This window comes from Adiantum capillus-veneris, chromosome 17 (genome assembly GCF_014529385.1).
Source record: "Adiantum capillus-veneris isolate H3 chromosome 17, ASM1452938v2, whole genome shotgun sequence".
Taxonomy (NCBI): domain Eukaryota; kingdom Viridiplantae; phylum Streptophyta; class Polypodiopsida; order Polypodiales; family Pteridaceae; genus Adiantum; species Adiantum capillus-veneris.
Window position 1 is genome coordinate 110,863,126 of NC_140947.1, and position 72,089 is coordinate 110,935,214.

A 72,089-nucleotide genomic window follows, 5' to 3' on the forward strand; every position below is an offset into this window, starting at 1 on the left:
TGAACTCATTGTAAATGAAAGGATTTGTTCTCTTCTAATGGTAGGGCATCCTCCACATATTCAAATCCACCCAACAAGCTTGCAACATCATTATTGGTGCACCTTTTCGCGACGCTAACACTATAAGGCGTTGGCAGCAACCTAAACAAACCTTTTTCTCTGTGACCTAGTGTGACAAGTCTATACAAAGCTTCATAGGCCTTGAAACTTATTCCTGCGCTGTCACACACCTCCGTCATCTCCTGAGGTGAAACAATGCTCTTTAGCTCACTAAAATACTTCCGACGTAAAACTTTAGCAATGTCAGCATTGGATGGATCATCCAATAGCTCCACCAACTCCTTTGATTTGATGATATATTACAGTAGAGTATGTCCGATCATTTCAACATCATCATTGTCCGAGCCAAGTTCCTACATATTGAAATAATATTACAGCAACCTATAAAAACTGTATGAAATTAGAAGCTTGCATTTGTATTCCTACTGAGTTTGACGGATACGTTTCTTTTGAGCTCCATCGCTTGAAGATAGCATAGACATCACATGTCTCTTGCGCTTGCGAATGTAATAGCCCAATGGAATGTGTGTGAGATTATTGATTTGCCGGTGCATATTACGTGTAGAGTGTTGTAGCTAAACATAATTGTCTAGACAACGCTCTTGCTCCATTTTTTGACTCTCTACCTTTTTAATAAGCTTTGACATCTCGTCATTTAGCTACTTCGTCTTCTCATTGGCTTCCTCTCTAACTTGTTGAATGTCTTTCACGTAATTCTCTTGCAATGATGAATAGGCAGCATAGAGATGTTTTCTTGCTTCCCTTTCATTTTAAAAAGCTGAATGTAATCTCCAGCAGTAGCCAACGTCCGTCTCTCCTATCTCCAATAAAACGCAATAGCTCACTGACATTACAAAAAGGCGGTGATGCATTGGTCATTGGATCGCCAGGGTAAATATGGCCATCAACCTATAAGTTGATTTCCTTGCATCCATGGTTCCGTAGCTGGTCTCCACCATTGGGATTAGATGTGCCAAGTCACAGAGTAGCATACTCATGCTCTAAATCACTGTTTAATCGATATCATTTTGATTTGTTAGTAAGGTCTTGCAGTGGTAGGGGATTGAATGACATTTGTGTTAGTTAATCAAGAAAATTAGTGAGAATGTGTAATAGTAACTGCTACAAGCAGGTGAAGGTGGATATGGAGGAAAGAAGTGGAGAGTACTCAGAGTTAGGAGAAAAGGATTATGTTGTGGAGGGAAGAAAGAGAGGGAGTGCAACTCAATCACCTTTGAATTTGAATTTTTAATCATGATTGTAGAGAGAGAAATGTTGTAGCACACAGAGGTAATAGAGTTTTCCATTGCACTTAGCTGGAGCTAGAGTAGGAGAAGCATGAGAGGGGGAGAGAGAGAGAGAGAGAGAGAGAGAGAGAGGAAGTGGGGGATAGAAAGACAATAAAGGAAGAAAGAGTGGGAGAGAGGACAAATCTGCAACCTTGGGGGATCTACACTTTTTCAAAGAGAGGCAGCCAAGAATGTTCCTTAATGATTGGAAGAGGAAGTGACATGAGAGAAAAGGGGGGAAATAAAGAGAGAGAGTTGGCTCACGTTTTTAAGAGAGAATGCAGGGAGAGAATGTGAAAATTTTGCTTTTTGGCAGGGGGGGCTAAAAAGTGCCTCCTTTAACGAGTTCTAAGTGAGAGAGAGTGTTTTATATGTTAGAGAGAGAAGAGGGGTGGGAAAAGGACATTTGAAAATTCATGTACCCCGCTCTCTTTTGGGATATTAAATAAACTCTTTTCAAATTCGAAATATGGAAATGGCCTTTTGTAAAATCTCAGCATAGGCCTTTTTGCCCTCTCTTTTAGGCTTGGTCAAACTTGGCTTAAGCTTTAAGCATTCCCTTAAACTTCCAAATAAAGAGGCCCTCCTATACCCCATTCACTTCCTAATGATTGGCAGTCCAATTCAAGAGGAATCAGAACGAGGCTTTGAAAAGGAACAAGAACTTGGTAATGAGATAGATGTGGCCCTAGGGCCAGGGACAACTAATGAATCGAGGGGTTCCCAACACTCCACTCATTCCAAGAGAAGGCAGGTTGAACAGGTTGAACGAAGGAACCGATTCCATGGATCCCATAAAAGTCAAAAACACAATGAAGAAAGAAAGGGCAATAAACGAAGTCAGAGATCAACGCATAAATCAGCAAAGAAAAAAGTAGATGACATAGTGTCAGAAACTGAAACAAAGAAGGACTAGAATGCTGATATGGATCACTACAATAAAAGAAGATCCAGAGAGAAGAAGCCAGTTCACAAAGCCAAAACCAGTCATACTATTGAACATTCTAATCATCTAAAAATTTCCTTCACAAAGCTCAAAGGTGGAAAGAAGGATGATCCCAATGTTCATATCCAATCTTTTGAGCAATTTGCAGAACTTAAAGATATAGATGACAATGAATGGGGGGAGTAATTTCCACACTCTTTCCACATATATTAAAAGAGGAAGCTTGGAAATGGTATTACCATTACTGAGCTTGTCAACTCAGATCATACAATAAGTTCAAGCTTTCGGAATGGATTATTCAAGAAATAGGGGAGATGAAGACATAAGAACCTCCTTCTAAAAACAGGATGAGATCTTGGTTTCTCAACGAAGTCAAAAGTAAAAAGCTAAGGGAACAAGAGGTTCTATACCAACAAAGAATTTCAATGACTTGGTACAAAGAGCTCTAAAACTGAAACAACAAGCTAAGAAAGAAAAGTATCACAAAAAGAGACAATCCAGTGATAGTGAGTCTTCTACTAAGGAGAACTCTAGTTCTGGTTCCAGTTCCAGTTCTAGTTCTAGCTTCACTTTATCTAAAAGTGAATCGGATGACAAGGGCAAAGGGAAGAAGAAAGGATCATGGACCAGAAAAGTGGAGGAGATATCAAAACAGATTGCAGAATTTGCCAAAACAATACCTTTAGTCAAGAAAATGGAACTTTGGTGCTCCACGTGTAGATTCAAAGATCATAGTTCCATTGAATGTTCACGGTGTACTTACCATAAATCCTATGGTCATGTGTGGATCAACTCTGGAATCAGTATCCATCATTTTAAGAAAGGGAAGGATCTATTAGTAATAGCACTGACAAATCAGGAAGGCGTCAAGGCAGATGGGGCTAGTGGGTCCAAAGAAAATGAGGCCAGCACAAGTACAAGAGGTACTAGTATCGATAGGGACAGGTACCAGGGGGCACAGGTAGGGGTAGGGGTAGAGGTAGAGGAAATTTTGAGAATTGAAGCCTCAACTGCTATACATGCAAAAAACATGAACATTTTGCAACTCAGTTCCTAGAAGGTACGAAGCCAGAAACTCCTAACTAGAAGGCACCAAAACTAGCGCCAATCGGGATAGTAACCAAAAGCAAGGGGATCTTCATAGAGAAGATCCCATATGAGAATGACAAAAAGAAAACTGTGGAAACCAAAAAGTGGGAGCACTAGAGGGTATTCTAGAAGGCTAAGGGCAAGGAAAAGGTAGTGGGTGAATGGCAAGAGCCGAGGGAGCTTGCAGCAAAGATTAATGAAAACCTTGTCAAGAAGCTACCAAAAGTTCTAAAGCTCGCACGATTCAAAAGCTACCACCCAGTCTTCAAAAGGATAGAAAAACCAAAATAAGAAATCAACATCGGGACTAGGTGAGTCCATGATTGTTGCGGTACAGAGTCTGGAAAATGAGGCACGACAAGTTAGATTAGATTTGACTAAAGCTGTAGCCATTGGTATGATGAAGGACCCATCAGAGAATCCATCTCAGAGCCAGCCAGCAACCAAACAAGAGGAACCAGCAGAATGGAACTGTGATGAAGATATTCAAGAGGAAAAATCTTCCAATTTAGACAATAGCTCTGGTAATGAATAGGATGAGATATATGTCGAGGTATGTGAAAGGATAAAGAAGTTAACGGTCAAACTCGATGACATCAGTCGGACATTACAAGCAGCTGCAAAATTCATTAGGCAAAAGAGAAAAGTTGAGGCTGAAGCCAGAGCATTGGACCTAGCAGCTATTCATGACGATGAGGTTCTAGTTACCCAAGTGGATAACAAGCTAAGAAAGAAATGGGAACCATTGTCATAAGTTATACAGGATGGTGGCGTTGGTGTAAATATCTTAGGGGAACATCTCAGGCAAAAGCTAGGAATTGTAGATTTAAAATCAACATCATTCAAAGTAAGGTTGGCTGATCATAGAGTGGTTCAGGCTGCTAGACTAGTGGAAAACATGAAAGTGAGAGTGGGCAAGGAAAAATTTAAGACCGACTTTCTAGTATTGGACGTACACTTGTAGGCAAACCTTGGCTCAAAACTGTTGGTGCTATACAAAGATTATGCAAATTAGATATTAACTATCCAAGGGGCCAGCAGAAGGATTCATATAAAAACTGACAACATGAGAAGCTAGAAGAAGGCTATGAGGCCCAAGGAATTATGCGGGAAATATGGGACGAAGAAATTAGAAAAGATGCTTGCCTCAATGGATATTTTTCCACTCACAAAAATAGACCTTAGTGTTGTGCTCATGGATAACGATCAGACCGAGAGAAAAAAGAGAAAAAACCTAGTTGTATTCACTTAGATGAACGTTGGGGAGAGGACAATTCAGTTGGACGGATGGCCACTAGAACAGCCAGCAGCAGGCAGACAAGTTCAAATTTAAAGCAGAGGAGGAAAACAGTTCAGAAAATTTTGAAGAAGGAAATCCAGTAGTTGAATAACCAGAGATTAAAATGGCCTTCTAGAATTAATCAATCCATTTAATGATTATGTTGATGGTATCATAACTGAGAAGAAGGAAGTTGAATCCTTAGCTAAACGGAAGGGAGGAGGCCCAAATTGGTTACTCTTAGACGACCAAGAAGTTGAAAATTTTAATCTTGGCTCAAAAGAAAATCCTAGAATGATCAAAATCAATAAGCATCTGAAGCCAGAGATTAAGGAGAAAGCTAAAGCATTGTTCTAGAAGTACAAAGATGTATTTTCCTGGGAACATACGGATATGAAAGGAGTCAATCCAGAGGTATGTCAACATAGGATACCATTGAAGCCAGATGCCATGCCAATCAAATTACAGAGGTAGAGGATAAACCCCAATGGGAAACTAAGGGTATGTGTGGACTATAGGACGTTGAATGCACTGACAATTAAAGATCCTTTTCCACTATCCTTTACATATATGATGTTAGATGAGATTGCAGACCACAAAATGTGAAGATAGGGCTTAGAGTACATTCATCTCACTGAATGGGGAGCCTTTATGTATCTGGTAATGCCATTTGGATTGTGCAATGCTCCAACAACCTTTCAATGATGCATGATGGAAATTTTTAGTGAGTTTTTGCATAAGTTTCTGGCCATTTTTGTTGATGAATTTACCATATTCTCCTCTAAAAAAATGTATTTATTACTTTTGGCTATGGTCTTTGAGAGGTGTAGAGAAAAGAGAAAATGTATGAATCCCTTCAAGTCAATATTTATGGTTTGGAAGGGATAACTTCTAGGACACGTAGTGTCCAAAAATGGGATTGCAATGGCTAATGATAAAATCGAATGTGTTCAGCAGGCCAGAGCACAACATCAAAATTGAGTTCCTTTCTGGGATATATCAACTTTTATATGAGGTTTACTCACATGTTTGCAGCTACGGCATTACCTCTATATGAACTAACTAAGAAAGGAGACAAGTTTATTTGGATTGAAGAATATGAGCAGAGTTTCCAATGCTTAAAGGATGCTATCAGCAGGAATCCATTCCTTCGCCGATCAAATTGGGATGTGATTTTCCATGTACATGTAGATGCTTCTAGAATGGTGACGGGAGCTGTACTGACCCAGCACGATGGGAAGACAGACTACCCAGTCTACTTTGCGAGTCACAGGTTCAGTACACTTGAACATGGATACTCAACCACTGAAAGAGAAGCACTAGGAATGGTATTTAATGCTACCAAGTTCATACACTATCTACTAGGAAAACTATTTCATTTCTATGTAGATCATCAAGCTCTGTTGTTTCTTATCAACAAAGTTATTATACAAGGAAGGATAATCAAATGGATGATGTTTTTAATGAAGTTTGAATTCAAGATTTTCCATAAACTAGGGAAAACACACTGTGGGACATATTTCCTTTCTAGATGTATTGAGGGTTGTTCAAAAACATCACTAAGAGATGAGCCAGTAGATGCTGAGTTAGTTCAAAATACATCTGAAGAGGAACCAAACCCAAAATGTACTCAGTATACATCTGAAGAGGAACCAAACCCAGAATGGCAAGATGTTTATGATTTTCTTTAACTTGGAAGTTTTTTAAACGATTGGTCCCAGAATAAGAAGAAGGCACTAATCATAAAAAGTTTGAAGTTTACCATCATTATAGGAGCACTTTACAGACCAGGCATTGATGGTGTACTTTGCAGATGTGTGTCAATGAAAGGAAAAATACAAGTTGCTTTCAAACTATTCTAACTCCCAAAGTCCCAATGAGTTTCAATTTGGAAAAAGGTGTGTGACACTATCACCTACATAGGTAATGAAGCAGCCCTAGGAATTAAGCATGCTCGTGTGTGGCAGTCTGTAGATAATATTTTTTGTTTGCTTGAAAAGGAAAATCTAACTTCTGTTGAGATATCAACTTTAAAATTTGTAATCAATAGTTTCACAGCGCAAATGGTGGATGCTTGGGGGGAGATACACATAACACATTACATGGTGGGTTGAACACTTTGTCTTTGCAGTAAAGAAAAACATCAGTGTTTAAACTAAAGGTTTATATTTTTGCAGCATATTCTTTTTGCTCATAGCTCATTTTTTCTCGACACATTTGGCTCATTGGGCATTTGGAGTAGCCAAGGAATGGAGCGCTCACACTATCAAGCAAAAGCAGTGTATTTTAAAAATACAAGGCATGGAAGTGGGAGGAAAAAGAGCAATGCCTTGCACGAAATGTTCAATTGGTTCTACAGAGTTTTAGCGAGAAGAGAAAGGAAGAAGACTAGAGTGCAAAGAAGCTTGAAATGCAAAATAGAGAAAGTGCTTAGTGTGAGGCGATTGGGTGGAAAACCAATAAATTTTTGACACTAACCATTCCCATATTAAGCATACATTGTAATGCCACGTGATTTGTTGACGCCCTAGTCAGTGGTTTCATGTAACAAATTTTGACATTTTTGGAGTTATTTTAGATTTTTAATGGTATTATTGAGTTTTTAAGTTTTTTTTAAAAAAATAGTACTTTATAAGTCAAAACTCACAACTTGAAGTTTATTTCTTGTTTGCACATTTTACAAGATCCACTCGAGCACAAACGCACACGCACTCACATCTTGCACCACATGGATGATTCACACGAGCAGATTTGCACTACGCACAACAATACCACCACAACCACTCACTCCGGAGAAAATCCGCAGTCGGAACCCATGCAGAATCTATGGCTTCAAATCCACATCCCCAACCACAAGTGGATAACCCAGTGCCCCAGCCCACTCCAAACACCCAAGAGCCTCCTCGACCATCAAATCCAGATGATCTAAGCAACATGCGACACATATTTGAAGATCTCGACGATATAGCCCATGCCAATCGCACACCTCTTCCAGATCCCCCACCGATTTAACCTCTTCATAGAGCAACGCAAGAAACTAGAGAAACAGAAGAGAAATATCGAAGGCCGCTTGAAAATCCACCGCAATCGCCTCCTGCCACAACCACTGGTGCTCAGGTCACCCCACATACTACACCGTGAAAGTTTCCATCGCGAATCAAAGAAAGAGTAATCAAGGTAATACTAGGCGACCCGGTATCTAAAGCAAAGAGGCCAAGAGGAGAAAAAGACAAAGGGAGAGGGAAAAGAAAGAGACAGCTGAGAAGGAATCCCTTAGAGTACAAGAAGAGCAGAGAAGACAGAGAGAGCAAGAGGAAAGGCAGAGAGGTGAGGCCAAGAGAGCTCATTTGGCCAACTTATAAGCACGAGTAGAGGCAGAGAAGAAGGAAACACAAGATAAAGCTCAAGCCACCCCAACAAGCAAAGGCTGGGAGCTCAAAGCCTTCAAAAATCCCTTAGAGAGCCAAGCAATGTGCAAAAAGAAAAAGGAACAAGGTGACACCAGAAGAGCAACAAACCCAAGAGGAGAGGAGGAAAAAATAGAAAGATGATCCTCCTCAATGGGCTTGACAGGCGGTTCCTCCACCACCACCAACAACACAAAAAAAGCGAAGATGGAAGCCAGGCACAGTGGCTCTGCGTGAGATCAGGAAATATCAAAAGAGCATTGAGCCAATCATACCCAAAGCGGCCTTCTCTCGGGTGGTGAGAGAGATGATCGGTGAATATAGTGACTCCGTTACAAGAATACAACGCGCAGCTTTATCGGCCCTACAGGATGCCGCCGAAGACATTTTGGTGCAGCTTTTTCAAGATGGCGTCTCCTGTATGGCGCATGCAAAGCATGTAACATTAAAAAATACGGATTTAGCCTTAGCAATAAATTTAAGAAATGAAGGTTTCCTTCATAAGATGTAGTTTATCCCATGTACTCTCTCTTCATGAGATTTGTAATCTTTTTCTATAATATCAAATGGTGAATTTCTACCATTCCGTACAATTGTTCAATTTTAATTCGTACATTGTTTTTTATAAGTATTTGAATTGTTGGATATGTTAAATTTAAGGTCACCACCATGGCTACCATTTTCGCCCGTCGAGGCACACACATGCACAGAACCTCGAACATGCAGCCACCGGGCGGCCGGGGGAGCGTCTCGGTGATAATTTTGCAAAATGGGGGCAATAGGGGGGAGGGCGTACGGGGTCAAGAAGGGCATGTGATGCATCGGCGGCACATGGGCTTTTTTTGGCCCATCTGACCCCGCCCGACGTCGTCGATGCGTCACATGCCCTTCTCCCCCCCCCCCCCCCCCCCCCCCCCCCCCCCCTTCCCCCTCCCATCGTCCCGTTTCACAAAATTATCACCGAGACACTCCCCCCGGCCGCCCAGTGGCTGCATGTTCGAGGTTCTGTGCACGTGTGTGCCTCGCGGGCGCAAATGGAAATTATTGAACAATATGAATAAAAAAACAAGTACTGAATGGTGACAAAAACATTTATTCTTTATTGATTCAGATATTACATCATGGTCGATTGGTTTTTGTACAAATAACATCTTTGGGTATTGGGCGAATGGCTGACTTGACACCAAGGGATTTTACAATTTTGTCAACCCTTGACCTAGGCTCAAGGCGCAATGGGAGAGGACTGAGCCTGGGTGTTTGCCTATAAAGGCATACAATGTTGCCTCTCGGTCCACCAATATACATTTGTGAGCGTTTAAGGTGACAGCGAGTATGCCACTTAATGCTTTACACTTTAGCAGCTCTACAGAACCATTCTTGGAGAACTTTGTGTGAGAAACTCTAAGAATCGATGGCCCCAGATGGCTCAGGTAGTGCCAAAGAGAGCAATCCCTACCCGTGAAGACGTTGCGCAAACCTCCAGTACGCATTGCAAACTTATCAACATGATAAGCCTGCAAAGCATTTTAATTGATATGCGTAAAGGATCAACAACACAGAGTTTGTGATGTCATCCATAGGGTTATTGAGTTGGAAAGGTAGAACAAAGGGATCCACATGCCTTCAAGGGGACTCATGCGATTCTTAGATACAGGGAAGTCTAAGCAACCAACCTTATTGCAAATGGAGACTCCCTCAATAAGTTCGATGGATCCTCCATATGTTGTTTCTCCAAGGGTCTCTGTACAATCTGAGCCCACAAGTGATAGCTTTATCTTTCCAAGTCTAGCTCATCTCTCTCTTGATGACACCACAGCTACCATGCCTATCCCAATGATGGGCATGACAAAAAACATGTCATGGACCTCATTTGTTAGTAAAGCACCGCTACATGGTAGCCCAATTCCACCACCATTGGATGCAAAGTCCGGGGCCTCTTCCAGTACCTCATCACCCTCTATCATTTGATCTTCCTCCTCAGTGGCGCTAGGATCTTGCAAGAGTACGAGTGCCATAGATGCTTCAGCCTGCTCATCTATCTCTTCGATAACTTCATTTGATTCCTCCACAATGGTCACAGGAGGTCTTTGGTTGACCTTTTTCTTTTATTTTCCCTTGTCCATGCCCTCAAGCACAAGTAATGCCAGAACCATGTCCCATGAAATAAATTGGGTGCCTATGCACCCCATGCCCAAATCCATGAGATCATCCTCATCCTCTATCTTGAAGTCCCATTCCGTGACGCCTTAAATAAACCTCAACAAGCGAAACCGTAAGTTATGTCAGCCGCATAGAGATGCTTCAATAAATCCACTAGCAACCACGTCGTGTCGGATCCCTCAAAGATTATGGCATATTCCTCCATGTGTTGTGCCATGTAGTCAAGAAAGCTTCTGAATGCCTCAGCATGAAGGTTGGCAATGGCCTGCATGTTAATTGTCCCCTCGAACACACTGAGTAGTTCATGTGCTCGATCTACAAGTCCTACCTTTTCTAATTGTGTGAGAAGTGCATCAATAGATGTTGCCATGGGTTCGTTCGCGAAGAAAATGCGAAGAGATTTTAGAGCTAGAGTTTTGTGAATGTGAGAAATGAAGTCTAAAAACTAGAAAGTCACTTATATACCCAAAGTCACTTTTTAAAATGCACTTAAATTAATGTCGAAATAACTTAAAACTTTAACTTTAAACAAAATCACACGACAAAGCATTGAAAGACACCAACATTGAAAACATTTGTGCTCCACAACAAATAAATTACACGTTTCAATCGAAAAGTTGAACAAACTGAGGATAAACAAGTGTGCGTAGAAACGAGATTCAAAACACCGTATGTATTATGTGGACAAAATCCATGTCAGTTACAAGCTTTTACAAAAATATATTGCAAAAACGGAACATTCTCACACAGATTGCTCTTCTCTTTCCTGGAGCGAACAATCTTTTCATTGATTACAAAGAGATATTGCTTGGGCAAAGTATATTTAAGATTAAGATACTCGGGAAGGTGCCTAAGATGCCAATCATTGTTCACTGTAATGTGGTGCACTGCATCGTCGTGGAGATGTATTTGCAGGTCGACTGATTCTCTAGCAGCAACCTCAGAGTCTAGTGCATCCCATTCTCCCATCGTCATCTTCCATCTTCTATAGGGAAAGACCATCGACAAGCTTTGCTTTGCAATATGGTATCTGAACACCACCTTGTCAGCAACTACAGAGCACTTGATTTATCTCCCTGGTGGTTGACCACCTTAGTTTCCCATCCAGCTCTGCAAGAAACCCGTTGATCGCACTTCTCCCTTTGCAAATCCACATTGTTGGTGTCCTGTGAACACTTTGAAGTCGAAATATAAACACAAACACATGAAGAGACATAAACCATGTTACCGTGGCTTTATGGGAACCATAGGTGCACTCCATTGCTGCTTTCACATCCACCTTGATTCTCCTTTCGGTTTGCTATGATCAAGGCACTGTCTGGCTTATGCCATTCCAAACTCTCCAAGGTTGGCGAGTGAACCAAAGATAGATTACCATATCCATTTCGCCTAGGTGTGACATAAGTATGATCATTAAAAAAAATGTCACGTGAGGCAAGCTCAGAGGACTGACAACCAGCATAGAGAAACTTGCCAAGCTCAGCGTGGATGGCCTCAAAAGTTCCTATGAAGGACTCTATTGGCTCCCATTCTACAAAATCGGATGGAAAAACATATGTAAACATGAATAAAAAGCAATGGAAATCTTACAGTCATCAAAAGCAACACACAAGGCAGAAATGCTAAATAGATAGCCAAAAAACTTGCAAGAGGAGTAAAAATTACAATTTACAGGAAACCTCAATGGAGCCCCTGCTGTCTCTAGCTTCAGTTGTGAAGCAACATACACATGTTGCACCTTATCAAGCCTCTTGTTTGACGCCTTGTGTTTGCTTGAACTCCATGATTCTTCCCTTCCAATGGTGTGCTCGAGAAGCCATGTGTCTCCTTGAGACCTTGTGTGCACCTCTTGAGTTGGGCTGCATTGTCACCCACATCATTCGTTTTAACTCCATCGTCACCCAATACCCATTGTCGTCTTGTACATTGCTGCATGAAATGGAGTCAATGACACTCCTAGGTCGTTGAGTACCTGATGATGCCATGGAAATAGTGGCACAACCTGCACACGAAGACTTATGATTAGACATTGCACATCGAATCTTGATGGTACACAAAGGTGAAGGATGTCAATTACTGCTATACTTCTCCACATGCTTGTTGGCTTAATGTGGAAGATAATGTTGCAAAGCTTGAGAGGAAAGTAGATCCTCTCTAGAGAGCTTAATGGAGAAGGAGCAAGAAACCTGTTAAGGAAAGAAAGAGGGATGATGTAGCAGAAGGATACGCTGTAGACTTCAGTTTTAGCTAGAGGTGTTTAGTGAAGCCCATGGAGTAATGGAGAACTTCAGCTTGAGGAGAATGCAGCCCTCAAAAATGCAGTAAGCTTGAGGAGGGAAAGCAGGTTCAAACTTCTGTTGCAAAGCTTTTGGGAGGGAAAACTGAAAGGAAGGAAAGAGAAACAAGGTGAAATGAAGAGAAGTGAGAGATGGTACAGTAGAGAGAGAGGGAGAGAATGATCATCACGTTTTTGGAGGGACCCCCTTTTAAGAGAGAGGGGGGGAGAAACTGGCAGCTAGTAGAGAGAGAAAGGATTGGTTTTATACTCAACTATTTAGAGAAAAGTTCATTTTTTTGAATTTATAAGAGATTTTCTCTTTGTATTTCATAAAAGAGTACAAGTTTGACCAATTACTTTTAGGCCCTGCCATACCCACCATTTCAGTCCACATGGCATCCACCCATTTGCTCCTTCCATAATCTCCTTTTTAATCCCATGGCAAATAAAGAGGCCCCCTTAGACCCCATTCCCTTCCTAATGTTTGGATCATCCATGAATCTGGTAGCTGGCTGTCGACCCCTGTACCTCTTCTGGAAGCGGCATGTATGAAATCTCATAGTTCTAGCACCACTTGTGAGATAGTTTGCTTGTCTAGAGCAACTTAGCTCAAGCCATCGTGATTGCCAAAATGGAATGAGCTAGAAACTTTTAGACAACTATTCTAGGTTGGTAGTTAAAGTTAGTTCAAATCAAATAAGAGACTTCATATCATGCTTAAGTATAACTGAAAGAAAAAACTGGAACTGAAAGGAGACTAACACTGAGATTGAGAACTGAAATTGGAATTGTATTATTCAAACCAAAAAGTTGCATACAAATGAATTCATGGTAACAAGCTTCCAACTAAATGACACTAGGCAAATAGCTCTTGGCTACAAATGTGTAATGACACTAGGCAAGAGATTGGGAACTCAGGGATTAGATTCCCAAAAGTGAAGTAATGGGTCCTATTTATAGCTTTCTACTTGCTTCTGACTAGTTGTACCATGTGCTAGCTTCTTCAATAACTCTGGCAGTCATTCCCACCGTCTACAATTGTGTCTCATGCATGGTCACACTTGCACCAGTTATTTGTAAGTCTTTCTATAACTATAAAATTTTGGCATAGTTGCATCAATAACATAGTACTGATAAATGACCACATCTTAAGATACCCCCCCTCCCCTGCAAGTGACTACTTGGTTGTCTTGACACGGATTCACTTTCCCTGCCTCATTTGTAGCGGGTGTCATCATGGCAGATAGTTAGCCGACACCCTCAACTTCTCAGTCTGAGGCTCTCCTCTTGATAGCAGTTGCAATGAATAAGGTGGAGCAAATTTGGTGCCTCTAATTTGCCAAGGAGAATCTTTGTCAAGGGGGTCTTTTACACACATTTTGAGTGATAGGCGACTTTCACCACATAAAATTCAAACAAAGGGAGAGTCACACCTCTGTTTGCCCAAATAGCCTCTTAACCTCTTTGTATTTCTACCAAAAGGTCTCCACTTTGTGCATCAAAATTATAACGGTCCTCATTTTGTAGTTTCTAGAAATGAGGGCAAGTGGGCACATTACAAAGGGAGAAAAAAGAAAGAAATAAATAAAGCCATAGCTCAAGTGTACACTTTTCAGAACTTCATTTAAACAAATTTTCTTCAAATTTTTCAAAAATTTTCTCCTCGCATGAGATTCTTTTCAACGGACTAGCTTCTTATGCAACACATTAAGGGCAAGTTATTATAAGACAAACGGGGGAATTTTCATTAATAACCGGTTATTGTTGAGATAAGTGATATGAAACGGCTAAAGAATTTTAGTAGCAAAATTCTCTACTATTGCACTGGTGGTGCCACTGTCTTGATTCTCTTATGTCCGACATTTTGTTTCATTTGTGGCAAACTCGTGCACACAAAAAAGGCTTGCGTCTGATGTTGATGAAGAAGCTTTGTACACCCAAACGCTTCGGTGGTCTAAATATCTTGGACTTGCATAGGCATGTTCTTGCTAGGAAAGCTATGCTATTGCCTACACGTGCACGACAAACTCACCCTTGGAGTCTTATGTTTGCATACCTCGATCAGCATGATGTTACGTCCTCATTTGGCCACTGGAAATCATTTATTTGAGAGGTGGTATTTGGTAGGATGGACGAACATATTCCTAGACATTTTCTTGCTTCCACTTGGCTCTTTGCGTGCAAAGAGGTTACGATTCATCTATCGTGGAATGCTCGATGGAAAGAAAATTCGCTTCATGTGGAGAGTCTTCATTGGAGCTGGGCTCTCTCTCTTACCTTGGTTGACCGCTCGGCTCGCCAGGCGTACTTCCTCTGTTGCCATGGCATTCGGATGGTTGAGTATGTGGTGGATGCAAGCGGATTCACTTTGGAGTTTCCCTTCTTCGCTCACCTATTTGAATTGGGCATGCATTGCCATCAGTTTGGAGTTCTAGAACTGTAGCAAATGTTGGTTGACTTTCTACCCATTTCACCTTTGCCTGATAGCGATCGCATCTCATTGGAATCTTCAAGAAACGCCATTTTAGGATATTTCTACCGGTCAAGTTTATGCTCTTCTTCTACCATAACCTTGGCTTGTTTGATCATTGTAATGCTCTTTGCCACATGCGTAAATCTGATATTTGGTGGAGGAAGCTTTTATATCCTTTGTGGAAAATCTATTTGCCTTTGAAGGAGCAATTGTTTCTTTGGTGTTGTTTGCTTGGTGTGCTAATGGCACTTTTTTTAGGACGCGCTGTATCTACCCTTCTTGTGTTTGTTGCTCGATTGCGGAAGAGGATGTTCGTCAATTGTTGCGTTACTCCAACTTTCCTTTGCCGTATATCCACGTGTATGCCACTCCATTTTCCCGCGACAATATTCTAAAAATGGTTTTGGGCATTTGGCATTTTCTTGTCGCCATTGCTACGCTTGGCGTTGGGCTTATTGGACCCTATGGAAACATCGTAATGGCTATATGTTCCATCGCATTCATGCAGATCCCTTCTCGTTCTCTAAGCTTTCTCTTGGGCAATCTTTAGAGCTCGCCTTGGAAGTTGGTGATATCATCGTAGAGATATGATTTTCCTGTAAATGCTTTTAGTTATTTTGTACAACCAAACACTTCTGTGTTCCTTTCCTTGTGCAGGATCTTTTTGGTAGGTTTTCCTCACTTTGAGGTTTCCCACTCATTATATTTACAAAAAAAAAAAAAAAAAAAAGTGAGTTGTTTTAAAAGGCACATGGTGAAGACTCGAGGATAGCTATCTCTTGAGAAGGCCCTTTGAAACAATAGAAGGCCCTTCTCGTAACACAATGTGCACCACATATATCTTTTGCCATAGGTCATATTTGATCTCCAAGGACGATAATAAAACAACTCTCTCTCTCTCTCTCTCTCTCTCTCTCTCTCTCTCGTGTCAACAATAAGAATCAGTAAGGAGAGTACAACGGAACTACATCATGTTTAGAGCCACAAGCACATTGTGAGAGCATCGCATTTGTGAAATCACTAAATCTGTTAGATTTTTTGGTTGGGTCGGAGTGAGACTGCAACAATTCATGAAAAATCTTGCAGAACACATCTTAAAGCATGCAGAGTCTGCATACAAGACAGAGTATACATCTTTGAGATGGCAACCAACCCCACATGCATACAAGGCATTTAACTAAGCTTCTTGGAAAACAGACACCTCGTATCTCTCTAAGATGGCCACAATCCTGAAAGCTCTTGCATTCAATCTCACTAATCTTCTTCCTCAGCATCCGATTCTCTTCCTGCAACCAAGTCATCAACATCTTGACCACGCAGATCAGCACCAACGACATTCCAAGGTAAAAGAGACTCCAAAAATACTCGGAATCCATTGCGCCCCTCCAATTCGGCAAGAGCCAACTGTCTATCAGCATCGTTTACCTCTCCACCACCATGCAACATCATATTCTGAAGCTCTTCTGGTGGCATTGGTGGTGCAGTATCAGAAAACTCGGAAAGGTGAAGATGCTTGTACCTAGCAAAGCAGAGAAATCAGATTAGCATAAAAATTACCAAATGAACCAGTAAGTTGAAACTTCTTGCATACAACTTACTCATTATGCTCTGACAAGAACGTCTCATGACGAACACAAGCCCAGTTTTCCACTTCTCCAGTATCATCGTCTGCTGCTTCAATTACAGATATTGCTGCTTTTTTCAGTTGAACCTGCAATTCCGGAAGCCTCCAAATTAAGTGATTTCTTTCCGCATACAGATTTATCAAGTGCTCCAAACTAGGTCCTCCTGAAGTAGCTCTCTTAAAATGTGGATGCCTCAAAATTCTTCCCCATTCAGCATCCTCTTTAATAGGGGCTTTATCTACCAGTTTATGAAGAGTAGCAGGATGAAGCAGCAATGCCTGCTTCAGAAGCTCTCTAGAGGCTATCACCTCATTCTCCTTGCCTGAATCGGTCGCTGCCTGCCTTTGCTCAAGATAAAATCTTGCCACAGACAAGGAAAATGAAAAATTTGGAAGAAGCCGAAGCGAGCTATCCATGTTGTAGCAGTCAGCAAAGCGCTCCAACCACTCATACTGCTCTGCCCTCAGAGCAAAGTAATCTATTGAAAAGAGTGCCCCAAGTGGGTCATCAGCATCCAAATTGAGGAGAAGCTTGCAAACCTCAAGAGCTGATCGGTGACAACCACGTCTACCCAAATGCAGCATGTGCTTAGATAGCGAGTAAAAGAAATTCTTGTTTGTATCATGTTCGAAAGGTAACTTGCATGAACCATTGAAAGGATTAAATGAAGGATGCCACGCACACTCCAGGCCAAAAAGACATCTCTCAAGCCATTCAACTGACAGTTGATAATCTCCCAGCTGCTTGCACAACTCGGCTAAAGCTAAGAGAGAATCCAAATGGAAAGGTTGCTGAGCTAGCAACATTGCTATGCTATTTGGGTCATGAAAAGCGCTCAACATTTGATACTTCTTTTGCGTCTCCATATAGGAAGGTGAATAATTGTACCTGCAAGAAAAGCGTTAGAATTGTGAGCAAAAGTTCGTGAGGAGACAAATTGAGAAGTTCAAGGTACGAACTTGAAAAACTGCAGTCCATCTTTTATGTGTGTCAGCTCCATAGAGATACTGTCATCCCAGAAAGGCCACACCTCTCTAGGTGTCACAAGAGTAGTTTTCTTCATAAAGTTTCCCCTGCCCACCTTCTGGCGTAATCCTTGCCTCCTCCTTAAACCTCCATAACTATTACTGATAGCATCACGCTCCACGGCATTGATTACCTTGGATCCAAAAATGCGCTTCAACTCATCTTCAGCCCTTAACTGCCTGGTGTCAACAGATAATATGTCTGCAGAGTTGACACCGACTCCATTTGATGTTGATGCTTTTGAATCATCTTCCTTTCGACTCAAAGAGAAACTCTTTAGAAGCTGGTCAACATCATCCTCTTCTGGTTTTTCTGGTGCTGCAACTTTCTTCCCTTTTTTCTTTTTCTTCTTCTTTTTTTTTACTGAGTCTTGAGGTAAGCCTGGCTTTACATTCTCCAAATGGTTGTTGCTGCTGTCTTCCTCCTCAGCCTCTTCCAGCTCATCCTTCAAAACCACCGTAACACTCGAATCTCAATGAAAATGGAACTTGGTCTTAAATAAACATCTCTCACATCAAAAACAAGAAGTTAGCGCAGAGAAAATAATTGGAACAAACGTGTTCAGTCTAGGGTTAGGGTAAAAGAAGCAAGCGACACACACACATGCACACACACACGTGCACGTGCAGACACACATGGAGATAATGCTACTTAGTATGCAAGTACAGAGATAAGATAGCCTGGAGCGAGATATGTACACAAGCATGGGGGAGAATATTTAGTAAGAGAAAAAGGTGCCTTGTAACGCTAAACGTATAAATGGCAAGTCATTGACTAGGTAGTGAAACAGAAGAACACCACCACGAACTAAACTGAAACAATAGAATACTTGGACTAAAGAGAACTAACCATAGGATACAAGACAGAAAGGAGCGGAGTTCCCCACTCAAATGCACTGGCCATATGGTCATAGTAAGAGGGGACGGAGGGGACGGAACCTAGGGACGGGGGACGCCCGATTCCGGGACGGGTTGGGACGGGTAGGGACGGACGGCAAATTGCCTGCAGGTGGGAACGCACGCAAAAAGTCCCGGGGACGGCAAGGAACGGCAATCACAAACAGTCAACTTTTTTTAAAATTTGAAAACCTGATTGTTTCTAACGGCCAGTTCCTCTCCAACAGCCAATATTTTGAACTTTGAAGCACCCCAATGGATATAAAATCCACCCTTTGGGTCCTCATTTCTCGATGTTTTATTAACACATTTTGCGTCCATGTTCTTTGGTCTATTTAGTGTAAATTTGTGGTCAAAGTGATGCTGTGTGTGTGTGGCATGTGTGTAGTCAAAAAATGCGAAAAAAACTCTTCTTTCTTTTTTGCCGTTCCGGCCCCCGTCCCCGTTCCCTAACTTTTGTCGTCTCGTCCCCGTTCCCGACCTCGACCCGCCGTTCCATGTTACTATGCATATGGTAGGCACCCTTTGCAGGCTTGCGGTACTCCCTCATTGACTCAATCGTCGCAAATAAGACTGCTAGGGAGAGCCTCTCTACCACTGCACAAACTTGCAAGTGCGCAGAGCCTCCCCCAAGGCCTCGTATTTGAAGGCACTATGGCCCAACTTTTACAAGTTTCCATCAAAAGCAGTTGCTATCAATGAATGCCATCTCTTTCTTCGGTCCATCTTTGAAGAATAGTGCTCCTCTCCTTTCTCCACCAGAAACCTCCAACCCCCAATTGTCACGTCAGCACGTCCATATGGGTGCCACGTCAACCCCAGATTCGCACCGTGAATCCAGCTCGACTCTAGCTGTCCTCTTTCTGTCCGGTCTAGTCACCTAGCAAAGTGAGATTCTTCTTGTCGATAGCAAAGCGGGCCGGATGAGAGGACCAATTGTTCCTCAATGGTGCACACCTTAATCTTCAAAACATAGCCATTCACTGACAAGCCCATTTTCTTCACAATGTTGAGATTTGTCTTCCACTGCAGCTGCCTTACCTTATTATTAAATTCTTCCACGCCTCCTTGGGAAATTGGCATCCTGTATATGCCTAATCATGGTATTCTCGACATAGATATCATGGTATTCTCGACATTGATAGACAACTATTACATGATCTTCCTTGCTCCCAAATTCCAATCTTTGAAGGCTTTTAGCTGTTGAGGAGGAGGACTCCTTAAGCAACACTAGTGCATCTTCACCTTTAATGTACTTCCTTACTCAATAGGAATTGGTCATTCTAAACTTCCAAGCATGGAACTTGTCCTTGTCGGGCTTCTTGCTGCCAATAGCGTTGATTCCATCCTTGTTAGACGTGTTCGTAAAAAATAGCCTACAACGGACATGTATCTGTGCACATGTGACCAAAATAAGCGTACACACATTTAAGACACTATTCCACACAATTATGCAAGAGTGGTGATAACTACAACACCAACCAAGCTTATTGCAACACCAAAATTAAAATGAGAGACTTGCACAATCCCAAACTTTTGTTATCTTACACTTGAAATTTTTAACTCCAGAACAGAGGCTGAAATGTGCCCAAAATTGAAATATGGCTGCTGAGGTTCAATTTCAAGGACTATATAGGCAAAAACTCCCGCAGAAATCGCTGAAATCAAAGGTCATTACCGACAGCACCTGAGATCCCAAGGGTCAATGAAGTAGCATAAGAGTGTGAGAGTGCACGTGTGCGGAAGCGTGAGAGAGAGAGAGAGAGAGAGAGAGAGAGAGAGAGAGAGAGAGAGAGAGATGAAATGTTATATTAACCTCTTCAAAAGGCCAAAAATGACCTATGAGACCAAACTGTTACAAAACTGTGAATCTGATACCATGTCTGGGTACAAAAATACTACTACTACTAGAATCCATCCTCATCTGCACTCTGGATGTCGAGAGAATATGGCTCGAATCCTCTGTTGTAGTCTCCGACAATGTTGTGTAGCCCCTCTCCTCAATCGTGGCCGTCTGGATCTCCGTAGCTCTAGTGCTCGGTCGATGAGAGTGCCGACAGTGGTCGAATGAGTGTGGGCCGAGCTCTGCAGTGATGGCTGCTCCTCTAGTTGTCCCATATCTAGTGAAAAGAAATCTGTAATCTGTCTCTAGGACTGTCTCTCTCTAGCTCTCCCCAATAAAGTGTCTCTATATCTGTGTAACTCAAGTAGATATAGCCCAAGACATCTCTGATCCTCATAACTCATGACCCTAGAGAAAGGACCAAAACCCTCTCTGAATAAGCAGTGGAAACAGCCCCGAATCTCATAGTACATTGTGCAATGACATAAGTAATGTAGCTCTGTCTCTGGCTCTAGCTGGCATAAGCGGCATATCCTGTTGTCTGCTGGTATCCCTCTAAATCTACCAGTCTCAATCTCCAAACTGATGTGAGGATGTGCGTATCTGACCAATGGCACACCGCAAACCATGAGACGTGTGTATCCATGTAGTTGGGTCGAATCACAAACCCATCTCCTGTGAGGTAGAGAAGATTCTCTCTATAGAAAGCCATCTTTGTTCCCAACTCCTGTGGCAGCTCTATCCATGTCCTCTTGGTATCCAGCTGGATCAGGTCCTGACGAATGAGTCTAGTAATTTCCACCCGGTAAGAGACATCGAGGGTGTCTGCAGAGAGTACTGGAAAGGGGGCAGCTTGTCCATGGTGAAGCCATGCATCTGAAACCATGAAGTCATCTGTGCATACCAGCATGAAGTGTCTCCGTGAAGAGCTAACTGTTTGAAAGACTCAAGGGCCAGTCCAGCATATCTGTCTCTAGTAGTATCCCACAAGCTATGCACAAAGAAGACTGATTAGGTAAGTGCCTCAATCGCCATAGGAGAGGCAGCTAGCTCTGCTCGAATGATAGCGTGGGGTACGGAGGCCTCGACTCTGATCAGTTGAGAGATCATAGATACCAAGGGCCTCTCCATACGTCTCCAACCATCTTGGCCTACAGTAGGTCCCCATATCTGCACCGGTGACCGCATACAACATAACTGAGGCTACTAAAGTATCAAAGAGCCATAACTTTGTCCTAGGTTCCTGGAACTGAACCTGCGAACACATCCTCTCCAAGCCTCCCAAGCCATTTCTCTTCCAATTGGTCATGCCACATCATCACTTTGTGACATTCCCCCCTCTTGAAAGAATTTTAATTGCCCTCGATTACGACTGCAAAACCAACCAAAGGACATAAACTTTCTTCAGTAGTAGACACCGACTCTATGTACTCATGCACCAAACTCCACCAATCAAGCACTTCTACAAAGCCATCAGTAACTGATCATCACATTTCTATCGAGGATCTCAAAGACAAATCCTGATCATTATAACCATTTAGCGATCACATCCAGACCACACTATCTTTTCACGGATGTCTTGATCCACTAAATCTTGTTACTATCATATTCATATCCTTTAACATTTCAATCAAGCAAACCATGCCCATAACCATCCCCACAAGACAATACATCCACATAGCATGCAGTCCACAAATCACACACTTAGTTCACACTGAACACTTGTGTTTCAATCATTCAATCTAGCCATCTCATTCTGTCCAGAACTCTTGATGCACCCAGATAACTGTGTAGCCATCTCTTCCTTCCGGAACTATTGATGCACTCGCAATAGTATCTAGTCATCTCATCCAAATAGACATCTTGATGCACTAGAATTTCATTCACTTAGGCATCACATCCAGATCTCACCGATCTCTAGCAAATGTTGAGATGCACTGTTCAAATCATATTCATTCTTCGTTCACTTAGCCATCACATCTAGATCTCACCGGTCTCTAGCAGAAATCATTCATTAGAAAAAATGTTGCAGACATTGCATCTTTCTCTACATGTCTCTAGCAATACACACATAAAAGAACACATGTTTTCCGTTCAATCAAGGAAATTTCCAATTCAGTGCACATAGTTATAAAGTCATTCCGCAAAATACTGTAAGTCCGTCAATACCCTTGTTAGGTGCAGCGGAATGAATGTTGTATTTTCTCAAGATTAGTGATCTTTATTGCTCAAGGTTCCTTTTAGTTCTTTAGGGAAAGAGAGAGCTTTCCGTCTTATGGAGAGTGTTGTGGTCACGAACAAAGTGAGTGGATTGTGCGTGCAAGTGAATGAGACTGAGAGAAGGAGAGAGAAGAGATACAACACCCGAGAGGTTGTAAAACCCTCCTCCGAAGGCCCCAGTCTCGTCGGCGAGAGTGGTCTATCCTTTGATTGCACAAAGGTGTACAATGTGTATGCAATGGACTATGCAACTTGGTCTATGCCGACGACGACGACGGTGACGATGACGACGACGACGACGGCTGAAATCTGAGATCTTCTATTCGCTGAATTTCGGGACTGTTTCGGTGGCTGAAAATGATTGTTTTGGCTGCGTTTTCTTGGCTGAAAAATGAGGTTTCTTAGGGCTGAAAACTGATGGTCTTTACGGGCTGAATCTGCTACACTTTAGGTGAATAATGCCGGTCTTAATTTGCTGCTGAAATCCAAAAACGCCAGAGGCTGAAATTGGTCCTTCTGTCGCCGGGGTTCTGCAAATGCAAAAACGCTAGGCTGATCTGCTGTGTCGTGATGACGCCGGGGCTGATCTGCTATGCACAAATCGCCAAGGCTGATCTGATGCAAAAACGCTAGGTCTTCTGTGGAGAAAACGCCAGAGTAGTCGCGGGGGTTGGTCTTGCTGAGAAGTTGCTTGTTGAGCAAGGTGCTCTTGCTGCCTCTTCTGCCATTTAGTGCTAACTTGGGTTTTGCTTATATAGAAACTTAGCAAAATTGCCCTACCTACTTTTGTTGGAAAGTCGCTTAAAAATAATAAGTGAAAATACCAATAAATAGGAAAATAGGCTAAATGCACTGGAAAATTCCCCTAACTGATGCTAATGGATTCTGATGGGAATTCCAATGATCATGCTGTGTGCAACCGGAGGATATGCATCTATGCTAAGTGACTGGGCATGCACGGTCTACGAATAGACTCACAAAAGTGACAGATCACTGCTAATCTAAACTGACTGAACCCTGCTGTGGTGTAGCTTGTCCACAGACACATAGGGTTGGGATGTGTCACGTGACAACCCTAAAATCTCAAAGAGAAATTAGTGACTTTATTCAATCTAGGCAATCTGTGACATTGGCAAATAAGTATCCCAAAACCTATGGCAATGGTCATCTAATGTATCTTTCTTAGTCATTCTCAAGTGATGCCAAGCCGTGATGACATCACTTTCATATTCGTCTGATATCCAAGTTGACGTGAAAATTTTCTTGAATTTTAATGTCACAGGTGCTTCTCTGCGTAACAACAGAGTAGACCACCATGTCTATGCAATTCCTTTCAAGTAAGATGCCGCCCTTCGCACCTTGGAGTGTTCTGTGAACGGACCTCCAGAGAAGGCAACATCAACCTGTTGTACAAACTCGAGGGCTCGATGGGTGTCCTGGTAGCTTGAAAATGTCTCAAACCTGACGGCTTGACCCATTCCTTGAACTCCTTAGTCTTCTTGCTCATCTGTTCACTATCAAAAGAGGACAAACTCTCCTCCTCCAAATTGCTAGATGGCCTCCCATGCCTTCTAGACTTTTTCAGAAATCTGCTTTTCTTGCTTTTTCTCCGCTTCTTCCGTCTTTTCTCATCCTCTCTGGAACTAGAGAACGACGAACTGTAGGAACTCTCTGAAGACAAAGAAAAATCTGAATCATCCTTGAAATGAGTACGCTTCTTGGATCTGCTTGCCACCTCAAAACTCGACTTCCAGCCCAAATAACCAGAGGAATCCGCCAATTTCCTCTTCTTCCAAGAGTGCTTCAAGCCTTTCATTGTCTGGTTCATCTTCTTCTCAAGAGCTTTGTCCATCTTTGTCACAAGACGGGCACCACGTGCCAATAGAAAAGAACAGACTGAACAACTTTAAGCACTTCAAATAACAACTGAACTGAAAGAGAGAGAGACTACACGCGACACGGAGTGGCGGAATTCCACCCCAGAAAGTATTGGCCCCAAACCGGCGCCCCTTTCAATATTTCTATATATTGCATCAACACAATACAAGCCGGTACTCCAAACTATGCACCTTCTCTAGGAAGCATGCCAAAGAATGAGCCCTAACCTCATATTTAAAGGCCCTTGGCCTAAAAAGCAGTTACAGTAAAAAGCCTTTCAAACTCAAAAGCTTCTGGTACAAAAAGCAATACCAAAAGCTGCCATCGTAATTTACTGAAACCGTATAGCCTGCCACGTCATCAGTCAGTGCAAAACGCGGAAATCCGTACAGCCTGCCACATCATCATGACAACGCAATTTTCGGAAATCTGCCACGTCATTAGTTTTTGCGTGTGCAGGTCCTGCTTTATTTTAATCCTTTGTGTCACTTGGGTCCCCATCGAACGGGGTCCCCATAAGTTGGTAGAACTTCTTCTGTTACTTGTTCTTCTTAGGGTTTAGGCCCCTCGGCCGACATCTGCAAGTTGGCTCCCTTCTTCAGGGCTTTGACACGTCAACAGTTTGTTACATCTCCCCTTCTTGAAAGACAATAATCGTCCGCGATTACAGCATATCTGCAAAACAACTCACGTTAGCTCAAAAAAAAATTCCGAGGGACAATCAGTTTGCTCTTTTTATTAAGGAGTTAGCTTCTTCTTTCTGCTCTTTTGATCAAGGAGTTAGCTTCTCATTTCGGTTGTTTTGATCAAGGAGTTAGCTTTTCCTTTCGGCTCTTTTGATCAAGGAGTTAGCTTCTCCTTTCGGCTCTTTTGATCGGAACTCTTGATATTCCGGCATAGTAAAATTAGCCATCACACCCAAACCGTACTGATCTTCCAAGGGTGTCTTGATGCACTAAAAAATTACATACCCAGGCAATCTCATCCAATTAGGAATATTCAGTAATTGGCACATCACAATGCAACACAAATGCTCACATATGCATGTTACAAGACATAGAAACATAAAGTCGCCGATGAACACTCCTCCCGCATAACCTAACAAGGTCCGGGCCGGGAGATATTCAACGACTTTCTCATCACTCCTCCCGCATAACCTAAAAAGGTCCGAGCCGGGAGAGATAGAGGCCTTTTACAACCTAACACCCCCCAGACCGTAGCCTGCGTCGTTTGGAGGTGCTGAGAGTAACCACTGCTCAGACTTCTTAATACTCCTCCCGCATAACCATCCAGGTCCGGGCCGGGAGTCACAACAACAATTATTTTACAAGCATACAACCAAACGCTCCCCAAGCATCGGCCTGCGTCGTTCAGAGGTTTTCAATCATACAACGAAACGCTCCCCAGGCATCGGCTTGCGTCGTTCTGAGGTTCAAACAATACCAAAACAGTATTTCTCACTTCTCCATCCGGGAGTAAAATCACCAATCATTGAAACCAGTATCAAACCAGAGTCAAACAATTCAAATCGGCACCAAAACAGGTTCAAAACAAATACCATCCATTTTAAACAAATTCCAAACAGGACCACCAAACAATATCAAACAAAACTCACTTAAAAAGCAATCTCGACATCAGCCGAGCTCAAAAGTCAATTGACTTTCCATCCTGAAACCTGCACCAAAAATTAGGGTTAAGTTCATTCCATAAGGTCGTAGCTAAGCACAGCATGGTCCGTCAGCTCTTGGACAAACAGTGTTGCTTTGGCGGCGATGGTAGTCCCAAGATAGCAATCGCACTAAACCTCCAAGGTCATCTGCTCGTGAAGAGGCATCTACTAGGAGATGTCGAGAAATTTTAAGTTATAATCTGCTAGGGTTTCCATGGCAAGCATTTCAGGATACCCCACTCTACCAGAAGTTGCACTCCGAAGGAAATGTCAGATATCATATAACTTCGGGCAAAAATTTTCTTGAAAGCTTGCCAAGTCCTTGGAAGTGTGCGGCTTGGTAGATATAAACATCAACATCTGCATGGCACTGCTTCTGAGAAAAACGACTCCAAACAAATCTGGATCCTTCTCTTGTAAGTGATCTTTATGGCTTATGCCCTGTAAGACATGAGCGGTGAAGACGGGAGCGCGCTCGATGCGCGATGAAGTAAGGGTGGGAGTGGCTAATAAGTCTGGGTTGGAGGGCGAAGATACCTCAAATAAAATTCCAATAGCTTTGTCTGCTCTTTTGTAGGACCGGTATGCTTTCAGAAAAGCACACGTCTGATGCTCTGATACCACTGTCACAAGGCGAGCACCACGTGCCAATAGAAAAGAATAGACTGAACAACTTTAAGCACTTCAAATAACAACTGAACTGAAAGAGAGAGAGACAACACACGACACGGAGTGGCGGAATTCCACCCTAGATGTCACGAGACACATCCAACCCTATGTGTCTGTGGACAAGCTACACCATGATCAGGGTTCAGTCAGTCCAGTCATTCTAGATTTAGAAGTGATCTGGTACTTTTGTGAGTCTATTCGTAGACCATGCATGCCCAGCCACTTGGTATAGATGCATATCCTCTGGTTGCACACAGCATGATCATCAGAATTCCCATCAGAATCCGTTAGAATCAATTAGGGAAATTTTCCAGTGCATTTAGTCTATTTTCCCTATTTTTGACATTTTTCACTTATTATTTTTAAGTGACTTTCCAACAAAAGTAGGTAGGGCAATTTTGCTAAGTTAATATATAAGCAAACCCAAGTTAGCACTTTCTGGCAGAAGAGGCAACAGGAGCACCGCTCAATAGGCACCTTCTCAACAAGACCCCAAAGGCTTCTAGCATTTTTGCTCCACAGCATCTTGGCTAGCGTTTTTGGACAAGACACCACAGATCAGCCAGTGTTTTGCATCTGCAGAGCCACGGCGACAAGACCACAGCAGATCAGCCTAGCGTTTTTGCATCTGCAGAATCCTGGCGACAGAAACTCCATTTTCAGCCCTAGCGTTTTTGCATCTGCCAGCAACCTCAGCGTTTTGCAGATCTATCGCGACACAATCAGCCCTAGGATCAGCGTTTTCAGTTTTCAGCGCGTCGTCGTCGCATCGTCGCCATCGACATCGTCATCGACATAGAGTCAGAATTCAGCAGATAGAAGATTTGCAGATTTCAGCCCATAACGTTTTTGGACAGCAGTAGAAAGATTGTAGATTTCAGCCTTAGGTCGACTTCGTCATCATCGTCATCATCGTCGACATAGCCTAGACTTGCATCAGTTTCATGCAAACCATTTGTACCACATTGTGCAATCGTAAGTAGACCACTCTCGCCGACGAGAGTGGGGCCTTTGGAGGAGGGTTTTACAACGTCTCTGGTGTCGTATCTCTCTTCTCTCTCTCTCTCTCAATCTCATACATATACCTAGATGAATCCAAGATAAGCCTAGATTCACCTATTAAGGAAAGTGCAAGGTATAGACCCATGGTAGTCACCCACAAGACAATATAACCATCAGCTCATCATGTGTAGCATTGACTAAATACCACGACATCCCCACTAACGTCGTCAGTGCCCAATAGTGGGTGTAGAACTAGGTACTAACATATGCTCCCAAACACAACACAAGCCACACCCACACACACATGAGCATACATCAACACATAATTCAGCATACTGAGTTTCTGTCATGACTCCGGAGATCAAGGGCAGACTCAGCCATAATGAAGCCTAGCACTAAAAGAAACATTAAATCGGAAAAATTAGCACAAAAAATGAGGTAGTTGATAGGGCATACGCACCACAAAGATAGAAAGAATTAGCACAACATCATCTCAGCCTCATACACTTGCACGCACAGTGTCCATTCACTTTGTTTGTGATCATAGCATTTTCTCACTAAGAACGGAAGGCTCTACCTTCCATAAGAACCAAAGGAACCTTGAGCACAGTTCGGAGCACTCATCTTGAGCAAAGCGCAAACATTCATTCCGCTGCACCTAACATTGGTATCAGAGCTTTGGCAGTGTTCTGTATCACTCAAGGAAAGAACCACAAGAATCACAAGAATTTTTTTTGCTTGTTGCAGTCGCACAAACCCAAGTTTGCTTGGGCGTGTCGATTCCTAATCTTGTTTTTGAAGAGAGACAGGAATCCCAGGAAAGAAGGGCTTGTCCAGCCTCCCCTTGTGCCTCTTTCCACTCATTGAGAGCGGCCTGTGCACTTAGCGGCCGGCCAATCGACGTGAGGTGGGAAAAAGCAACCTTGGTGTGAGCGCAATAAGGGGTGCGCCCGCGGAAAGGAGTAGAACTCGGGTGAAGAGAAGATCCTTCTTGAACACGGTTTGCAAGCAAAGAAAACCTCAAGACCCGCAAGAACCTCAAGAACTCAAGAACCCAAGAACCAAGACCCCCAAGAACCCAAGTTCCTCGTAAACTTAAGAACCCAAGACCACAAGAACCCACACGAACCCACGACTTTAGTGGAATGTCATCACTCGAAGCGGAATGGATACTTCGCTTGAAGGTGATGAGCATGAGAGAGGCGAAGAAGAATTTTCCCCACCAAGAGGTTTTTCCGACCCTCCCCCTTTCCCATCTACGTCAAGGATTGCACTAACTTCTATGGAGGCTTTGAAGCAGTTGTTTCTGGAAAGAAAGTTAGAACGCGAAGAAAGAGAAGCAAAAAGAAAGGCCCACGAAGAAGAAATGGCAGCCATAGATCGTGAATACAAAGAAAGCATGGCAGCCATAGAGCGTAAGTACGACTTGGAAGACAAAGAAAGACAAGCCAAATTGGATCGCGAGATCAAAGAAAGTCAAGCAGAATTTGATCGCGAGAACAAAGCCATCAAAGAAAAGAGCGACCAACACATGAAAGAGTTCTTGCGACTCTTTTCTCAAGTTCATGCACAGATGCAAGAGATTCGGGAAAAGGAGACTCTCTCAGTCTCTTCTTCTCCAAAGCAAGACACACATGATTTGCATGATGATTTGAATGACAATGATTTGCATGATCATTTGAATAATGATGATAAGCATGCTGATTTGAATGACAATGATAAGCATGATGATTTGGATGATAATAATGAGCATGATGATTTGCATGATCAAGATATGATTTCTCACAAGCATGATGAGTTGCATGAAGATGATGTGATTGTTTACAAGGATGATGTGTTAGTTGACACTTTCTCTAGTGAAGCTAAACTCATTGCAGATTCGATCAGTCACGAAGAACCGATCTTGGCTCTGGAGCCTAGGTCCAAAGCACCCCTTCAGGAAGCACCGATCTTGGCTCTCGAGCCTAGGTCCAAAGAACCCTCACAAGAAGTATTATGTGTTCGCATGATTGATACACACGCATTGTGCGAGTGTTTCATTCGTGATCGTTTCCTGTATTTTAGTCAGCGTCGTTATGTGATCCCTTTCCTAGGCATGACATATTGTATATTAAGCACGTTTCTCTCATGGATGAGCACGAATGTATGCGGATTTTTCATGAAAAGTTGAAAAGTATGCATTCAAGGACATCACACTCCATGTCTCTTCCTTGGAATGACACATTTAGAAAGAGCACATGAAAGTATGAGCACCAAGCATGGGCATTTCCGTTGTGAATTGCCACATTTGATTGCTCTAGATCATAAGAGAAAGATTCGATCTCATTGTTTGCGTGTGTGTGGTGAACGGTTTGGCACTCCGTCTATTGGTTCATCTACATTGCATGCACAGTCTTTGAGGAAGACAAGATTTTTTCCATTCACTTTACATGGAATGGGTATGTTCATGTTTTTGTGTTGGAAATGGTTTCAGGATTTTTCAGCCATGGAGATTCTTGAAGATGGAAGAAGCTCGACTCTAGACGAGGTTGAAGCATTGAAGGAGCCACAGAAGACTGTCGCTTTCGGCGCAGCCAAAAGAAGCAAGCGTTGCAGACCTTTATGAAGTTCAAGTACCGCACGACCCACACATCAGAGTGGGCCGGCGAAGAGTCTCTTCCAAGATTCCGGATGCTATTGGCAATCTCCCTCGACGCCATACAGTTCAATACCAGTACCTCACTTTGAAAAGGAGGGGATGTCACGTGACACATCCAACCCTATGTGTCCGTGGACAAGCTACAGCATGATCAAGGTTCAGTCAGTCCAATCAGTCTAGATTTAGAAGTGATCTGGTACTTTTGTGAGTCTATTCGTAGACCGTGCATGCCCACTCACTTGGTATAGATACATATCCTCTGGTTGCACACAGCATGATCATTAGAATTCCCATCAGAATCCATTAGAATCATTTAGAGAAATTTTCCAGTGCATTTAGTCTATTTTCCCTATTTTTGACATTTTTCACTTATTATTTTTAAGTGACTTTCCAACAAAAGTAGGTAGGGCAATTTTGCTAAGTTAATATGTAAGCAAACCCAAGTTAGCACTTTCTGGCAAAAGAGGCAGCAGGAGCATCGCTCAACAGGCACCTTCTTAGCAGGACCCCAAAGGCTTCTAGCGTTTTTGCTCCACAGCATCTTGGCTAGCGTTTTTGGACAAGACACCACAGATCAGCCAGCGTTTTGCATCTGCAGAGCCACGGCGACAAGACCACAGCAGATCAACTAAATTGGCTTTATCTGACAGAAAAATAATTCTAAATGAATTATTGGATTTATAAGTGAGAGGGTTTTCTCGCTTGGAACACCAAGAAACTAATTCTAAATTGAATGACTTTGAATTTACTAATAATTGATTTACTTTGAATGACGCACTAGGAATACTCGCGAGTACAGAGTATTCCTAGTGCGTCATTCAAAGTAATGACGGGAGCACTGTGAACGGAAATATCTGTAAGGCCACCAAGAACGGGTACTTCTGATGCATCACATCGGATGGGTGACAGGGAGCATCGGGAATAAGTATCCAACCATCCGAGAACGGACATCTCTGATGCGTCATAGGATGGGTGACATAGAGCATCGTGAAGGAGATTGTACCGTAAGTTCGGTAGGAAAGGACCTGATGCGTCACAAGGTGGGTGACGGGTGCATCAGAAAGGAGATATCCACAGTCGAGAGGAAATCCGAACTGGAAAGAGGAATACGCATAAAGACGCAAGCACAAGAATAAAGATGGGTTCTGAGAAGCTTTTCTTAAAAAGCGAAAAATTTGAACGAGTTTTCCGGGAAGAGCAAACGCTTTCCCACGATATGTTTGCATTGCATTCGTACATGTGATTGCATCCAGGGATGCCTGGGAAGTGCTATGAAAGCATTGTTTTTCACTTATAAGGTTTTATTGAGTTTTTGGACAGATTCAGACTATTTTTAAAATAAGCCGACCGCCCATTTAATAAGTGGGCAGCCATCTGATAAATAAGGCAACAGATTAGCCAGTGAATTCTCTCTCCCTATTTCGGGTAGAACAAAAAGAAAAAAAAAATCGAAAAAAAAATTATTAAAGAAAAAAAAAAAAAAACGGCCGCGATCTCTACGCGAGCAACTATTTGTGCCGTGGTCAAAGAGCTATAAAAGCACCACATGCCCTCACTGAAAGGAAGTTACCAACGCCAGCAAGAGAAGACTCTACCGGCAGACAACGCAAGAGATCGCGAGACTACGAAGCACGGAAGTCGCTTTTCCCGCGAAAGAGCGACAGGTATCTATTGTGGATTCGTCATACGAATTGTTGTCGCGTGTTTGCGTGTGTGTTTGCAGGTACTTCATCGCGAAGGAGAAGCGAGAAGGCTTCGGCCTACGCTTGGGAATTCCGGGAACGGAATTCGGAAATTGTCTGCGGAGTCTCGACTCCGAGTACAGACGGAAAAAGGATTGACAGCTCGTCTCTCGGATTTCCCTTACGAGAAGGAACGACCATCGAGTCAGAGAATTAGACCGGAGGGGTTTTCTCCGGTTCTTGTGCTTGTAAAAAGATTCTCCCAAATAAAGAATTCTCTTTAAGGGGGGGACCAGCCCATCTTCTGGTCCCAGTACTATGTCGATCTTCTCACTCTCTCTCTCTCTATTTATTTCTCTCTATATCCTTTGGCTTCAGTATTAAGTGATAAATTCTATTTATCCGAATGTATTTTATATTGTTATGTGCTCCCATTTGTGACAACAGCAAATCAGCCTAGCGTTTTTGCATCTGCAGAATCCCGGCGGCAGAAACTCCATTTTCAGCCCTAGCGTTTTTGCATCTGCCAGCAACCTCAGCATTTTGCAGATCTATCGCGACACAATCAGCCCTAGGATCAGCATTTTCAGTTTTCAGCGCGTCGTCGTCACATCGTCACCATCGACATCGTCATCGACATAGAGTCAGAATTCAGCAGATAGAAGATTTGCAGATTTCAGCCCATAATGTTTTTGGACAGCAGTAGAAAGATTGCAGATTTCAGCCCTTAGGTCGACTTCGTCATCATCGTCGTCATTGTCGACATAGCCTAGACTTGCATCAGTCTCATGCGTACCATTTGTACCACATTGTGCAATCATAAGTAGATCACTCTCGCCGACGAGAGTGGGGCCTTCGGAGGAGGGTTTTACGTCTCTGGTGTCGTATCTCTCTTCTCTCTCTATCTCTCAGTCTCATACACTTGCACGTGTGATCATAGCAGAAATTGACCGTGCGGCGAGGAACTGCTGCGCGAAGGTGAGATCTACGAGGTTCGGGACTTGATCTGCGATGTCTGACTGCTGAAAACTGAAAACGCTGATCCTAGGGTTGATTTTGTCGCGATAGATCTGCAAAACGTTGAGGTTGCTGGCAGATGCAAAAATGCTAGGGCTGAAAATGGAGTTTCTATCGCCGGGATTCTGCAGATGCAAAAACGCTAGGCTGATCTGCTGTGGTCTTGTCGCCGTGGCTTTGCAGATGCAAAACACTGGCTGATCTGTGGTGTCTTGTCCAAAAACGCTAGCCAAGATGCTGTGGAGCAAAAACGCTAGAAGCCTTTGGGGTCCTGCTGAGAAGGTGCCTGTTGAGCGGTGCTCCTACTGCCTCTTCTGCCAGAAAGTGCTAACTTGGGTTTGCTTATATATTAACTTAGCAAAATTGCCCTACCTACTTTTGTTGGAAAGTCACTTAAAAATAATAAGTGAAAAATGTCAAAAATAGGGAAAATAGGCTAAATGCATTGTGCAACCAGAGGATATGCATCTAATCTAAGTGTCTAGACATGCACGGTCTGCGAACACACTCACAAAAGTGCCAGATCACTTCCTAGGCTAGATTGAACGAAACCCATGTCATGAAGTAGCTTGTCCACGTACACATAGGGTTAAATGTGCACATGATATCCCCTCCTTTTCAAAGAGAGGTACTGGTACCAAACTGTATGGCATTGAGGGAGATCGCCAACAGCGTCTGGAATCCTGTAAAGGACTAATCGCCGGTCCACTCTAATGCGTGGGGTCGTGCGATACTTGAACTTCATATAGGTCTGCAAGCGCTTGCTTCTTTGGGCCGCGCCAAAAGCGACACAAAGTCTTCTATGGCTCCTTCAATGCTTCAACTTCGTCTATAGTCATGCGTCTACCTTCTTCAAGAATCTCCGAGTATGAAAATTCCTGAAACCACTTCCAACACAAAAACATAAACAATCATGCGTCTACCTTCTTCAAGAATCTCCGAGTATGAAAATTCCTGAAATCGCTTCCAACACAAAAACATAAACATACCCATTCCATGTAAAGTGACTGGAAAAAACTATTTTTTCAAACAAACTGTGTTTGCAATGCAGATGAACAAAGTGACGGAGTGCCAAACCGTTCATCAAACACAAGCAAACAATCGAATCGAATCTTGTCTGTTTTTTTATCTAAATCAATCAACTATGGCAAATCACAATGGAAATGCCAATGCTTGATGCTCAATCCTTCTTGTGCTCTTTCGGAAACTGTGTCATGCCAAAGAAGAGACATGGAATGTGACTTCCTTGAATGCATACTTTTCAGCTTTTCATGAGAAATACGCATACATCCGTGCTCATTCTTGAGTGAATCGTACTCAACGTACAATATGGCATGCCTATGAAAAAGGATACAATATGGCATGCCTATGAAAAAGGATCACATAAAAACGCTGACTAAAATACAAGAAACGATCACGAATGAAACACTCGAACATTCGAACACATAATACTTCTTGTGAGGGTTCTTTGGACCTCGACTCGAGAGCCAAGATCGTTTCTTCGTAATCAATCGAATCTTCCTGTGAGGGTGCTGTGGACCTCGACTCGAAAGCCAAGATCGGTTCTTCGTGATCGATCGAATCTGCAATGAGGTTAGCTTTACTAGAAAAAGTATCAACCAAACCATCGTCCTTGTGAACAATACGTTGTGATCCTGCAATGCATCATGCTTGTGAAAAATCACATCTTGATCATGCAAATCATCATGCTCGTGAGAAATCACATCTTGATCATCATACAAATCATCATGCTTGTCATTGTCATTCAAATCATCATGCTCATCAATATTATTCACATCATCATGCAAATCATGTGTATCATGCTTGGGAGAAGAAGAGATTGAGAGTCTCCTTTTCCTGAATCTCTTGCACCTGTGCCTGCACTTGAGAAAAGAATCGGAACAAGGCGTCCTTCCTTTCAATGTGCTCATGCTCTATGGCTGCCATTCTTTCTTTGGCCGCCAAGCACGCTTGCTCACGCTCACACTCAATAGCTACCTTTCTTTCTTCGCGTTCAACTTCCTTTCCATAAACAACTGCTTCAACTCCTCCATAGGAGTTAGTGCAATCCTTGGCGTAGATGGGAAAGGGGAAGGGTCGGAAAAACCTCCTGGTGGGAAAATTCTTCTTCACCACCCTCATGCTCATCACCTCCATGCAATGTATCCATGCCGCTTCAGGTGACGACCATCCACTGAAGTCTTGGGTTCTTAAGTTCACGAGAAACTTGGGTTCTTGCGGGTCTTGGGTTCTTGGGTTCTTGAGTCTCGAGGTTCTTGAGGGTCTTGAGTTCATGAGGTTTTGAGGTTTTGAGATTTTTCTTTAGCTTGCAATCTGTACTAGAGAAGGATCTTCTCTTAACCCGAGCTCTTCTCTTTTTCGTGGCGCACACCTTAGAGGCCTTGCGCTCACACCAAGGTTGCTTTTTCCCACTCACATCGATTGGCCGGCCGCTAAGTGCACGGTCCGCTCTCAATGAGTGAAAAGAGACACAAGCGGAGACTAGACAAGCCCTTCTTTCTTGGGTTGCCTGTCACTCTTCGATTAGAAATCGACGCACCCAAGAGGACTTCGGTTACGTGCGACCGCAACAAGCAAAAGAAAATTATGTGGTTCTTTCCTTGAGTGATACAGAACGCTGTCAAAGCTCTAATACCAATGTTAGGTGCAGCGAAAGTGAATGTTGAACTTTGCTCAAGATGAGTGCTCCAAACTATGCTCAAGGGTTCCTTTTACTTACGGAAGGGAGAGCCTTCCGTTCTTTTAGTGAGAGAGTGCAATGGAAACAAACAAAGTGGTGAACACTGTGAATGAAGGTGCTGAGACTCAGAGATAGAGAGAGAAAAATACGACACCAGAATGTTGTCAAACCCTCCTCGGAAAGCCCCACTCTCTATGGCAAGAGCGGTTTACTATTGATTGCACAAATCTCTACAATGCTTTGGACTTGCCGACGATGTCGATGACGACGAGAGACAACGACGAGTCAGGCTAAAATCTGAAAATGCTAAGGGCTGAAATCTGCAAATCTTTATCTGTTGAATTCTGACGCTATGTCGGTGACGATGTCGATGACGACGATGCGATGACGACGCGCTGAAAACGCAGATGCTGAAATCTGCGTTTTCCGGGTTGAAACTGCAAACGCTCGTAGATCTGACCATGCCACGAGGATCTGTTGCGAGAAGGTGAGATCTGCGAGGTTCGGGACTTCTACTGCGATGTCTGACTGCAGAAAACTGAAAACGCTGGTGCTTACTGAGGTTCCGTCACGATAAATCTGCAAAACGTCGAGGCTGATCTGCAAACCAAAAACGCTAGGGCTGAAAATTGTCTGCTTGGAAATCTGCTAACGCTAGGACTGATATGCTGTGGTGTTGTGGAATCTGCTAACGCTAGGATTGATCTGCTGTGTCTTGTTGTCGTCGAGGCTGATCTACCATGCAAAAACGCCAAGGCTGGTTTGTAGATGCAAAAACGCTAGTGTCTCTTGCTGATGCAGAAAACGCTAGGCCGACTGAGAAGGTGCTTGTTGAACCGAAGCTCCTGCTGCCTCTTCTGCTCCTAAGTGCTAGTGCTAGGTTTCTTGATATACTTGCTTGGTAAAATTGCCCTACCTAGTTCCCAACAGAAGGCACTTTAAAATAACAAGTGAAAAATGTCAAAAATAGAAAAAGTAGGTTTTGGGCATTGAAAAATGCTCCTGATGGATTCTGATGGTAATGCTCATGATCATGTTGTGTGCAACCAGAGGATATGCATCTAATCTAAGTATCTGGATTACCTACATGCTCGAATGACTGAATTGTGCAACTATGACCGGCCTCGGCATGCACGTCCTGATAAAGGCTCACAAAGTGCCAAGCTCGGTCCTAAGCTAATGACTCGTGCTAGAATGTAGCAGAAGCATGTCCACATAGCGCAAGTGAAGTGTGCACGTGACATCTCAAAACCAAGAGGTTATGAAGTCTCAACGTCACAATCCTCAGGAATTGAAGATTGCTTAATCATGGCTTGCATCATGCATCTACAAAAGTATTCGAGCGTTGATGCAAAAATGAGGAGGAATAGTTACGCCACTCACATGTTCCGAATTAGACATGGATTCAGAATTGGAATACCAGGAGAGTACCGCTGACTTTGAGTGCTTTAATATTAACAATGGTGAAAGGAAGCATCAAGCTCTTGGAATAGAATTAAAATGATTTGCAAGCTTCACGTGCATAAGGTGCCGACTTGGGCGACTTGGGACCTTGATCATCATGTCCTAGCTCTTTGGTCTCATTGGACAAGGTGGAGAGATAAACCAGCAAAGTTCTGTGTTCTGTGCGAATGGGTGTGCCCAATATCATAATCGTTCGATTAACAGGATGTGCAATGTAGAAGAAAAACATAAATCTTACTTGGACACAAAGCAGATCGAAAGAATTGCCAACAGCTCGCCGGGCAGTCTCGTCTTCTGAGGACACCCCCTGGTCATGATCGCTCTGAGGTTGCTTCTCGTTCTCTTGAGAGCGCAGAGCGCGCTGCAACATCCTGACAGACATTTTTCTTTAGACCAATAATCTCACCCTACTTCGCATTTATACGCTTGCGGCAAACAAAGTTCCCAAATCCACAGAGAGCAATCTCTCCTCTCACACTTTTTTTCAATTTTCGACCAGGGAAATTATGGTCTTAGCTTTCTTTTTTCTGAAAAACTTATAACTGGCTTTACATAAATAGATTATGTAGGTAGTGGAATAAGCAGGCACTATCCTTCAGCAGAGTACCCTCGAAAATTTCAAGTACGTTCTTTATCAGAATACTCTGAACGATTTGCACGCGAACATGCAGTGGCCAAGTAGATAGCTTTCAATAATGCAATTTGACATTCAAGTGTTGCATAACCCAATCCCCTTTTTGAGTGTGACATTCCATCCAATTGGATACCCCAAATGCCTAGTGATCACGATAACACCATTCTATTGAGGGGTTTACGACACCGTACGTTGGTGTTCTATCTCAGGACTGTAAAAAATGCATCAAATTTCTTAAACATATACTTTCTCGCTTGATTAGAACGAAGGGAGCCACAATACATTCTGATACATTTTTGCCATAAGCAGACTTTGCTTGAAGTAATTAAACACTTTGGCCCTTGCGTGCGAGTAACTCGCATTGAACCATTCATAGAAAACTTAGAATTCTGCATTTTGCCCAAAATATAGCCTTCACATACATGTTTCAATGATGCCTCAATTGGGGGAGGGGGGGACAATGAAGCAACCATATCAAATTTCTAAAAATATAGTATACTGGCAAAAAATTTAGACGACCAAAACTTACATACCAAAGTTTTGCATTTCAAATAGCCTTTGAATTAAAAAGTGTGCATGCAATCTTGTAATCATTGAACTTATACAACCCACAAAACAAAGTTCCAAATGCCCTAATAGTGTCACCAAACTGGGGACCATGCACAATACATATATCATCCACAAACTTGACTACAAGAGCAAGTTTTGTAAGTGCAAATATAGATATAAGGTTCTCCTTGATCCTATGTACATAAAAAGTATCTAAAAGTATAAAAGAGATGCCACTTGTAGCATCTAAAAGTTTTGTAAGTGCAAATATAGACATAAGGTTCTCCTTGATCCTATGTACATAAAAAGTATCTAGAAGTATAAAAGAGATGCTACTTGTAGCATTAAGCATATTTTCCAACTCCATTAATTGGATAAGAGGCATTGTTAGTACATGTGATAGTATTCCCCTTAGAGACCACCTCAAAAAATGAACAAGTCACGTTGAGATGTGAAGTGCTTAGTTGCAACATTGTTAAATGACCAAACATGATCCACAAATTTTGCAATACATGATGCATCATGAAAATACGGGTCATAATGACATTGAGCAATAAAAGCTCATTATGAATTCTACATTGCATCTAAATAAGCATTTGCAATGGTTGCATTTGCCTCTTTGTTACAAGCCTCTTTGGCCTTTAGCTAGCCTTTAGCTTAGGACCCTACTTGATCATCTATACAATAATGAAATTTCAGGTTCTTCTTGCCTTTATCACTAGACTTCTCACACATATTTAAGTTTCCTCTTGCCTTTATTGCTAGACTTCTCATACATATTTTTGTTTGAAGAAGCATTAACTGTGTGGGCAAGCCTATTACCCACAGAAGCATTGGAGGTGGCAACAATGGTATTTTGCTTTTTCTATGTTGCCACAAATGATTGTTCAACATCGGGTTGCTTAGCCCAATTTTTTCTTAGACTAGGCCTTTTGCAACAATACAGAGACAAGACCATTAAACATCACATCATGAGCATGTTTATTCTCTATCACAAGCCTAAAGGTGGAGGCAAAATTGTGATAAGAATTTGACAAACCATCAAGAGTCATGAAATCATTGGATGCTTTCCATAGATGGTTGATGACCACTTCCATCGACTTGATCAAGAACTACCCAATTTGGGTTGAGTTTCCAAACTTACCTCTATATTTTCACCACCACTTGAAAGTCGTTGCTTCCACTCTAGACAGAGGCTTGGGTTGCTAGACTAGGAGGGAGCTCAAACCCTCATGGCACCCTCCAACCCTAGTTAAGATGGACCTTTCCGGCAACATGTCGTTTGCCATAGATATTTCCATGATTTCTTAACGACATTTTGCAAGATGATGCAATGAGGTTGGTTTCATATGGAGCCAAAAAAGATATAAATGTGTCTTTCAAACTTTAAAGAAACCAAAGAAGAGGAAAAAGAATGCTCAAAGTAACACAAAAATAGCACCACAAAAAGGAGCACCCCTTAAAAGTAGTGAAATCGGATGTCTTCCACCAAGATGAATGTGGAGTGAGGTATTCTATCCAGATGGTTGCGGAGTGAGGCCTCAATGAGCTTATTGTTTCAAAAATTCATTGTGACCTTTGAATAATTGAAAAGGGAAGGCAAAAATTGAGTGATTGATAATGATTACTTGATGATCATGCTTGCCAAAGGCTGATCCAAGTTTAGAGAAATTGCAAAAGATTGCAAATCCATGTTATCAAGTCTATGAAGCACGGAAAGCATCAACAAGGGAAAACATTGATGCAAGGTGCTAAACGTGGAAGGCACATTTACCATGCTATAAGCAAAACTTAGAAGCTACTAGCATTCAAGAGGAGGTAGATAACATTGAACACATGAAAAGAGGCACAATTGGGAAGTTCTAGGCACCTATGTGGAGCAAGGGTTTCTTGTTGGGTGGAGTCACTTTGACACTATGTGGTAGCATAATTAACTGGTACAAAACTAGAGCATGTCGACACCCATGCATATGGCAACAGAGGAAGATCCTACCCCAAGTCCACTACAACCCGACCTCTTTGAGCAATGTGTGCATGGCTCCAAGAGAAATGGTAATGGCATGAGTAATAGTAGTGGAAAATATCATTTGTAAAAGAATTTTCTAGTGCTAATATTGCTTGCAACCAAGAGCAAAAGAGAAGGTGAGCAAAAATTGTTTCTCTTGAATGTGACCAAACACAAGAGAGAAGCTGACCAAAAGTGAGAAGGAGGATCCACTCCTGTCACAAGATCAAGACCATGGAGCCTAATCTTTGCAAATCATGTCATACTTAGAGCTCTCACTCAGATTTCATGTCAGAACCTTGGAAATGAGACGTCTTCGTCAGCAAGACCATGGAACCAGTCTTTGCAAATCATGTTAGAATTAGATCTCTCACTCATATTTCATGTCACGCCATGGGAAATTAGACATCTCCATCAGCAATACAGTATGATGTCCACCCATGTGTATTGGTGGATGTTCAACATAAAGGACCCCATCTCATTCAAAGGATGGGGGGGTTCACATGATCCTATGATAGAGTAGGAAGCAAAGAAAAATTTTCATCAAAATTTAATTTGATGAATTTTAGGCTTTAACATAATCTTTCTCTCTCTATAAATGACTATACTAGAGAGAGAAAGCACAAAAAAGCACAGGTCAAAGGACAATGGGACATGCAGCATGGAAGTGCAACCATGGTTCACGAAGTGCCAAAAGATGAGTTCCACTTTATAAGGGCATGATAAATTCTCTTAAAATTTGAAGAGAACTTTATGAGACTCAAAATGGTAAAATACGACTTACGATGGGTGGGAACTGTAGGCAAAGTGGTTAGAAGGGCATGTGGATGAGCATGAGGTCTTAGAAAATTCATACGACTCCTCAAAGATTTTAAAAGAGTCTAAACCATGCTTGGAATCTTCCACCTCCTCCTAGAAACTCAAAGTTACTAGTTCTAAAAAGAGAGGGGGAAAAGTAGTCTTTATGAACTCGGGTATAACTCCCTCATACAAGGTTGGATTGCAAAAACTTTTTTATAAAAGTTTAGCTCTTTTCAAGCTCTATAAATTTTTTGAGGAAACTAAGAGCCTTTTAGAGATTGTTTGGAATTTCAAGAGCCTTTACTAGTATTCTCTATAATACTATGCAATGCAGCTTCTTCTTGTCAAGCTCATGATCAAAGCCCAATGGATTCCACTACTTTTCTTTGCTTTATACTTATATTGACCATTAATTGATTCTTTGTAGAGGAGGAGGACCACAAATGATATCAAGGAAGCCGATTAATTGCCTTTGGGTCATGGAAATCTTAGTCTCCATGGTCCTATGTATACTCAAGCTTCTCTTTGTTGTGAAGAGTTCCAAGAGCATCAGTAATGAAAAACCTTTTCTGGGAAGAGGGGGAACGGGGGGGGGGGGGGGGTTGGACCTTATGAAATTTGGCCCTCAGTCTTGTGTCACGTATAGCCACATGAATAAGGTGCTCAACTTCATCCAATTGTTTGATGCCACCTTTGGAGGTGAGAGATTCACTGAGCAATCCAAGCGACACCATGTAACTATGTATCTCCAAAATCCGCTTGTCAATGGTGGGCTGGTATGCGAACCCAAGAGACCAAGCCAAAGACTTGGAAAGAATGCAAAGTTCATCATTTATGGTATTTCCTAACCAATGAAGCCAAAAATGATGTGATCATGGCTTAGCAAAGTCTTAAGCTTGAAAAGGGGGAGTTGACCCAAAAGTATGTGGTCAAGTTTTGGGATCTCCACCTCAAAGTCACTATTTTTAAAAGAATTTGACTTTTCAAAGAAAAGTCAACAATATTGTGCAAGTCTTTGTGAGGATATGCACACATATGTTAATGCACAAAAGCCAAAGAAGATCTTAGAAGTCATCCACCACTCAATGGTTGTTGCTACCAAGTTATTGTCTTCCAACAAGATGTCTTATAGAAATAAGGCATATGAGAAGAGTGAGAAGGATTCTTCAACGAGCATGTTTCTCAAGATTGAAAGGTCAACAAAAAAGAGTGTATGCAAGGGGCAAAACAAACTCTCATCCAAAGGCCTTGAGAAATATCAGAAGGAGAATCAATGTTTTAAGTGTGGAGACCAAGGGCACACCTATCGTGTATGTCCGGCAAAGAATGCCAAGAATGGATCTCCTTATGCTACCTATGCTTCTTGTCTCATAGAGGTCAATCAAGAACCTACTCAACCATGTCATGCATGGGATAGGGATAGGGATCGAAGTGCTTTCATTCTCTTTGATCTTTGCTCCATTTATATTTGATTTTGGTTGAATTAGCTCAAAAGTTGGGCATAAGAACTGAAGAATTGGGTCCGATGCTTGATTCTTTTGAAACTTTTAAAGGACAACAAATTTTAGTTACACCATTCAGTGAAAAGTTAAGGCTCCACGTGCAGAGCTACGCAGACCAAAAAGAATTCTTCATATCTCCTTTGCTCTATGAGGATGTAATTCTAAGAGAATCATGGCTTCATCACATGGCTGCTCAACTTAAGTATCATAATAGAGTCATATGTTTTCATCATAGAGGTAGAGCTATGAGTCTTAGTATTAAGCGAAATGGAAGTACAATTCTAGTGGTATCATATGTATCTGTACAAAAATCAATAAAATCCTCTTTTCTTGTGTATATTTCTAATTTCAAAGATTCCTCATCGTAGAGGTAGAGCTATGACTCTTACTACTAAGGGGAAGAGAAGTACAATTCCAGTGGTATCATATGTATATGTACAAAAATCAATAAAGCGCTCTTTTCTTGTTTATGGTTTTTTTTCAAAGATTTCACTTCCTTCACTATGGAATCCAATAGCAACTCATGCTCCAATGATGAAATGAATCACATGTATTTTCTTCAAACCTATAGTGATTGCTTTTTTGACTCTATCCCAAATGCATTACCTCCCTCAAGAGGAGATGATGACCATATGATTGAGCTAGTGCCTAGAATTGCTCCTCCTAATACACCTCTGTATTGCGTTTCTCATCTCCCAAGTTAATGAGATTATAGAAGGAATGGTACATCCAAGTTCATCTCCTTTTTGCTCATTTGTACTTTTAGTGCAAAAGAAAGATGAGTTCTACCATATGTGCATGGACTATCATGCACTAAATAAGAGCATTAAAAAGAATTGATTTCTTGTTCCTTGCATAGAGGAAATATTTGATAAGCTACAAGGTTATTCCTACTTCAATAGAATTGACCTTAAAAGTGGCTACCATCAAATAAGGACTGAACCTAATTGGGTTACTTGATAATGCATTTTGGCCTTATCGATGCTCTTGCAACCTTCAATAGGTTGATGGAAAGAATCTTTTGGAAGTAAAGAGAATACATGGAAGTATTGATGATATAATCATCTACTCCAAGACTTTGGAAGAAGACAAAGAGCACTTAGAGGCGGTTTTTGAAGGATTATGTGCTAACAAACTCTATGTAGATGGTAAGAAAAGTGATTTCTTTCTCAATGAGATAAAATACTTCGGTCATATTATCTTTGAAGAAGGAATTTGTTTGGATCGTGACAAGCTAAGAATAATAAATGAGTGGCCACCATTAAAGAACTTACATGAACTAAGAAATTTAATAGGCATATCCTCCTACTATAGACTATTCATAGACAAGTTGTCTAATAATAGCCAAACTATCCATATTTAACTTATTTATTTAAAAAATATTAGTGGACTATTAGCTCAGTATTGGAGAAACAAGTATTCATAGACAAGTTGTCTAATAATAGCCAGACTATCCATATTTAACTAATTTTTCTAAAAAATATTAGTGGACTATTAGCTCAGTATTGGAGAAACAAAAGCTTATGCAAAGACACTTTTGGTTTTATCACATTTTACTATGCCTTTTGTAGTCCATTGTGATGCATATGCCTAGGGCCTCCACTATTAGAAAACCCTTTATATCACTTGTGTGCAAGCATCATTTAAATAATCTCTCTCCACACACATATTTTCATGAAGCAAATGACTCCTCTTCCTTTAAAACCTGTAGATTTTTTTTTCGAAAGTGATTTTTAAAACCCGTTCTACCGATGTAAACCTGTAACTTTCTTGAAATTAAAAAACCCTCTTGATGAATTCACATGCTACAATTACATCTTTAAGGTGGATCCCCCAAGTGAATATGGTGATAGCATTGGGATAGTTCTTTCCTATGAAGGACATCCCATTGCTTATGGAAGTTGCCAAAGTACACCCATAAGAGCAAGTACTTTAAATATATCAAATAATTTTTTTTGCAGTTATTCATGAGTTAAATTCATGGAGCTACTACTTGCTAGGAACATTTTTTGTCTACAAATAGACCATCAAAGTATCAAGTTCTTTATAACACAAACCAAACCTTTTGACAAACAAATGAGGTGGGCTAATTTTCTTACAGAGTTTCACTTTCATATAGCTCACATTCGAGGAAAGCAAAATGCCATTGCAGATGCACTCTCATGTTGGCCTAGGGTCAATGCTATCTCTATTGCATATAGTCTAGTGACTTTGAATTTATAGGAGGAGGTGGAAGAGTCCAAAGCATGGGAGAATAAACGTGGACATTTAGACTCTTTTGGAATCTTTGAGGAGTCATATGAATTTTTTAAGCACTCAGGCCCATCCACATACCCTTCTATCCACTTTCCTTATAGCTCCCACCCATTGCAAGCCGTATTTTTTGTTTTGAATCTCGTAAAGCTCTTATGAGATCTTAAGAGAATTTTGCATATACTTATAAAGTGGTATTCATCTTTTGGAACTTCTTTAGCCATAATTGCACTTTCTTGCATGTCTCGTTGTCCTTCGGTGACAAGTGCTTTATTGTGCTTTCTCTCTTTAGTATAGTCATTTTTAGAGAGAGAAAATACCTATAGTTCATTAAAATTAAATTTGATGACATGCCCCTCCCTTGAAAAGCATAGTTGTTCTTGACTATCCCTGGATCAAGTGGAAGGTGGTCCATTTGTTTTTGCGATCCACATTTAAGAGAGAATAATTTCCTTAAGCTAGATGACAACTTTAGAAGGAATTTTGGTGACATACGTAATCATTCTCAAACTTATTCCTTAAAAACATTATTCTACACAAAGAATATTCTAATGCACATTGAGAGAAAGTAAACATGCATTAAATCATTGAGCATTTTGTCTATCGATATCTTAGTTTACATTTTTAAGTCATGATGGAACCTGTAGTTTTGCAATAAAAGAAGAGAGTCCTTTACATAGGATTCCTGCATCCATTCAGCATGTTCAAGTGGATAATCGCTAAATTTGATCAAATCCCTGTATTATCTTTCCACTTTGCAGAACGTTGTCTTCATGTTAAAGGATAGCCTCAAGTTGTAGGATCTCCTCTTGTTCATCAAACTCTAGAGGATCCTCTTCAATGGGGTCCTTTGGAAGTGTACCCTTTAATGGCTTAAGTAGACTCATATGAAATGCATTTTGTATATGCCAATGCTTAGGCAACTTGAGGCTCTACATTGTTGTAGCATTGATTCTTTCCAAAATCTCGAATGGACCATGATATCTCTTAGCAAATTTAACATAGGACTTTGGATGTCATGTGGAACAGATGATAATATCTCTCAGCGAGTTTAACATAGGACTTTGGATGTCCTGCGGGTTTGAGATAATTGAACTTTAAAGAATTTAAGAAAATCCCATTCTTTTTTCTTCAACTCTAAAGTTATTCAATGCTTATTAGCAGCTCTTTTTTGTTTCTGATGTGACGCTTGAATAGCTTCTTTTATCTTTTGAAAGGCTATCTTAATGTCAGGCACATTTTAATCAAGTGCAAATATCTTTTGATGCATTTTAAAGATAGGTGGAGGCTTTGGGTGGATTTCAATTATCTCAAATAGCAACTTGCCTATAAAAGCATGCACCGTATTACTGCATGCAAACCCTATCAAATGCTACGTTGCACAAAACATTTCGAGCAATGAAAATAATATGGTATTATGCACAGATACTCAAATTATTTGCAAATTTACAAATAATATTAATGTATATCGATTATATCGATCGACACAATTTTTATTATTAAAAAGTGTTTTTTTCACAAACTCTACATGCTAAACAATCAAATAATTCTAAGCTTGCTTAGAAGTAAGAGCATATATACTCTTTTTCTAAATCTACCATCTAAAAGTTAAATATATGTTCTTAAAATACATTTAATCACTATGTGATAAAAACACTCAGTAGATTAGTTTAGTATGTTTAAACACTATACAAAAATAGAGATAGACTATGATCTTCATCATAATCTATCACTATTTTATGTATTTAAAAAATAGAAAGAGCTCAAGCTCTTTTCTATTTTTAATATATGTAGACTCATTCTAAAAACTACATAGAAATAGAGATAGATTACGATGAAATTTTCATCACAATCTATTACTATTTTATATACATTAAAACCAGAAAGAGCTCAAGCTCTTTTCTATTTTTTAAATATGTACGCTTAGAGCCAAACATTTAATTACTACTCTTGATGCTTTTAAAGCATCAAAAGTAGTATTTTTTTCTCAAAAGATCAAAACAATATTTTGTTAATTTTTATCTACCTTGCACTACTTGGAGTTAACCTTATAGTTTCTGTGTGAAGATGAGTTGTACTTTGGAGGGAAAGACTTCTATTTTTATATTATTTTCATATTTATCGATATTTGTATTGATTGATATACATATGGATTGATGTGTAGGTAATAATATAAAGATTTTGGAAAAGTTGATGTGTCATCAAATAATGCGGTTGAATAATATGGTCAACCGATAATACACTAATTATTTAGGTATAAAACGTTTTGCAACTAATGTATCACACAACTTAGATCAAAGGTAAGTATTTCTTCCATTGATTACCTTGGTCCTTCTTACCAACATAGTTTTTGATGAGTTCAAGAATAATTAAATTTGCAATTTCACTTTGGCCTTCCATTTGAGGATGATATGCTAAAGAGAAATCAAGACGTATGCACATGTTTTCCAATATCCCCCTCCAAGAGAGACTCGTCATACGTGGATCTTTATCAGAGACTATTGAGCTTGGTATACCATGGAACTTAAAATTGTGGGAAATGAACAAAGTATCCATGTGATGTGATTTAATAGTCTTTTTATCATAAATAAAATGAGCATGGCTGCTAAATCGATCGATCGCTATCCAAATACCCATATTTCCATGTGTGGACTTTGGCAAGATAAAGATCAAGTCCATAGAAATTACTCTCACATGGAGCTTCTAATTGAAAAAGGTTGCAACAATGTAGGGGCCTTGTGTCTATCATACTTGTTTCTATTGCTTGGGTTGTGGCTTGAATTCCGTGATGCCTTACATACGGAGGTGCATGGGATTTGTACATAACCTTCTCATGTGAATTCTTTGTTATGAATAGTCATGAACTATGCAATAGAAATCCGTCCTTGCCAATCATGCTTTTTGAAAAAAAAAAGGGGGAAGTAGTGTTTATCAAATTGGGCATAACTCCTTCCTACAAGGTAGGATTGCAAAAAATAAAATAATCAAAATTACCTTAAGGCGAGGGACAGAGTAGTGTTTATTAATGTTACCATATACATGTGGTAGTGATGTGTGTGAACACACTAGGATCGCCGGGGCCTTTTTTCCCTCTTTAGGAAGTTTTTTCCCCCGAGCATTGTATATACGCCCATCACTCTAGGGCTATCTATCTTTCCATTGCACACTAGTAATACACTCTCTATTGTGTGCCTTGAGCTTCATTCGTCTTCTCCAAGTTGTGTGTGTTTCTCTGCAACCCTAATTCCAACAATTGGTATCAGAGCAGGTTGCATTCTCCCGGGCTTAGTCGGCAACTGCTCCACGCTCACTTTCTTCGATTTCAGTGAGCTTTGGCGAGAGTTCGCAAGTTGACAAATACTTCAAGTAAGCTCATAGAGCTTGGTTTGCTCAGATTTTCGATTTGGGCTCATTTCGGCCTCCGTTTCCACTACAAGCAGTACTGCACAGGCTATTTCGTCATTTTGTGTAGAATTTTTGTCAGTGCCATTTTCTACATAATAGGTGCCTTATAGTCTTCTACGGTTTGTGCTATATAGCACGTGTTGTTCTCGCTCCGTTTCTCCTATTTTCAGGCAGTTTTCACATCAGGTGCAGCATTTACCATGGCTGACAACAACAACACAGATGTGTTCAAGATGTTTGCTGTTGAGGACAGGTTGGATGGGGACAACTACCCTATGTGGGCTTATATGATGCAACATGTTCTTGTGTCAAAGGGCGTCTAGAACATTGTGCAGGGCATTGATGTACGTCCTGGTTCTGAGGATGTAGGCGATGTTGAGGATGTTGCAGGTCTTGCTGCAAGGATTGCTGTTGTTAGAGTTCTTTTGCCTACGACAGAACAAGCTCGTTGGGATGTTAAGGATGCGCAGACTCAAGCATTGATTGCGTTGTCTGTGAAGCGCACCATTGTTCCTCGCATCCGTTCAACAAAATCTGCAAAACAGGCTCGGGACATTTTGGCTGGTCTTTATGTAAGTCGCAATGAGGCTAAAATTGCTTTGCTGCAGAAAGAGCTGGAGTCGAAGATTATGCATGAGGAAGATGATATGGAAACTTTCCTTGCTAGTGTCAAGGATATCAATGAGCAACTTATTTCTGCAGGTGAAGTCATTTCAAACAGTTCACTTGTGCATATTGTTCTTGATGCCTTACCAGATTCTTACCAGACTTTTGCTAGTACTTGGAGACTTATGACCTAAGGAAATCTAGAAGTTGTCAAGTTTGATGCATTATGCACATTGTTGCTGCAAGAGTCACTTTCCAGAAAAAACAGGACTAGACAGCGTGCAGTTGAACAGGCTTTTATTGCTTCTCAAAGAAAGGGTGGTAACAACAATGCGGCCACTTCTTATGGTTCCGCTGTGAGTGGCAAAAATTCTGTTCCTAATGCTTGTGCAAGCAGCAATTCATCTGGAAATTCTGGTGATAAGGGCAAAAAGAAGATGCGTTGCCATTATTGTAAAGCTAATGATCACTTGATCAAGTCGTGTCCTAAGTTGAAGGCCAAAGAGGTTAAGAAGAAAGAGGGTGGTTCCACTGCAAATGCTGGTTCCACTACAAATGCAGCCATTGTTGAGTCTTCTGTGAAAGGAGACTGTAATGTTGATGTTGATGCAGAATGGGATTTTAGCGCAGAGTGCACTTACAATCCTGCTGTCCATGATGCATGCTTGTTAGTCGCCGTAGATTCACATGTGTGGTATTTCGACAGTGGTGCTACAAAGCACATTACCTCACATCGTGAATTATTCACCTCTCTCGAGTCTGTCCCTCATGGGAATTCAGTCACTTGTGCCAACAATGCCTCTTATCCAGTTCAGGGAGTTGGAAAGATTGTGCTTACTGCTTCTAATCGCAGTTCTTTCACACTTGTTGATGCACTTTATGTACCTGGGATCAAGAAGAATCTCTTGTCTGTATCCGCACGTGCTAGACTTGGACTTGTAGTCAAATTTGTGGATGACAGATGTACAGTTCATGATATCAGCTTTGGTGATGAAATTGTTGCATCTGGCCTTTTGTGCCGTGGGCTATATAAGCTCACTTTGGATGACAAGTGTGGACAAAATTTTGCAAATGTTGTTGCAGATTCAAGGGCTATTTCAGATGCAAAACTTTGGCATGCACGTTTTGGTCATCTGAATTTTGCGAGTTTACTGCGTTTGCAGAAATCTGATATGGTTGCTTCTTTTCCGCCTCTTGAAGCACCTGTCAAACATGTTTGTGAAGGCTGTATTTTGGGTAAGATGCAGCGTTCTTAATTTCCAAAGGATGGTTTAGTTCGGGCCACATGCAGGTTGCAGCTTGTGCATAGTGATGTTTGTGGGCCAACGCAAACTCCGTCCTATTGGGATTAAAGCCCAAGTGGCCTCTTATACGGATATGACCGGCCGCCCGCCTAACTCACTTATCACTAACTCTTTGTATATACTCACTTATACTTTTGTGGATAATAAAGGTTTTGGGAGATAACCCTTCAAACGACTTCTCTGCATACTCTGTAAGATCTCTGTGTATGTGTGTGTGTGTGTGAGTCGATCCACACTCCGCTCCACGACTTCAATTGGTATCAGAGCTTGGTTCAGTGCATATTTGCGTAATCGCGCGCGCACACTTTTCAGGCAGATTCTGGATCCAGAGCTTGGAAATTCACACTCGGCGTTCCGAGAGTGTTTCCATCAACTGACCTACGGTTTTACCCCCCTTTCGAAGCCGTTCATGCCCTCAAAATTTCGTTCTGAGCACTACATCAGAAGATAGGTTTCAGCCGCAAAGAAACCCGTCTTGTGTAGATTGGCAAGCAGGAGGTGGTCGGCATCAATATCGGCATCGACATACATCACTCATTTGTCTTCAAAGCATCATCTATGGACCATGTACACATATATATCATTAGATATATATATTGGAGTTTGCATTCCTACTTCTTGTGCTTGCCAGGTTGCAGGGGAGGTGTGGCCATACGACGGCTTGACACCACTGGCATGTATTGCAGATGGATGTACTGTGATTGTGGGTCTGCTAGTTGTGAGTCACGCTAGCAGACAGACCGCCTCAACGGTCATAGGACAATGATTGTTCTATTGTAGGATGTATGCTAGTTCTGGACAGTTTGCTGAGCCATCTGTGAGGGTCGTGTGTGAGGTTTTTTGAAGCCAAGCACTGGGGGCTGGGTTACCCAGTGTGAGGTGGATTAGGTTGCTGGAGTTCCCCTCTACACGCATCCTCTTCGGTGACTTTTATCCCATAGGATGTATGACTTTTTGTAGACACTCAATTGCATCTTATGCGTTAGGCCGTTGAGGCATTGTTCAGGGTTCAGTCTTGAGACAGATACAGGTTCTGTCATCGCCCAGATAGGAGATAGTGCATGCCTAGAGGATAGCATATTACAGAGATTTTCAGATTTGTCAATGGTCAGCTATTTATGATTGTTTTGAGCTATCTTTTGGTTCCCAGAGCTCAATTTACAAGGGAGACTGTCAAAATTTTTCAAAATACTGACAGTTCTTGAGGAGAGGTGTTCAGCTTGTTCTTTACAGCTTGTTTATTATGTACAAAGGCCAGTTTACAGGGGAAACTCTGCCGAATTTTTCCCAGGAGTAAACAGTTTGACAGATATGGCATCTTCTCAAAGTGAGACTCTTTACAACATAAAGAAGCTGGATGGCACAAACTTTCCATTCTGGAAGAAGCAGATTTGGCAGGTTTTGGTGCAGAAAAAACAAGTGAAGCCACTGAAGCTCAAAGGGGAGAGACCACAAGGTATGGCTGAAGATGAGTGGGAAGAGCTTGACGAGTTAGCTTGTTCCACAATCATGCTGACACTGATAGAAAATGTTTACTTCAACGTAGCAGAAGAGACTACAGCATATGGCGTATGGCAAAAGCTATGTGGTATGTACGAGAAACAAAGTGTTGCTTCTCAGATTTAATGGCTCAAGAAATTGGTGGATTTGAAGATGAAGGAAGGGACAGCCATGTCGAATCATCTCAATGAATTTCACACAATTTTCAGCCAGTTAACAGCACAAAAGATAGTCTTTCCAGATTCAGTGAAGGCTATGTTTCTCTTAATCACTTTGCCAGATAGTTGGGATACTTTTCGTACAGCGTTAAGTAATTCTGTCGCGCCATAAGGTCTTACAAGTGCCAATGTAGAAGGCAGCTTGCTCACAAAGGAAGTGAAGAGGAAGACCATTGACAAAGGCAAAGGCAATAGTGCTTTGTTCGTTCGAGAGAGACAACAGTCTAAAGAGAAGAAGGGTAAGAAGGCACAAAACCGAAGTAAGTCTCGTGACTCGAAGTCAAAGGATGACATAGAATGCTACCATTGTGGCAAGAAGGGTCACATGAAGAGAGACTGTACGAAGTGGAAACAAGAAAAAGGCAAAACAAAGAGTTCTGAGCAAGATGAAAAGAAGAGTTCAGTGAAGATTGAAAAGGTGAATGTCACAGGATCTGGTTCAGACAGTGATTCTGGTATAGCAGCTGGTGACATCTTCCTCACAAGAAATCTTGATTCTGTTTTCTTGACTGCAGAGGATGGATATGCTATGAGTGACTGGATTATCGACTCAGTGGTATCTTTACATGTTTCTCCGCACAAAGAGTGGTTTACATCATATGTGGCTACTAAAGATTATGTCAGACTTGGCAATGAGCAGGTTTGTGACATACTTGGAGTGGGAGATGTGCAGTTGAAGTTTCAGAATGGCTCGTCTTTATGGCTCAAGAATGTCATACATGTTCCAGCAATCCGAAAGAGCTTGATCAATACAGGGAAGTTGGATGATGCGGGTTATGTGATAGTTTTTGGGAACAACGCTTGGAAGATCTCCAAAGGTTCGATGACTGTAGCACATGGCAGCAAGTCAGGAACTCTATACACTTTACATGTTTCAGAGGTTAAAGCCATGTAATTAATGTGATTGAGCAGCCAAGTGTGGCATCGTAGGCTGGGACATATGTCAAAAAGAGGAATGGAAATACTTTCTCATTATGGTTATTTGCCCGGCTTTTCATTTCAAGATTTCGAGTTTTGTGAGCATTGTGTTTATGGGAAGCAAACACAGGAACCGCACAGAGCAAAGAGGAATCGTAGGGACGAACGGTTAGCTCTTGTGCACAGTGATCTATGCGGACCAATGCCTAGTTTGTCACTAGGGGGAGCATCGTACTTTTTTACATTCATAGATGACTATTCTCGCAAAGTATGGGTTTACTTCTTGAAGCACAAGGATGAGGTGCTCAGGGTCTTTAAGACATTCTTGCAGCTTGTGGAGAATTAGAGTGGTTAGAAGCTGAAGTGCTTGAGAACTGACAATGGTGGAGAGTACGTTTCCAAAGCTTTTCAAGACTTTTGTGAAGAAAAAGGGATTAAGCGGGAACTTACTGCACCATATAATCCTTCACAGAATGGGGTTGCAGAACGTATGAATAGGACCATACAAGAGAAGGCAGAAGCATGTTGTCAAATGCTGAGTTTCCTGATGGATTTTGGGCGGAAGCAGTGGCTACAGCAGTCCATTCTGGATAAGAGTGCAGTTGCCGAGATGCTATGACAGGCAAGGCACCTTTGTATAAGCATCTCAGAGTCTTTGGTTGTGAAGCTTATAGCCATATCCCTAAGGAGTTTAGGAATAAGTTAGAACCAAAGAGCAAGAAGTGTATATTTCTTGGCTACGGAGAATCGGGCGAGATGGGTTACCGGCTTTGGGATCCTGAGTCCAGAAAACTTATTCGTAGCAATGATGTGCATTTCAATGAAGCCAAGTTTCACGCTAAGCCAGAGAAGACAGAGGAGATCAGAAGAGTTGTCTCCAGGGAAGATGGACCTAGTGCTAGCACATCCAGACAACATGGTCAGGCTCAGGAACAACCTATAGTGGCTAGAGAGGCAGTCAATTGTGGTGAGACGTTCTGAGCGTGTCTCCAAACCACCTCATCGTTATGTGCCATCTCTAAATTATGTCATGCTCACAGATTGCGGAGAACCATCTTGTTGCAAGGAAGCATTACAAATGGTTGACTCGAAAAAATGGCAGTTTGCCTTGCAGTCAGAGATGACAGCTCTGCATAAAAACCAGACGTGGAAGCTAGTTAAATTACCACAGGTCAAAAATGCTCTACCTTGTAAATGGGTTTACAGGTATAAGATCACCGCTCATGATAGTCAGCCAAAGTACAAAGCAAGGCTTGTTGCCAAGGGCTTAAAGCAAGAACAAGGCATTGACTTTGATGAAGTCTTCTCTCCAGTGGTCAAGATGACTACATTGAGATGCTTTCTTGCATTGGTTGCTATATTGGATTTGGTGTTGCACCAAATGGATGTCAAGATAGCGTTCTTGCATGGTGACTTAGATGTGGAAATTTACATGCAGCAGCCAGAAGGGTTTGTTGAGAAAGGCAAAGAAGATTTGGTACACCAGTTGTTAAAGAGTCTTTATGGCTTAAAACAATCACCCATTAGGAAAAATATGGACTCTCCTTGGGCCTTTTTGATTAGTGAAGGCTTAAGGGAGAACCAATGAGAAGGCTCTTGAGATATCACCTAGTGGGGGAGGAATGGTAGGGGTGCAGCCTAATTGTCTCCCTCTTCAATGCTTGGTTCTTAGAGAGAGGTGGGAGGTAGGGGGGGGGGGGGGGGGGGGGGGATAAATAGAAGGAGAGAGGTGTCATAAAAGAGGGAGGGACCCCCCAAAAAAAAAACGCGCATGCTTAAAAACCCTAAAAATTGAATTTTTTTTAAAAGTTCCAAAGTTGACCCATTTGCCTCCAAAACTGCCCCAAAACATAAACTAACTTTAAAAAGTCAATTTTCCGCCCCAAAATCCACTTTTCTCTCTCTCCCTCATTACTTTTCTCTCCCACACTCTTCCTCTTCTCCCTCCTCCCATTCTCTCTCTACAGTCAAGGCAGCCATAGCCAAAATCTTTCCACCACTCTCTTCCTCTCTCTCCATAGCTCCCCCTTCTCTCACACCTCCATCAACCCTCTACAGTCCCACACTCCATAGCCGACATCTCCACTATCCTCTCTACCTCTCTAACTCTCACTCCTCCCCTCTTTCTCTATCTCCACTGTCAAAGCCACCATAGTCACCATAGGCAGCTCACCTCACCCTCCCCTCAGCTCCTCATTCTCTCTCCACAGTACTCAACTCTTTCAAATCCCTTCCTAAGCCCAACTTCCCAAGCATGTCCACGCATAGACGACCCAAACCAGAGATAGAGGAGATTGTGTTGCACAACACAAAAGACTCAGAGGGGGTATGGATCCCACAAGTATTCAAGAAGGGTGCATGGGTCTACATGCAACCGTTACGTGCTGGACCTCATCGCGTACGGTGTCGAGGCATATTGGAACGTCATTGGAAGGGCCGACTATTGGCATTCAAAGAAACCAAGTCCGGAATGGTGGCCATCATGTAACACGTCTACAGTGCAGCTGAGATCCACCTCAAGAGAGCTTCAACTAATTTGCACCTCATTGTAAGTTTTCATGGTTTAGCTATCCCATACATATGTCATGTTTACGTTTATGTGATCAATATGTTTAACTAAGGGCATTTGTAAAGATGTTTTTCCATCCAGCTTAGTTGAGAAGCATCCGCTTGAGTGTCTCTCAGGCACGTTCATGGTTGTGCATGCTCACATTGGAGAGCTTATGTTTCCTAATGTCTCATCGAAAAAACTTACCGAGCAGCAAATATTCATGTACTCCCACAAGTACGTGGTGCCGAAGTCAAGCCAAAGCTATGGTAGGTTAGAAGCCTTGGAGACACCCTCATTGCAGAGTGCAGAATGGCCAACTCCAGACCATTGGGCTTTGCTTTCTTTCAAGCGCAAGGTGCTGCAAGATTTCCAAGGGTCCCTAAAGTTTGGTAAGGCAACCAGATCGGTGAGTCTCAGTTGGCATTGTCCCATTCATTTGTTTGTGCATGCATTCCGCTCTCTGCCGATTGTAGAAACACCAACAATGTTTGTTTGCAAAGAAGTTGACATAGATGCAATGGACACCATTCTAGGTGTCAATTGGGGCTATGTTGACGGTTTGCATGATGGTGACCGTTATAAGTGCAATGTGTCCCCCACACAGCTTTGCCTTCGGTATTTGAAAGCAAGGTGCACCTTGTATGCACGGTTTAGCTACGAGAGGTGGATGCACAAATGTGGCACATGGATACCCTTGCAGCTGACAGCCGAAGAGGTTCAATCCTTTGAAATTCGTGTTCGCATGCCCAATAACGAGGTGGAGGTGGTTGCAGTGAATCCGCATTGGACTCTTGCCAATCTTCGGGAACACTTTGTCATAATGGGATTCAAGGATGTCGGTAATGCAAGTTTCAAACTGGAACAACGCAAGGTCTGCTTTGTGCTTGCTTAGCTACCTTTTCTTATTTTTTGTGGGTTTTTGTATTTTGATTGCCCTTTTTTTGGTTGTATAGATTGGAAGGCGGATGGAGGTCACTATGCTTGTTTACAAAGATTGGGCTACAGACGAAATCATCTTGTATAAGTGAATTGGCTTGTAACTTTAATTGTTTATATATTGGATATTTTATTAAAGATTTTGAAAAGTTTTAAGATGTTGTACTTGATTTTGTACTTGAGTTTTAAGGTGGTGTAAATTTATTTTTTAAATGCATATTTTTTATTTTTTTCTAGAGGGAATATGTCTATATAAGGGGGACCACCTCCTCATTTCACCATTTTCATCCCAGCATTGCAGAGAGACCTAGCATACCCAATCACGCAAAGAGAAGAAATGGCTGCTACTAGTGCTTTAGATGCATTCCTTACTGAGGTTGGGCATGCAAATCGCCCTGAGCTTCAAGCATTTTTCACAACCCAACCCGATTTGGAAACCACCTTGACCCTCCACTCTCAATCTCTTGAGCACATTACTTCATACATTTCCACGTGCATGGGGAGATTCATTGTTGAGTTACCAAACCGGCCCGGGCAATGGGTCCCTGAAGGCCTTCTCCACCACATCTACCAAGGGGACAAGCCATTTCATCAGCGGCTTGCACGCTTTGCCACCATAGCACAACCCGTCGGACAATATGTGCGGCTTGAAGCTGATGATGTGCGAGCAATGCGTAAGGGAAGGATCGGAAACACTTTTTTCTCTGTTCAGGCCATAATGATCTTCCTCCTTCACGAGTGCCCAGTAGGCCCTGACGTAGTGCTACCACACTTGCAGATCGGCGGGGTACTGGCTGATGTGAAGGACCCCAAGCCCGCGGCCATTGACTCATCCGCAGAGGAGAGGATGCTTGCCTTGACCTACCCTGTAGGGATTCAAGGCCTCTTGGAGGTCTCTCCATCTATCGGTTCATCCTCGGGACCGCCAGAAGGAACCACCACTCGGGATGCCATCCCTGAGGTAGAGATTACCCGCTTCTCCTCCATTGTGGTGGGTGGGGAGGAGTTTGTGTTTATGCACGATCTGGAGAAATACTTTGAGCTTCGCATGGATGAGTGTTTCGCCATCCTCGATGCCCATGGCAAGGTTGAGGTTGATACCACCACCTCCCATGACGATGATCTCCTACTGCCCATGGGGAATACTTTGGCGGACACAGTGGCGATCGCACAAGCCGAGGTGGCAGCGGCCGAGCAGGCCAAGGTCTCTGAGGAGGAGTTTGTGGCCGTGCAAGCCATGTGTTTGGTTAAACGCGCAAGAGTGGATTCACCACCACCTGCTGCAACACCTGTTTTGCTTGATCCAAAGGGGAAGTCAAGTGTGGACCTTTACTTGCACCCGGATGCCGATGAGGAGGATCGTAGACAAGAGGTATAGATGCTCACTTACATTTGATTGTTACAAATGATTTTGTTAATGTTATATCATAATTCTGTGCCATATCTCAGAAAACCTATGTTTTGCAGGATGTTCTAGAGGTTGACGCCTAGGCGCAACGGTCAGGGGGGAGGAGGACGCCGTTCGGACCTCAAGCGGCACTTGCTCACTACCTTGGCACACTTCCCACTGGTGTCGTGGTGTTTGTCCATGTCGACTACTCTCCCAATGGTCGCTACAACATTTGTGCTCTCCGTTCACTCTCCAAGGCGTTGTGTTTAACAACACTTGCCCAAATGGCCAACCTTGTAGTGCTTGTAAAGAAAGATTTTGCAATATCCACTTTTGGTGTTAACTTTCGCAGGCGCCTTATTGCCCATGTTGGCATGAACCAAGCTGTAGGGGTTAATGACACCCAAGAAATCACAACCACTTTACTTAACAGGGAGCCACCCCAAAAGGCCAAGCGCCAGAAAATTGTAATTCGAAAGATCCTAAAGCAAAAGCCGGATATCATGTAAAGCATTGATTTCTTTAATGAAACTATTTTTTGTTGTCTATGACTCTCTTTCTTGCAAGGTTTTGAATTTCTTATATGTTGGGCTTCCATTGTGTATGAGAAGCACCATAATTTCTGCTATGACTACTAAAGGGTTTGGCAGGCATTAAAATTAATAAAATGCATACTTTGTTATATCTAGGCTTCCAAAGCTATGGATGTGCCTAGTAAAGGGCTTGGAAGTCCCTAAAATATGTTGCCACAAGGGCGCGCATTGGGGCCTTCGATCAACAGATGAAGTGTGCAAATGCGCGCCCTTGTGGCAGATGATTTTGGACCCATCTAGGAGCATAGCCAGGTGCAAATCAGAGTGACAAGACATTAATACCCAGTTGCAAAATAGAAAGACATGCATACCCAGGTAACCTTAAGCCCATCTTGGCCCAAATACCTAAAGTTGTATTAACAAACCACAAGAGTAAACTATGTGGCAATATCTAGCCCATTTTGGAGTATAGGACTGACATGGACTAAGGGGGGATGATTGCCAGAAGCATCTATGCTAATTGAAGCATTGAAGCAAAAAAAATATACTTATTTCTTGTCAAAATTGTCTGGAAACCACTGGAAAGTGTTTGGAAAGAACTAGAAAAGGCTGCCACAAGGGTGCGCATTGTGTCCATCCATAGGCCTCTGGAAGCCCCAAATGCGCGCCCTTGTGGCAGCCAGTTTGGGGGCATTCCAAGCCATTTTCAACACTTTGTAAATGCTTTTGCCATGCAAAAGTGAGTCACATAGCATGGATACATCAGGAAGTGCATGCCCCACTCAGCCAAGGTGCTAAACGTAGGCAATTTTTCACAATAACAAGCTAATGGCTACATACATACAATAGAAGGTAGAAAAAACTTGGACAAGTGCTACATCGCATGGTATAGAATTAAAACAATACAATGCGCAGTGGGGTATACAATCAAAAGACGCTTGTATTCAAATTCTTCCCAATCTTGGAGTTCCGTAAATACAAAAAGGTTTGATGCCTAATTACAAGCTACTCCTCATGGCGCAAATGGTGAGCAAGCTGCATATCCTTGGGCATAATGGTTACACGCTTTGCATGGATGGCACAGAGGTTAGAATCCTCGAATATGCTAGTTAAATATTGCTCTGCTGCCTCTTGGACTGCCTCTATGGCCACGACGCCCATCCGAAACTGAGTGTTGTACAATTGCAAAACCTCCCTGCATAGCCTTGCAAAAGGGGCCCTCCGAATCAAGAGCTCGGTGCTCTTTTGATAGTGTCAAATCTTCGCAAAAGCACGACTGCGCTTTCGTACCTTCTGAGGTCGACGTGGAGGTGCATTTTTGGCATGAGTTGGGGCAGCTTGCTTCCTCTTCTTGTAGACAATGCTCTTTCTCTTTTTTTTCTGCACAGGCACTTCCAACACCTCATAATTTGATTCCACCCACTCTCCATCTGATTCGTGCTCTTCACTATTGAGCATATGTGATGGTGTAGGTCCACTCCCTTTAGGAAGTGTCTTACACCCAATAGACATGTGAGACTGATAAGTTTGTATTTGGACGCCAACCCATGGCGCATCTTCATCCGTTTGCGTCTCTTCGGAGCCTTCTGACGGTTGCTTTTGGCTGTTTGTTTCTTTGCCTTGGTCGCTCTCATCCTCCCTGTTGCCATCAAAATCGTTGGAGTCCGATGAATAGACAACAAGGCGATGCTTCCTTCTCTCTTTTGCAGCTGTAGAGGACTAGCCATGCTGATCTGAAGCTCCAGCTTCTTCTGTGTGAACTTCACCTTGAGCTTGTGAAGTTCCAGCTTCTGTTGCTGTACCTTTGAGTCGTTGGCCATCCGGCCCCTCTGGATATGCAATCCTAGCCGTTTGTTTTGTTCTTGCCATGGTAGCACCTAGCAGGGAAAATGACAAAATGAGCGCCTTCAACCTTTAAATAGGGTTTTTTTTAATATTTGGGCCCTTTCACACCATGCGGCCAATTGAGTGAAACTCAAATAAACCAATTGAATTTAACAACTAAACCTGGATCATGCGGACGGTTGACGCGATGCCCAAACGCTGCCTTTTCGATACTTAGTTGCATGCCAAGCTTCATGGCCCAGGGACACTCGTGAGCGTTTCCACTTTTCGGATGCTACAATACGGGAGGCGTTGCGTAACTGCTTTGCTAACATCGACTCTCTTGCTTTCTCAATAGTATGAGTTCTCCCAAAGGTGTGCCTAAAAAACCTATTAAACATCTCTTGGAGGTAGTTGGAGTGTGAACTACCACCACCATGCCGAGTATTCTTGAAGTAGACTCCTTTTGCTCGATAGTGGGACTTCTCCATGCCTTGTGTACTCCATATATCAAGCGAACCATAGCGGTCCATGAAGTATGCACCATGCGCATAGAGAATGTGCTAAAAAACCCAAAAAGGAGATAAGCCAATAGAAAAGTTGCATTTTCAAACATTGCATATGTATTAAGTCCGTTAAAACAAACCATGTAGTGTGTAATCTTGCTTTCAGACCATCCGTCCTTAGCGGCCTTTGTGAATTCATAAAGCACCTTCTTGAACTCCTCTCGCTGCTCAACGGTGTTGCTTGAAAGATTCATCAATTGCACAACCTTTTGAAAGGATGACTAGCTTGCGTTGGTTAGCAACCTCCACATTGGGATCTTTGTCCGTCGTGCATGAACACAAATCTTTCCACAACTCCCACCGCTTCTCACTTGCTAGATCGACACTTGCCTTGGATACCTGCATTGGAGACTTTGACATCTTCTTGAAAAATCGACGTGCCTTGGCTCCATTCATGGAAACCTTTTGTGCCACCTCATATGTCTTCTCCCTACAAGTCTCTACTACAATGTTCACCCTTGATCGGTGACATCCAATCTCATTAAGGAGCGTCTCCACCCCCTGCAAGGAGTCTTTTGACCGTTGAAGGGGCTTCATTGTGAAAGCATAATCAATATGATGCTTTAGGATCCTATCAAATATTCGCATAAACGCATGCAATGTACAAAAGTGAACATTGTTGAGGGAGAAGGGAATTATGGGGTTCCACCCAGGATCTTTGCTATCCCTATTGGGCACCTACAGCATATCACATGAAAGAACCGAAGTTTGCCACTCCCTATTTATATGGTCATCATTATCTTCGTCTTGACCTTCCACTTGAGTTGCTCGACTTGTCTTGTGCCCTTTCGTATAGAATGGACAGGGAAGTAAAGAATTTGCACCTTGTTTGCATCCAAGCATGCACTTTATGGTCTTTAGATCACCACCTAAATGCCATTCAATATCAAACTCCCCACATCCTAGAACCATGAGCTTCTCACCGTTTATTTGAGCTTTAATGACCTCTGTGACCCATGGGATTCTACTGAAAATCCATGCAAGGACTTCATGTGTCTCTTTCGGAACTTCAATTGCACCAAGCCACCATATATCCTTCTTTGATTGCACACTAAAAGAGGGCTTTGTTGCTTCACTCGAACTGCAAGATTGCTTGGCATAAGCTAGGGCTTCATTCATAAGCGTGATGCTCATTCTCTCCAACTTTCTCCCTTTAACAATTACACACTCATCCAACTTCAGCACGAACACAAGCTTGCCTTCAAGAACTGCCAACAATATAAAGCCTCAGAATGCATGTTATGACACATCATAGAGCATGTAGGCAACTCTAAACTAACCTGCATCACTCAAATTGTAGAAAACAGCCATGGACTGCTGCAATCGTATCAAGTCCACAAAGATATTGTTGAATTTGGTGTAAACAAACCCTTCGGTCCGCAACACACTATTAGAAACAGCACCGCTTCCCTTCCCGCGGCCCTTCCTTCCTTGTGATTTGCTACGGAGCGGCTGAAGAGGCATCGTGTCTTCAATATACAAGTAGTCCCCTAATCGGTGAACAACATCTTCATTTGACACCTTCTTGGCAATCGCCACTCTGTGAGGAAGTGGGAATAGGTTTTCCGTGACTCCTCAACTTCTTAATGCATCTTTTAACACTTGATGTATTGCTTGATAGCCCTTCGTACTAATCCCAACAACATCACAAATATCCTGAACATCTAGATCAGTGACAATATTAGAAAAATCACTAAGAACTTTCTTAGTGATTGCGTCTTTCAAGTGTTTTGCCTCTGGAGCATCAAGCATCCCAATAAAATCCTCTTTGTTGAAACAAGAACAAAGTAAAGTAGCCCTAGCTGACGCATTCTCGCCGCCGCACGTTTCTTGGACGAAGTTCCTAGTGCCCAAAACAACAATGATGAGCGGTATTAGACTTAAACAACATCAGGGACATAACATGTTACCTTATAGCTGTCACCCTTCGTTTTTTTGCACCTCCACGTGGTGCAAGAGTCTGAATTTCGGACAACTCTCGTTTCCTCACCCTACCTCCCATGGCAGTAATCTTCATGTGTGAAAGAGTATCCTCAAGCTTTTTAATTTCATTTTCCTTGGTTGTGATGGTGCTCTTTGCCTCCTCAAGCGCACTAGTAGCTGTTTGCATCTGATCTTGAAGATTGTGGAAACTCCCATTGAGCAACTGCCAATGACGCAAGTAGATCTCGGACCGCGTAATCTCTTGTTTGTTGAGTCTCTTGCAGTAGCCCAGCAAACCTTGCTCTCCATTTCCAACGTATTGCAACAGTGATGGAATGTTTGTAAAAGACGGATGAACATTGAGAGAAGGATCCTTTGGATACAAGCATCCGTCTGTCCAGAGATCCACATTCTTTTCCCCTTGAGCACGGCGTTCGTTGGCTGAAGGTAATGTACCCAAGCATGTTTTCTTTGTCGCAACATACTCTTGAGGTAGGCATAGAAAAAGCCCTGGAGACCTACCGCATGAAGAGCTTGCTGGGACATTGGTCACGTCGTCAAGAGGCATTGTAGGATGGAGAGATGGAGCTTGAAGGATGGAGAGATGGGTGTGTAGGTGCAGCAGCAGGTGCAGGTGCAAGGGGGATGGGTGTAGGAGAGGAGCTTAGATTAGGAGGGAAAGTTTTCAATTTTGGGGGGAATTTCCTAAAAGTTTTGGAGGGAGTCAAAAAATGTTGAATTATGAGTAATTTAACTTAAAAATCTTTTTTTTAATATGTATATATGTTGGGGGTACTTTTTAGGGGGGAATAGAGTTTTTTTGAAAGTTTTTGAAAAAAGTCATTTTTTTGACCTCTTTGACCCACGGATTTGCTTAGGTGGCATGGGAGAGTTAAGAGGCCACTTACAAGTTGGCCAAAAAGCTAGAGAGAGAAGACCCCCTACCCCCCTACTTTTCAAATGGTTTACCCCCCCCTTCCCTACTTTTTAAATGGTTACCCCCCCCCCCCCCTTCCCCCTACCTTTTTAGGGGTCAAAGGTGGAGGAGACCCTACCAAAATAGCACCATTCAAAGCCTTTGTCCCCCTTAATCTTGGCAGGCTTCCTTGAAATTATGGATTCTTACAAGGCCCATGGAGAGTCCATTTTTTTCCTAATGCGAGGGCATGGTACCATAAGTTCCACCATTTTATGCTTTCTCAAGGCTACAAACGTAGTGAGTTCGATCACTATCTATATACAAAGAAGGCTAAGGATGGCAGTTGGCTGATCCTTATTTTGTATGTGGATGACATGTTGATTGCTGACAAACACTTGGAAGAAATTTCAGCTTTGAAGTCAAAGATGGCAAAATCGTTTGACATGAAAGACATGGGTGAGGCAAGTCATATACTTGGTATGCGCATTGAGAGAGACAGATCAAAGAAGTTGATTTGGTTATCTCAAACAGAGTATATTGACAAGGTTTTGCAACGTTTCAATATGGAGAAGGGAAAGGCATTGAGTGTTCCATTGCCGCCATATGTGAAACTTAGCAAACAAGATTGTCCTGTGTCTGAGGAAGAAAAGGCTCAAATGGATAAGATTCCATATGCGCCTGCAGTGGGTAGTTTGATGTATGCAATGATTGCTACAGGTCCGGATATTGCATTTGCAGTGGGAGTGGTTAGCAGATATATGTCAAATCTCGACAAGAAACATTGGGAGGCAATGAAAGGTATCATGAGATACTTAAAACATACAAAGAGTATGCACATATGCTATGGTAGTCAGGATTTGAGTGTCAGAGGATACACTGACTCAGATTATGCAGGAGACTTGGATAAGAGGAGATCTACATCAGGCTATGTCTTTACATTGGCTGGAGGTGCCATATCATGGCGATCTCGACTACAAGATTGTGTTACGCAGTCTACTACAGAAGCTGAGTATGTTGCAGCAAATGAGGCATGCAAAGAAGCTATTTGGCTTGGTAGATTGGTAGCAGACTTGGGAATCAAAGTAGATATGCCAGAGTTATATTGTGATAGTCAAAGTGCTATACAATTGGCAAAGAATCCAATGTTCCATTCAAAGACTAAGCATATTGATGTGAAATATCACTTCATTAGGGAAGTACTTGAAGACAAGCAGATACAACTGCTGAAGATCCACACCAAGGACAATCCTGTTGATCTACTCACAAAGGGACTTCCAGGAGAGGGCTTTGTGCATTGTCGTGAGTTATTGGACATTGGATAGATGGCAGCCATGTAAATCTTTGTACATTTATGTTCATAGCTTTACAGTTACTTAAAGTGCCACATCGGACCTTAAGTGGGAGGTTGTCGGGATTAAAGCCCAAGTGGCCTCTTATACGGATATGGCCGGCCGTCCGCCTAACTCACTTATCACTAAATCTTTGTATATACTCACTTATACTTTTGTGGATAATAAAGGTTTTGGGATATAACCCTTCAAACGACTTTTCTGCGTATTGTGTAAGATCTCTGTGTATCTGTGTGTGTGTGTGTGTGTGTGTGTGTGTGTGTGTGTGTGTGTGTGTGTGTGTGTGTGTGTGTGTGTGTGTGTGTGTGTGTGAGTCGATCCACGCTCCGCTCCGCGACTTCACGTCCTTGGGCAATTACCTGTACTTCGTGACCTTCATTGATGATTACTCCAGGCATGCATGGGTATTTCCGCTTAAAGCGAAGTCCAAAGTTTTTATGTGCTTCAAACAATTTCTGGCTATGGCTGAAAATGTCTCAAAATGTACTATGGGCACCCTCCGATCAGATCCAGGGGGGGAGTATATGTCTCATGAATTTAATGCATTTCTGGCTAGTCGTGGGATAAAACACCAACGTACAGTGCCTTATACACCTCAGCAAATGATGTTGCTGAGAGGAAAAACAGGTCACTGACGAAAATGGCACGATGTATGGTCAAAAGTCAAGCTTTTCCGCATTCTTTTTGGCTTGAGGCCATCATGTGTGCCACTTATGTACTTAACATGTGTCCTACGAAAGCTTTGCAGTATATTACTCCATATGAATCATGGCATGATAGAAAGCCTTCTATTGAGCACATGCGTGTTTTTGGTTGTTTGGCATATGCTTTGGTGCCACAAGTGCAGCGCAGAAAATAGGATGATAAGGCTGTCAAATGTATTTTTGTTGGTTATAGTGCTGAAAGCAAAGGTTACAGGTTGTATCATCCGCAAACAAAACGTATTCTGGTTTCTCGAGATGTAGTGTTTGTGGAAGATTCTGTTCAGCCCTTGCTGTCATGTACTAGAGACAATAATGTAAGCTCACACGACATTTATGACACTTTGTTGCCTCTTTTCAGTGGTGGAAATAAGAATGTAAGTTCCAATGAGGCAAATGCATAGCCTATGGGGATTTCTAAGAATGTTCTAGATCAGCCTATTATACTGATGCAGATGTACATGATGTACTTGATGAGGAAAGGGCTGAAAATGAGCAGGCTAGAGGTATGCCAAGTTGACTGGTGCACACTTTGCGTGACAGTAAATTGTATGTACATGATGTACTTGATGAGGAAAGGGCTGAAAATGAGCAGGCTAGAGGTATGCCAACTTGGCTGGTGCACACTTTGCGTGACAGTAAATTGGATGCACCTTTGTCTAGTCGTACTCGTTCAAGCTCTAGCCATGCATCTTATGCATCAGATTGTTATGCTTTGGCTGTGTCTAGCTTACATGATGTTAAGGAGCCTCTGTCTTTTGATGAAGCACATAATTCAGAAAATTGGATGGTTGCCATGCAATTAGAATATGATGCACTCATAGAAAATGACACATGGACTTTATGTGATTTGCCTCCTGGCAAAAAGGCCATTGGTACAAAGTGGGTTTACAAGTTGAAACGAAAGCCGGATGGTGAGATCGATCGCCATAAGGCTCGACTTGTTGCAAAGGGTTATGCACAACAAAAAGGCATAGATTATGAAGAGACTTTTGTTGCCACTTGTCGTATGACTACTGTGCATTTTCTATGTGCATTGGCAGCTCATTTTGGTTGGGATGTACATCAGTCAGACATTGTTACTTCTTTCTTGAATGGTGACATATTTGAGGAAGTTTATGTAACGCAGCCTCGCGGTTTTGTCATAAAAGGACAAGAGGACAAAGTGTGCAAATGTAATGAGGCTTTGTATGGGTTGAAGCAATCTCCTCGTGCTTGGTATGAGAAAGTTGACACTCATTTGGTCAAACAAGGCTTTCGTAACAGTCCAACAGAAAGCACATTGTATGTAAAGCGTGAGGGTGACGTACTTCTCATTGTGGTTCTTTATGTTGATGATTTGCTGATCACTGGACCAAATGAGAGACATATTGCTGAATTTGAGGCTGATTTGAATGCTACTTTCAAGATGAAAGATTTGGGGCTGTTGCATCATTACTTGGGTATACAGTTTAAGCACTGTGATGGTGGTATTGTCTTGTGTCAGAAAAGTTACGTAGAGAAATTGCTATCTAAGTTTGGACTTGAGGATTGCAAACCTATTGCCACTCCCCTGGAAACAGGTTTGAAGTTGAGTCTACATGATGCTGGCAATCCTGCTGATGTCACTCTTTATCAAACTGCTGTTGGCTGCCTCATTTATGTATGCAACACGAGGCCGGATATTTAGTTTGCACTCTCACAGGTCAGCAGATTTATGCATAGCCCAGGGTCTAAGCATTGGCAGGTTGTGAAGAGGATTTTTCGCTACCTTAGTGGCACTTTACATCTTGGCTTGTTTTATCCCAAGGGGGGGACCATTGCCGCCAGACTTACATGCTTTTTCGGACTCAGATTGGGGTGGTTGTTTTGACACGAGAGTGTCCACAAGTGGTTTTTGTTTCATGCTTGGCAGTTCATGTATATCATGGTTGAGCAAGAAGCAACCTACTGTGGCCACTTCGAGTTGTGAAGCTGAGTACAGGGCAGTCTTCACAGCTACGGTTGAGTGTGTATTGCTCAGACGCCTTATGGCTGATTTGGGTGTTGGACAAGACACTGCCAACACTATCTACACTGACAGTCAGAGCGCATTGTCACTTGCGAGAAACCCAGTTTTTCATGCTCGCACAAAGCACATTGAGGTGCATTACCACTATGTCAGGGAGAGTCTCTCAGCAGGAGAGATCAGCTTGGCTTATGTGCCAACACAGGACAACCTTGCAGATCTTTTCACAAAGGCATTGTCTCGTGAGAAGCTTGAAGCTTTCCACAAAGCTTTGGGCTTACTCCCCTTTGTGGACTGATCATGTCCTTAGGGCATGGAACTTCCCTTTACTCATTTGCTAGCTCTCGTTCACAGCATCACTCCAGGGGGGATTTGTTACCATATACATGTGGTAGTGATGTGTGTGAACACAGTAGGACCGCCGGGGCATTTTTTCCCTGTTTAGGAGGTTTTTCCCCTCGAGCATTGTATATACGTCCATCACTCTAGGGCTATCTATCTTTCCATTGCACACTAGTAATACACTCTCTATTGTGTGCCTTGAGCTTCCTTCGTCTTCTCCAAGCTGTGTGTGTTTCTCTGCAACCCTAATTCCAACAATTAAATCGGGCATAACTCCCTTCCACAAGGTCATAGTATAGAACTTTTTTAATCAAATTTACCTCTTTCCAAGATCTACAACTTTATTGAATTGGGAGAAACTCCCCTCTACAAGGTTAGATTGTAGAAATTTTAAATCAAAATTTAACTCTTTTCGAGCTCTACAACTTTGTAGAAGAAATTGAGAGCTAATTCTTACATCATAGAGGTCATCTGATGGGATATTCATAGTTTTTTGGAAATTTCAAGAGTCTCTATAATTATTATCTATACTACTACGCAATGGAGTTTCTTTTTGTTTAGCTCATGATCAAAGCTCTATGGATTCCAATCCTTTTCTTTTATATATATGTGATTGGGGCATTCATTTGATGCTTTGAGGATGAGGACAATGACAAATGACGATCAAGGCAACCGCTAAGTTTCTTGGCTCATGGAGATCTTAGCTTCCATGGTCCTAGCATACTCTTAGTTGTAAAGAGCTCCAAGAGCATGAGTAATGAAAAGCCTTTTGAGGGGGGGGGAGTTGACCTTATGAAATCTGGCCCTTAGTCTTGTGTCATTTCATGCTTTAAAGTTCTCCTTAGATATATTATAAGCATATACTAATCTACTAACATTCTATGGCGCTGGGGGTAACCTGCCACATGTCGTCAACTGCGACCTGAAGGCTTGAGACAAAAACTAACGTGAGTTGGCAAGAAAGAGCACACGCTCGCAATAACGGCGACTCCACGCTCTGCCAGGCATGAAGTACACGGCAAATATGCTTTGTGCCGGCTCTGCTTGGTGACGGCCGGAATTCAAAAGGCTTGCAGCAACAGCAGCAGGCCCCGGCCCTCAGACAGGCTTCATGAGCTGAAAACGAGAGTCCCGCCCTCAAGGCTCAGACTGCGCGCACACGCGCGCGCGCGCGCGCACACACACACACACACACACACACACACACACAGAGAGAGAGAGAGAGAGAGAGAGAGAGAGAGAGAGAGAGAGAGAGAGAGAGAGAGAGAGAGAGAGAGAGAAGAAGAAGAAGAAGAAGAAGAAGAAGACGAAGAAGAAGAAGAAGAAGAAGAAGAAGAAGAAGAAGACTTCGCGTCTACAAGCCAGGAAGGTATCACCTCACGCATGCTTCTCGCCTCACCCATGCTTCCATGCTTGCACAGGGCAGCCCTCGCCTGGCTCTCCATACATGAGCATCACCCATTACCCATGCTTCCACGCTTGCACGGGGTCACGTACTTGCTGTAGCATGGGCATGCACGGGCTGCTGCACCATGAAGTGGGCTATGCCTCTCGCAACGCTCCAGCAACGCGAACCTGCCACGCGGGCTGCCGCACGAGCTGCTGCACCATGAAGTGGGATGTGCCTCTCGCAACGCTCCAGCAACTCGAACCTGCTGCACGGGCTGCTGCACCATGGCCTGGGTTGTGGCACGGGCTACTGCAGGCAATGTTGCACGGACTCGACTGTTGCACAGGCTGTTGCAGGCAATGCTGCACGGATAGCTACTGTTGCACGCCTACTGCTACACGGACGGCTACTGTTGCTGCGTTGTGGCTCTTGGAACGCTGAGCAACTCTCTCTGTCTCTCTCTGTCTCTCTCTCTCTCTCTCTCTCTCTCTCTCTCTCTCTCTCTCTCTCCCCCCCCCCCCCCCCCCCCTCGATTGCATTCATGGTGCTCTCATGCACCCTCTCACGCTCGCGTTCACACTGCGCTTTGCATGCTCTAACGCTCACTCTCTCTCTCTCTCTCTCTCTCTCTCTCTCTCTCTCTCTCTCTCTCTCTCTCTCTCTCTCTCTCTCTCTCTCTCCCCCCCCCCCCCCCCCCCATTGTATGCATGAGCAATATTCATTTATTAACTGATTAACCACTTATTCAACTGATTAATCAATGTGAAATTGTATGGGATTAGAAGTTTGAAAGTTGAAAGCTTGATCGAGTTGACACCTTTTTTTTCTGCGTGTGTTGTGTGTGTGTAGCGAGTGAAGGCTGGTGGAGAGAAGAGGTGTATGTGAATCAAGTGAACCAGGTAAATGTTTTGGCTAATTTTTATTTCATTTAATTATTTCATTTGTTTATTCACACAGAGAGAGAGAGAGAGAGAGAGAGAGAGAGAGAGAGAGAGAGAGAGAGAGAGAGAGAGAGAGAGAGAGAGAGAGAGAGAGAGAGAGAGAGAGTTTTAACTATTAACAATATACATAACACATGAGATATTCTACAAAGACCATGGCCTACAGATACAGTACAAAGTCATGTATTACTTTCGACAGTTTATCCAAAGCAAATACATCATAGTAACAGGCCATTTAAAGGGTAGGAAGGCCCTGTTATAGTCCAATAGTTACAGGTACAACACTTCTTCTTCTAAATCAATAGCCAAGGAAAGGACACCCTTACCTGCATCCACAGTAAGAAAACAAACCATTCGTTAGCTTCCAAACAGCATTGCAGGTAACTGGGGTGACCTAGTTGTCATCCATGTCACCAAGGTATCAGAAAAAGAAAAATCATGCTGCTAGGGTTCAAAGTGATTAGTAATATTTATTTCCAGAAAAACTTTCCAGTTTTAGTTCAAGTTCATTTCTTTCTTTCGAAGTTTTAAATGAACTTTTTATAGCCCAGAATATTGTTCACGCTATACCAATTGTTCTTATGTTACTGTGAAGTCAGGTTTTAGTATTTTTTAATCAGATTCAACAATCATTGGCATGGCTGTCCTCTTCTACCAGTATTTCCATCATCAAAAAGGTTCCAAAAAACCTAGTTTAGTGAGTTATAGCAATCTTTCAGTCACATCTTCTCTTCAAAAGCACCCACAGTAATGATTCGAGACCATAATCAACAGAAAGAAGCATCTTTTACCATCAGCCATTCAGTCTAGGCAGTAGTTTTAATCTGCCAACATTTCCAGTCGAAAAAGCTAGTCAACTTTATCCAATATACCACTACTAGATAGTGATAAGAGTCGGGGAAAAAACTCGTCGGCACAAAAACCAATCAAGACCAGCAAAGGATAACTTACCTTTACATGTATCCATCATTGGCATGGATCTTCACAAATTCGAACATAATATGATAACCTAGATCAGCAAGGCTAGCTAACCCTTGCATATATCAATCATCGGCAAGGGTCCTCACAGAATCTAACATGATCCGAGATCATAATCAGCAGAAAGAAGAAAATGATATAAGACCATAATTCGAGATCATGATCAGCAGAGAGAAGAATATAATTCGAGACCATAATCGAACAAGATCCAGTCGGAAAAAGCCGGTCATCCTATCACTATACCACTACCAAATATTGACAAGATTCGAAAAAAAAACCAGTTGGCAAAAAAAACCGTTAGGCCCATCATAAGATAGCTTACCCATACATGTATCACGCAACTGCAAGGATCCTTACAAAATCAAACAGTTTATCTTAGTTCAACCCCTGATTATACACAACATAACCAGATAATGCTAAGAGTTAAGGTACAATCAAGCCCATCCCCTCAAACCGAGAGAGAAGAGAGCTGTCTAACAGCCCGAGACTACCATCTAGTGCCAAGAGTCAAGGTATCCCAAAAAAATTGGAAAAAACAGTCGGCGAAAAAAACCAGTCGGTAAAAAAACAGTCAAGCCCAACATCCGATAGCATACCTTTATATGTATCATTTATCTGTAAGGATATTTACCAAGTCAAATAGTTACTTTCATTTCAACCCCTAATTACATACAACATTACCAAATATTGCTATGAGTTAAGGTATATCAAGCCCAACCCCTCAAATCGAGAGAGAAGAGAGAAGCCTCATAG

General features: G+C 42.2%; 1 protein-coding gene across 1 annotated transcript; it reads right to left on the reverse strand.

Annotated features, from left to right (window-relative positions):
• Positions 1-15,909: 15,909 nt before the first annotated feature.
• On the reverse strand, positions 15,910-37,800 carry LOC147437873 (transcription factor-like protein). Its single transcript, XM_086487303.1, has 4 exons — positions 37,550-37,800; positions 17,566-18,077; positions 16,580-17,494; positions 15,910-16,500 (listed from the first exon to the last, which is right to left on the reverse strand). The coding sequence occupies exons 1-4, from the start codon at positions 37,691-37,693 to the stop codon at positions 16,236-16,238; spliced, it is 1,836 nt and encodes a 611-aa protein (XP_086343429.1). The 5' UTR covers positions 37,694-37,800; the 3' UTR covers positions 15,910-16,235.
• Positions 37,801-72,089: the final 34,289 nt, after the last annotated feature.

What these genes read in the sequence shown, in the direction of transcription:
- LOC147437873 (XM_086487303.1), bottom strand. Translation starts at nt 37,693, where the DNA reads ATGTCTGTCAGGATGTTGCAGCGCGCTCTGCGCTCTCAAGAGAACGAG. An exon ending in TCGATCTGCTTTGTGTCCAA is followed by an intron (nt 18,078 to 37,549) that starts GTAAGATTTATG and finishes GTGGTTTTGAAG; the next exon opens with GATGAGCTGGAAGAGGCTGA. An exon ending in GATGGACTGCAGTTTTTCAA is followed by an intron (nt 17,495 to 17,565) that starts GTTCGTACCTTG and finishes CTTTTCTTGCAG; the next exon opens with GTACAATTATTCACCTTCCT.